Source organism: Peromyscus maniculatus, chromosome 21 (genome assembly GCF_049852395.1).
Source record: "Peromyscus maniculatus bairdii isolate BWxNUB_F1_BW_parent chromosome 21, HU_Pman_BW_mat_3.1, whole genome shotgun sequence".
Lineage (NCBI taxonomy): Eukaryota > Metazoa > Chordata > Mammalia > Rodentia > Cricetidae > Peromyscus > Peromyscus maniculatus.
The window spans coordinates 55,134,227-55,198,899 of NC_134872.1; the positions used below are offsets into that span (position 1 = coordinate 55,134,227).

General features: G+C 36.8%; 2 protein-coding genes across 4 annotated transcripts; both read left to right on the forward strand.

Moving 5' to 3' along the window:
- The first annotated feature begins 5,486 nt into the window (after positions 1-5,486).
- On the forward strand, positions 5,487-8,642 carry LOC102904989 (phosphoglycerate kinase 2). The gene is given in 5 exon segments (XM_076557874.1): positions 5,487-6,991; positions 6,993-7,116; positions 7,119-7,378; positions 7,381-7,484; positions 7,486-8,642. Coding segments are annotated over 5 exon segments (1,251 nt in total). The 5' UTR covers positions 5,487-6,697; the 3' UTR covers positions 7,955-8,642.
- Positions 8,643-15,134: 6,492 nt separating this feature from the next.
- On the forward strand, positions 15,135-53,212 carry LOC143269963 (cysteine-rich secretory protein 1-like). Of its 3 annotated transcripts, none has more exons than XM_076557882.1 (8): positions 15,135-16,206; positions 29,997-30,067; positions 32,456-32,572; positions 33,244-33,331; positions 37,990-38,120; positions 39,675-39,769; positions 49,955-50,049; positions 52,174-52,440. In XM_076557882.1, the coding sequence occupies exons 2-8, from the start codon at positions 29,999-30,001 to the stop codon at positions 52,221-52,223; spliced, it is 645 nt and encodes a 214-aa protein (XP_076413997.1). In that variant the 5' UTR covers positions 15,135-16,206; positions 29,997-29,998; the 3' UTR covers positions 52,224-52,440. The 3 variants fall into 3 exon arrangements, with proteins under 3 accessions (XP_076413997.1, XP_076413996.1, XP_076413995.1); XM_076557881.1 differs by lacking the exon at positions 52,174-52,440 and adding an exon at positions 52,452-53,212 and having other exon boundaries at positions 15,489-16,282; XM_076557880.1 differs by lacking the exon at positions 52,174-52,440 and adding an exon at positions 52,452-53,212 and having other exon boundaries at positions 15,491-16,206.
- The last annotated feature ends 11,461 nt before the right edge of the window (positions 53,213-64,673 follow it).

The window sequence follows — 64,673 nt, forward strand, 5'->3', positions numbered from 1 at the left end:
AAAAAGTAACCAAAGTTCAAGGGAAGGTGAAGTAGATGAATGGAATAGATGGTAGACTTAAAGCAAAATCAAAAGAACTGGGCCATTCAAGTAAACACTTTAAAACATTAAACAGGTACACATAGGAAAGCAACATGCAAAAGTGTGGTGTGCCATGGAAACATCAAATCTTGAACTTTTAGGCATAGAAAAAGGAGACTATTTTATTCTCCTTCAGCTATTCAGATAGTTTTGCTGGGAACAATCATCTAGGTTGGCATTCATGGTCTTTTGGAATGTGAAATACATTGCTCCAGGCTCTTCTGGTTTTTACAGTTTCCACTGAGAAATCAGCTGTTAATCTGATGAGCTTTCTTTTATATTGACCTGTGGATTTATTTTGCTGTCCACTTTCTTGCTCTCAAAAAACAAATAAATAAAATCCCTTCAGAACAAGCTCTTTTTTTATAGATGACCTTATACTTAACACATAGGAAACTTCATACTGAGTATATGTTTAGGTCACTTTGATGAAGACCTAAATCTCCTGTTTTTCTGAAACTCGACTTAACACATAGGAAACTTCATACTGAGTATATGTTTAGGTCACTTTGATGAAGACCTAAATCTCCTGTTTTTCTGAAACTCGAGGCACTGTTTTGAAAATACTTTCTACTAGAAAAATGATCAAGCCCCCAGTGTGTTTATATTTTAATTAAGTCTTTTATTAAAGCATCAACAATAACAATTGATTAATAATAATGAAAATAAAAAGTTATGTACATTTTTTAAAATGTGCTACTGGAATAAGGGCATAGATGAACACTAACCTAATAATAAAGAAGTGATTTTAATATCCCACTTTCTCTAATAGAAAAGTAATACAAAAAAAATAGCAACATCATAATTAAATGGCATCAAATATCAAGTAGACCTAATGGATTTCTGTAAAATATTTTACTAAACACAAAAATATACACATTTTACTTAGCTTCTCTACAATGAACAACACCTTGAGACACAAAGCAAATTTTAACAGATTCAGACAAACTGAAATGACTTCATGTATTTTATATAACACGTGCATAACAAGATTAAATTTAACAGAAAGCAATGCTCTAGTAATTATATAAACTCATGTATATTAAATAACACAATATTGTGCTATTCCTAATGATATTCCACTATACTCATAGATTGATGCCTAGGCTAAAGATTATCAGAGAGGATTTATCCAACAACTGATGGAAACAGATGCAGACCCACAGCCAACATTCGGCTAAGATCAGTGACTCCTGTGGAGGAAGGGAATGAAGGATTGCAGTAGCTAGAGTGTTCAAGGACACCACCAGAAAACCAAGAGAATCCATTAACCTGGGCTCATTGGCGCTCATAGAGACTGAACTGCCAACCCTTATAAACCCTCAGCACATATGTTACAGTTGTGTAGTTTGTTCTTCTTGTGGGATTCCTAACAGTGGGAGCAGTGCCTGCCTCTGACTCTTTTGCCTGCTTTTCTGACCATTTCCCCTCTATCAGATCATCTCATCTAGTCCTAATGCAAAGGTAGGTGTCTAGATTTACTGCAGCTTGATATGCCATGTTTGGTTGATATCCATGAGAAATCTGCCCTCTTCTAGAGTGAAATAGAGGAGTAGTGGATATTGGGGCAGAAGAGAGGTGGGGAAAGGACTGGGAGGAGATGAAGAAGGAGCAGCAGTGCTCAGGATGTAAAAATTAATAATAAAAAAATTAGGAACAGAAACTTCACTGAAAAACTTAATCTACAAAACGGGTATTACCTAAAACAGAAACCAGGTAAAGTAGCAGCAGCAAGCAGAAGAGGAGGAAGAAGAGGGGAAAGACAAACAGAAGAAGAGAGAGGGAGGGAGAAAGTGAAAGGAAAGTAGAATAATATTAACGATATGGATGATTATAATTCTGGCCAATATCCCTAATACAAATAGAGGGAAATAACCTCAATAAATACTTGCAAACTGAATGTGGGCAAATATAAAAAAAAGTCATCCACCTGGATCAAGTTGAAATCATTTAGGAGATTCACAGGAGGTTCAATACTTAAGCCAATAAATACAATAAATCATATACATGACAAAAAACATACAATCTTCTCAATAGATGAGGGAAAGGCCTTTGACAAAATCCAACATTGTTGTGTGATAAACTTTTTTATACATTGGGAAGATGTGTTGCTCTCATTCTTAATAAAAAGCTGACTGGCTGATGGTTAAGCAGTATTTTTGTGGCAGAGAGTATACTGGAGTCATGAGGATCTTCCATGAGATGCAGAGCAAGCAGAATGGGATGTAGGTACCTGAGATAAATAATCCTCAGGGCAGCACATAGATTAATAAAATTGGATTAATTTAAGTTATTAGAGCTAGCTAAAAATCAGCCTAAGCTATCAACCAAGCACTTATAATTAATAATAAGTCTCTATGTGGTTATTTGGCAACTGGCTGGTGAAACAGAAAAGTCTGCCTACATATGGCATCCAAAGTAGGTGCCATACATCCACATACGCCCCGAAAAGAGCTTTTTTAAAAAAGGTCCTAAACAAACAAAAGTAGAGCCAAACATGGCTTACTTGTCTTTTGTCTCTCATGCCAACTGCAGTACAGAGATACATCTCCCAGCTGTTGCCTTCTGGCTTGAGCTACCAGTGTGAGTGCTGCTAAAGAGAGCTCCCCCAGAACACTGTGAACTAAAATGCATGGTGAATTTAAGTTTTGCTCATGCAGACAGAAAAGATTACAGATATACTGTAAGGAAATATCCAGACAGGAAAAAAAACTCTAAGTGGTTTACAGTGTGTTTAAAAATGTACATAGGCTTGGGAGAGAAAAGGGAAATGGTATAGACAGTCATAAAAATAGTTTAAAGATAATAAAGTAAAGTCTTTTAAAAAAGAATAAAGTACTATAAAGGAAAAAGCCATGCAAAGATAGAAAATACACAGGGAGTCAGAATCCTATATGCTATTGTGTTGTCTTTAAAATTTTTTGACTACTGATAAAGAAGCAATAGCTGTTAAGAGATATTTGATTATGAAAGCTGCCAGATCGAACCAAGTTATATATTTGAAAAATATCTTGATTTCAAAATGGAAGTCAGAGATATGTTGCTTTGGGAAAGAGGTTATGCTTTTATTTCCACAGGAAATGAGAGGCTGTGGATTCATTCCAGGTTGATATGGATCAGGTTTGATAGTGGCAGATCCCCCTGAAAATTCTCACTACATACATAAAGAAATAAACCTAGAAAAACTACAAAACAGGTAAGATAGACTTTACCTGCTCAAATAAAACAAAAAAATCATCTTTGGATAACTTATGTAAAACACACAGTCTATACTGCAATAATACAGACATGTATATTACATTTAAAATTTTATGTATTTTCAGGACAAGGGGACCAAACACCAATGGAAATAGATGACCCAGGTGATCCAGCATCTCAAAATGCCTCTGTTACAGTCTTCTCAGAATTCTTCTTCTCAAACAGCCTCAAGGTTGCTTGCTGAGATGGTCCAACCTCACCAATTACTCTAGTCAAGACTTAACAATTATCCTGATTTTATCAAGCTTTCCTCAAAGATATTATCACCCACCAATAACAGAAAGTAGTCTAAAAAATAATGCTTACATTTCCAAGAGAAGGGGTGTGGGTGGGTTGTGATAATTTAATGTATTATGGATGTTTGTCACTGTTTATGAGGGTTGGTTACAAGTTGTTGTTGGTCACAGTCAGAGAAAATGCTAAACAAAGAGTTAAATTCAAAGATCTCATTCTAAAGGAAAAAAGGAATGATAAAAAATACAGTAAATTATTGAATATACTTTAATCCAAAAATCAAATATTAACCTCAAAATATTTTACATTGTTATAGATTTTGGTTTATTGTTAGAAATATAAAGTTATTTTGGCTATACTATAATTTGCTAAAATTAAAAATGCAGGTAACAGTTAGTCATCTATAATAATCAAACTTGTATTTATATTAGAATGTTTTCAAGGTTAAACAGATATATTTAGGTAGATGGTCTTCAAACTCTTCAAAGATCTACAGAATATGGCATTCAGGATGTTTAATAACCTAAGGCTACACATGACAGTGAGACATGTCTACTCCAAATAATACAAATTTTCTTCAAAAGAGAAGAGCATGATGGGCATCAAAGAACCTCCATATGGATTTTGCTTTCTTTATGGCAAAAACTAGCCATTTGGGCAAAGAAATGGCCCTTGCCTCAATTGCTGACAGTGTACATTCTAAGCTGGACCAATAGGATGTACAAAACGGTAGCTGCGAAGCTTTGCCAAGACATGGTAGGAAAGTCCTTCAAGTCCCTGCATCTCAAAAATGTCTGTCAGTTTACTAGGCCTTTGGCCAAAGTTGAATGCCCAGTGTTACAGAAGAACCTAGAATGTCTGACCAGGCAGCCAATGCTTTCTGTCCTTTCTTAATTTTGGATGTTGCTTGCTCTGTACTTCCTGTTTACTCAGGAATAATATATCATTCTCAGGTCTTTGATGGGGTTGAAGACTAGATACTTATAGTTACAGTTCTCCCTAATCATGGTAAAAAGTAAATTAGATATGAAACTCTGGACTCTTCAGGAGAAGACAGCTGATGGAGTATTTTCTCTATTTTGCCAAATACAAAAGGACTGGATATTGTAACTATAATTATTAATTGATAATGTTTTGTTGTATATAATTTTACTCTTAAAGTAAAATCCTTCCTTTTTAATTAGACAAAATGGTTGAAGCGCTGTCGAATAATCCTTCTGTAGATTGTGAAAATGTGTTGCTCTCATTGTTGATAAAAGACTGACTGGCTGATGGCTAGACAGTATTTTTGGGGTAGAGAGAATGCTGGGGAGAAGAAGAGCAGAGTCTGAGGAGTCATGAGGAGATGCCATGAGACACAGAACAGGCAGCATGGGAAGTACGTAAAATGAGGTAAACTAGCCTCAGGGCAGCACATCGATTGATAAAAATAGGTTAATTTAAGTTATAAGAGCTAGCTAAAAAATGAGCCTAAGCTCAAATTATTACTATTTTTGATTATATTATATATAAGATGCGATAAATCCCAGCATAAAAAAGAAACTACCAACATTTTAGAAAAGTAGGAAGCAAAGTTATCTTACAAATATTAGTAGCTTTTCCATACAGACATAACAAACATACTGAGAAAGAGATCATGGGAAGAGGAAAAACTCTCATTCACAGTAGCCTCAAAAAGTAAAGAAAATTCAGCCGGGCGGTGGTGGCGCACGCCTTTAATCCCAGCACTCGGGAGGCAGAGCCAGGTGGATCTCTGTGAGTTCGAGGCCAGCCTGGTCTACCAAGTGAGTTCCAGGAAAGGCGCAAAGCTACACAGAGAAACCCTGTCTCGAAAAACCAAAAAAAAAAAAAAAAAAAAAAAAAAAAAAAAAAAAAAAAAAAAAAAAAAGATTTAAAAAAAAAAAAAAAAAAAGTAAAGAAAATTCTAGGAGAAAACTAAGGAAGTGAAAGACCTTGACAATGAAAGCTTGACATCTTTAGAAGAGATGGGGGAAGACACTGGAATGTGGGAACACCTCCCCCACACAAACTTTTGCGGTTTTGTAGAAATAATATTGTGAAACTGGTCAACCTACTTAAAATTACTTACAGATTTAAAGCAATCCTATATGACAGTGATCATAGAAACAGAAAAATGAAGCTCCAAAAATTCATTTGGAAGCTCTGATATTCTCAGACAGCTCAAAAAATTCTGAACAAAAAGAGCAACCTGGAGAGATATCATAGTAGTTTCACCACTCAACCAACCTTATAAATATGCTTTTGCTTTTTTTTTTTTTTTTTACTCTTTTTTTATTTTTGGTAGAAAATTTCAACTCAAAAATATTTGATTTCTAAATCACACAGGGAATAAACCAAAGAAAGAAGAAAGAAAGAAAAAGGACAATATCATAACTCATGAATCCTGACAGATATGTGATGTTCTCTTTGCTAGTATCCTGTGCTAGTCTCCTGCAGGAGGCAGCAAGCATTCTTTCACCAATGTCTAAAAATAAATAAATAATTTAAGAACCCTATGCTAAGAGAAGTACATGATTCCCACACAAAGCAACAATATATCACAATACCTAACATCAAGTTCAGCCAAAATATTCATTAAGGACAGAAGACACATCTTATGTTACCTTGAATTAAAGAAAATTGCTTTCAAATTTTCATCATTTGCATTGCTGAGGATTTTATTCAGTAATATAAATGGAGGTTGGCTGTGGGGAAGAGTTATGTAATTTTTGGTAATCTCATGGTTTACTATGCTTTTTATTTTCTTAAAAATAAAATAGATTTGAAAGAGGATATAGAAACAAGAACCAGCAGGAAAAAGTCTAGCCCTCTGGCATTTTTTATTTGAAAGCTTTTTAGTTACCCATCTTTAGTGTTCAGCTCTCATTTTTACTGTTTAGCATTTTAGGATGGCAGTTTGAGTCTGTACCTGCCATAACTTTCCAAACCAAGATAGACAAGATCAAGACCAATCACAGAGCTGGATTTCCTTTCAAAGTCTATCACTGGTGGTTTGGCAGGACCTTGGAACTACTAATAGATGGGATCAAGACTCAAGAATTAAAAATCTCCACTGAGTCAGCCTCCTAGCAGTAGTAAAGAGGTTATTCATCATACCATTAAGATGTCTCATTCTAGTAAGTTGACTCTGGACGAAGCAGACCTTAAGGGGAAAAGGGTCATTAGAAGAGTAGACTTTAACATTCCCATGAAGAACAACCAAATCACAAACAGCCAGAGAATCAAGGCTGCCATCCCAAGCATCAAGCATTGTCTGGAAAAGGGAGCCAAGTCTGCAGTTCTCATGAGTTACCTTGGCCAGCTTGATAGTGTCTCTAAGCCAGACAAATATTCCTTAGTTCCTATTACTGCTGAGCTCAAATCCAGGTTGGGAAAGGATGTTTTGTTCCTAAAGGATGTGTGGGCTCTGAAGTAGAGAAAAGTCCTGCCACCCAGATAATGGGTCTGTCATCCTTTTGGAGAAACTGTGCTTCCACGTAGAGGAAGAAGTCAAGGGTCAGGATCCTGCTGGAAAAAAGATCACTAAGCTGCTAAAGTAGAAGCCTTCAGAGCATCACTCTCAAAACTCAGTGATGTCTATGTCAACAATGCTTTTGGCATCCCACACAGGGCCCACATTTCCATGGTAGGAGTAAATTTGCCACAGAAGCCATATGGGTTCCTCATGAAGAAGGAACTAGATTACTTTGCCAAGGTTTTAGAAAACCCAGAGAAACTCTTCCTGGCTATCCTTGGTTGAGTCAAACTGAAAGCCAAGATCCAACCCATCAAACACATGTTAGACAAGTACTATACAAAGTCAAATTCATGATTGTTGAGGGTGGGATGCCTTACACCTTCCTGAAGAAACTCAAGAACATGGATATTGGTGCTTCCTTTTTTGAAGAAGAGAGCCAAAATTGTCAAAGATAACATGGCCAAAGCAGAAAAGAATGGTGTAAAAGTTACCTTACCTGTTGACTTTGTACCTGCTGACAAGTTTGATGAGCATGCAAAAGTTGGACAAGCCACTCTAGAATCTGGCATACCATCTGGCTGGATAAGTTTGGACTGTGTTCCTGAGAGCATTAAAAACAATGCTCAAATTGTGACCGAGGCAAAGCTTATTATTTGGAATGGACCTATGGGGGTGTTTGAATGGGATGCCTTTGCTAAGGGAACAAAAGCCCTCATGAATGAAGTTGTAAAGGCCACCTCCAAAGGCTGTGTCACCATTATAGGGGATGGAGATACTGCTACTTGCTGTGCCAAATGGGACACTGAAAACAAGGTCAGCCATGTGAGCACTGGAGGTGGGGCAAGTCTCGAGCTGCTGGAAGGTAAAGTCCTTCCTGGGGTGGAGGCCCTGAGCAACATGTAATTGTCAAAGTGCTCTTGTTTCCTATTTCCAGTATGGAGTGCTGAATGCAACTTTGTGCTTTCACATCTGAAGTTAACTTTGGTTAATGTCTACTCTGTATCAAGCCTCAGGTAATGAGCAAGCAGTGCACCATCTGTACAACATGAGAACATCTTGCTAATTCTGTCATGCATTTGTTATTCTCTTCAAGATCTCTTCAGAACTTGCCACTGTACTTCATAAAGAGGAAACATTCTCATGTCACCTATTAAAGAAATGAGGAGTGTAAGTTGAATATGTTGTCTTTACTCTAGTTCAACGTGACTATTTCTCTCTGAATGTGGGAAATTATGAACAATCTGCTATAGGGGAAGGATATGGTAAAAGTCATTATGTCACTATACAAATGTAACTAATTAGATCTCTACTAACATTTTTTTCAAAGTAAGGAAAAGTAGTACTTAGTAATCCCAGTAATTTTCTTTTTAGAAAAGGAAAAAGTAAAATCTACTGATATGTCCACTAATGAGGAAGCTCAAAATCAGTTTCAGGGCATGGACAAAAATTTACTTGAGAAAGCAAACAATAATTAGTAATATATGACAAGTGTATTCATACAGTTGGTTTATGAAATGAAAATATGCATATTTCATTTTAAAAGCAATAAAATGTGTAAGAGCCAAAAATACTTATTTGTTAGATTTCCTCCTCCTCCTCTTCCTCTCCCTTTTCCTCCTCCTTCTTTTTCTAAATCTGGATGCAAAGAACAGGAAGTTTTTTTCCCAGTTTTAACTGTGTACATCTGATAAAGCACTTGGAGGCAGAACTGGGAAGTGTGAAGGTCTAAATACTGTTTCCATGTCTCTCCCTCGGGGTTTTATCACAGGAATTCATTTTCTTGCTGATCCAGAACCCCCATTCTGGCACTGCTTCCTAGGATGTTTTCAGTGGTGGACTCCCACTCTTAGAATGTGTTGTTATCTCTTTGCTGTTTTCTCTTGTTTCAATATTAAGGCAGTGGGTTCCCCCTATTCTCAACTGTCTCCCACATCTAAGCAGTGTGTTTGCATTGTACCTCTTCGTAGAGCAGATATCAACTTCCATGTTCTTACATCCTCTAGAAAACATCACAATCTGGTTTTGCTGTTTTTTTTTTTTAAATTTTTGATTGTTAACAAATTTTTAATATCCTAAACTGGACAGCTGCATATTGTATTATGGGGGGTGGGTCTTTAAAGAATATAACCAGAGATTTTAAATCTGAAAGAATGTTTCTTCTTCAACTGTTGCTCACAATAAATTTCATGAGTGCCATTACTTCACTCAAGAGATAGGCATCATATTAGTCCAAACTGTAGCTCACCATTAGTACATTTTATTTCCACAGTCTCCACTAAACTGTTTCCTATCATGGTCCTTAAGGCATGGGCTAAGTCAATTTTCCCATATGGAAACAGATTATTGATACACTCAGATATTTATATCCTTTTTTATTTCTTGCTTAACACCTAAGTCCTCCTCCACACCTTTATTCTTCTTCAGTAGCAATCTAAACCACTTGGCTGTGTTAATTTAATTGGGTCATCTTTTTCTGTGTTTTTTCACCTTTTAAGTTGTTTTAATTCGACAGACTAATTATGCTAGCCAGACTTCCCTTCACCGTGACATAGATCAGAAACAATGGAAAAGGAAGACGGGTGTATATAGGCACACAGTTTTGGAGGATTTGATCTAGTCAGCTTGGGATGGCCGAGCAGAAGTGGTTCACCTTGTTGAAGGTGTGGGCTCTTTTCCTTCCATTTGTTTTGTTCACTTTTGATGTGCTGGATCCTGTGTTTTTCTTATTATCTTTTAGAAAGGTGTTTGTTTTCCATGAATGACAAAAAGGAAGTGAATCCAGATAGGGGGGAACTGGGAGGAATAGAGTGGGGGGAGGGTGTTAGGAGGGGGACCTTAATCAGGTTATATTATGTGTAATCAGATTTCTAAACAGTCTTATTAAATAAGAAACACAGAGCCAAGTACAGAGGTGCAAGCCGTAGAGATCAGAGCAATAGCAGCCAACTAATCTTAGCTTACCACCTCGCCAAGGCTTCCCAAGAGAACCTCTTCCTGTCTAACCTGTGCCTTTATTGCCTTTCTGTTCTGCCTTCTCATTGTCTCTAATTCCAGCCACATAACTTCCTCATCACTGCCTGTCTGTACAGACCTCCAGATCTCTATATTTGGTACTGGGATTAAAGGCCTGTGTCACAACATTTGGCTGTGTCCTTGAATGCAAAAAAACTCTGACTGCCATGTGATCGGATTAACAACATGTGCTACTACCACCTGACTTTGGTTCATGGCCATGACCTCTGATCTCCAGGCATACTTTACTTATTAACATACAAATTCGAGGCCAGCCTGGGCTACAGAGTGAGTTCCAGGAAAGGTGCAAAGCAACACAGAGAAACCCTGTCTCAAAAAACCAAAAAAAAAAAAAAAAAAAAAAAGAACTTAATATTATTAACTCTATGCTTATCTTTGCTAAGTATCAGTGCATAAATAGAATTAATAGATCTATTATTATCGAAGCAGAAAATGTTTAAAATGCAAGTCCCATGTAACTGTAACACTGCTACTAAAGAAAAAAAGAAACAAGATGCCTTATTCATGTATTGAACCCACATTCAAAAATTTAACATTTTCCACTTTTATATCAAGGCTGGCAGAATACATCTCATCCCATATTCTTCATAGTAACACAATCCACACAGCTACTGTATTAAAATAACTATGTTATAGCAGATCCCCAAGGAGCTGGTTTTACAAGTATTTCATCACTTTTCTTCCTTATAACACAGATACAAAACAGGACTGCTCTGTACTTGTAAGCAATACAAGCAGGTGAGGTGTAGAAGGAATTTGCTTACACAAAAGAATATGACTTATCAAGGTTCTTGGAGAACATGTATAAATGTTGACAAAATAAAAGGATTCTGTCCACTTCATATTTTAATAACATAGAACAGCCTTGGGCTCTCTTTCGGCACTCTCTCCTTTCATATTCTCCCCACTTCTGTCTCTGTCTCTGTCTGTCTCTATCTCTCTCTGTCTCTCTCTTTCTCTGTCTCTGTCTCTGTCTCTCTCTCTCTCTCTCTCTCTCTCTCTCTCTCTCTCAATATAGCTCTAGAAAGGTTAACAAAAAAAAAAAAAAAAAAGAAAAAACACCCTCAGTCCTCTTAGATAAATATGAGACAAGGTTCACCACTAAGGTAGCAGCTAAGACTGGAGAAGATATTTAGTGGGCTCTCCCAAGGCAAGAAACTGTTGGGATTGATGAGCAAATCTAATACCCATGATGTCTTTACTGTCTTCAGTGTCCAAAGCAAGCTTATGTTAATCTCGGTGAAATAGAGCCAGCAAACAACTGCAGGGTCATGACCTCCTCCAGCAAACACATCCTCATTCTCCTGAAATGCTGTCACTTAGGAAAGAACAGAGTATCCACTGTAATTCAAATTTGTTATGTCAACAAAGCTTGAGATTTGCTGGATGCAGTGAGGTATCTCTAATGTCCTCTAGCTGGCATCAAATTATAAGAGCTAGAAGAATACAATTTTCCTATTGCCCCTCTCAGTAATAGAAAATATATAGTCATTCTCCAGCCATACCTGTCTTCAATCCCCTTCCTGGGACTTGTTTTCATTAATGTTCTCATCAGGAAATGAATAAAATTTCATCTCCATTTTAGGCTGTTTTTTATTTTATACAAATGCACTTGAATTTTTTTCATGTTAAGATATTGCCTTGACCCCTTTTAGACAATTGTTTTTCATAAATATACATTTAAAATAAATATTTGTTCATCATCTAAATTCACCAGTTTGCACATATTCCTAATAGTCAATACTTGTTAATTGCCATAGGAGAATTGACTGCAAACCACACATTAGATTTATTTGATTCTTCCCATATTAAATATTCTACTTTTCCTGAAAGGTGCATGAAAACTCAGAAAAGGAACAGTAAGCCACTTAGTAAATAAATGTAGATTGATCCTAACACTTCAAAGAAGAGAGGGTTAGTGTATTTTTTTTAGCATCTCTAAGCATCACTCTTCTGATACCAGTAGCATACAATGCACATACTTGTGGATAGAGAGATAGCTCAGTAGTTAAGAGCACTGGCTGCTCTTGTAGAGGTCCTAGGTTCATTTCCCTAACCCACATGGAAACTCACAATCACCTGTAACTCTAGTCCCAGGGGATCTGACTCCCACTCTGACCTTCATGGACAATAATCATGAAATGTTACACAGACATAAATGCAGGCATGACACCCATACACATAAAATAATTTCTTAGCACATAGTAAATAAGAAGTTAGGTACGTATTACACAGAGAGTATATTGTCAGCTCAGGGACTCTGAGCAGTGGGTACTATGGATGTGACTACAACATACCCACACTTGCCCTCCATCAACAACATTATCATTAACCAATATGACAGTGGGATCTACATTGCTAAAAAAGTCCTTCCCCCCGTCACTACTAACTGATTTTATATTTAAAATTACCAGGTGTCTGAGTAAGATAACACAGACTCATAAAGACAAAAAAAATGGTAAGTACTCACTTATAAGTGGATATGAGCTGTGAAATAATGGATAAGCATGCTGCAATCTATAGACCCAGAAAGACTCAAGGCAGGATACATGGATCTCTATGGGAAGGAAAATAGAACAGACTTCACAGGTGGACTTGGGGCAGTTGGAGATAGAAACAGGAGTGAACAGGATGGAGAATGGAAGGAGAGAGTCCTGGGAAAGATTGGTGGAAATGGAGGGCATTTGCTGTGGTAGAAACCTAGAACAGTAGGAACTCCCAGGAATCTATAATGGTGACTCTATGAAAAACTATAGTAATGAGAGATACATAACCTGAACTGGAAATCTTCTGTAACCATGCAAAGCTTTCCAGTAGAGGGATTGGGACAAAAATCCAGTCATAACAACTTTGACCTACAATTTGTCATACAATTTGACCTGCAAATTGTGGGAGTGTCCAACCAATGACTGGTCCTACTTGAGACTCTTGCCACCAGAGGGAGCCCATGCCTGACGCAGCCTGGAGGACCAGGAACCAGAGGCTTGATAGCCCTGAGAACTAGGATAGAAACAAAAATGTGGGGGGTTGGGGGGGTGGGGTGGAAGAGTCCATGAAACGATTCATAATGATACTCTGCTTTTCTTGCATCCTGGAGCCTAGCCTAATCATCATCAGAGAGGCTTCATCCAGCAATTGATGGAAGCAGATGCAGAGATCCACAGTGAAATACTAGTCAGAGCTCATGAAATCCTTCAGGAGACAGGGAGGTATTGAGAGTTGCTGCTAACAAAAGTCCATGAGAGTATATAGCAGGTGACAGCTAGAGTTCAGAAGGTCGACCTATCAGAAATAAGGGTTCTATTAGAGGAAACCATCACACAAGGCATTATGGAATTACTGCCTTTTAATAAATTGTTTCTTGTTCTAACCCTCTTGTGCAATAACAGCCGTGATACCACCTCTTTTATTGTGCATTTCCATGTTATATGTACATGTAATCTCATGACTGCATCTTAATCTTATGGGCACACATAACTGTAGATAGTCTAGAAGATGGTTTCTTGTTTAACTGTACAATTGTTATGATTAAAAACATACTAAATATGCTTCATAACTGGGTTTATTATGCCATGTGGACTGTAGACACTTAGAGGTCTTGTTCTCCATTTTAGCCACTGACAAGGTAAATACTGACCTCGTAAAATTTTCATAGAGTAGAATTGCAGTTGCCTGGCACTCTTAGAACAAAACTCTTCAGAAGAATTATATCGAACTAAGAGTGATAGTAAGGTGTTGGCCTTGGTATATCTTAGTCCTTCAAGAGATCAATAGCACTTGTGTTGCCCTAAGCTTCCTCCATTGGCATCTCCTCACTCTGATCAAGAAACAATATACACTTTGAACTTTTTTTCTACACCAATTTTTTATGCAAGATTTATGCTCAGTAGACTATTTATATATAGGTCCTGAGATTCAGGTGATTAACAGAAAATGGCTGTTAACTGACTAACCATGTCTGGATATTATTAATCACATAAAAGAGTACAAATATTCTTTGCCCTTTTCCTAAATCTCTCATTGGTTTAATTTCTTCCTTTGTAACCCTTGTAGCTATCCCTTTAAGAGATAGCCAGAACTTTTTACAACCTACAGCTATTAAGCTGACTAAGTCTTGACCAAGTGTGATTCATATCAGAATACTTGTCCCTAATTAAAGAAAATATTCTATCATCCATCATATTTTTGTGAGTCTAAGGTTTTATATCTAATTTACCTTGTATCATAATTAAGGAAAACTATAATTATAAATATCTAGTCTTCAACTCCATCAAAGATGCCACAATAATATAATATTACCTAAGCAAACAGGAAGTACATTGTAAGCAACTTTCAAAAAAAATGCTAGAAATGATAGGCAGCTGTCTGCCTGGACACTTACCCAATGTTCTTTTGTAACATTGGGGCATCCATCATCAGCCTATAGTCTTAGAGTGTCTGGCAGACTTTTTAGTTAAGCAGGAAATTTTAAGGACTCTTCTGCCTAATGGCAAAGTTGATCCCTTGCTTTTCTCTGTGTCCTGCAGAATGTCTGCCAGTTTCTTCTGTGAGGCAGGAACCTGAAGGACCATATCACCTTGTTTTAGCAAAGTTCAGTGGTCACCTTCATATTGGTCCTGCATGTCCAGTTTTTCAAGCAGTCCAGGCAAGAGCAGTTCCTTGTCCAAATGGCTAGCTTTTTCTACATTGTAAGCAAACTTCATAATGAGTTTTTCAATGCCCATCATCCTTCTGAAGTAGTTGGTGCTGCCAGGAACAGACATGTCTCACTGTCCAGAAAAGTCTAAATTCTTAAAACAGTTTAAATGCCATATTCTGTAGGCCTTTGAAGTGTTTGAAGATTGGCTACCTAATTGAAATATTTCTTTGTATATCCAGAAATCTTAACTAACAAGATTATATGTTTGATTATGATAGGTGATTAATTATTAATCTCTAATTCTTAATTATACATTACAATTTTAAATAAATTATATAAACATAATACCATAAACAAGAGTAGATATAAACATACAGTATAACAAAATTGATCTTAAATTTATGTCAATAAACTAAATATATATCAACGTAAAGTATTTTGAAATTAACAGTTGAGTGGATACAGCCCAACTTCCTTCTTTAGTTTTATTACTTAAAAAATAAAATCATTTGTATAGTGGTTTTAGATCCACTGACTTGTTCCCTGCTGCCCTCAAAATAATGATGGTCTAAAATGGTTTGGGAAAGGAAATAAGATGAATAAATTTATTGAAAAAATAATATAAAACCTATGCATTTGAAAGTATTAATATTAAAAAGAAAAAATACAAAAAAAGAAAGTATTAATATTGATGAAATTGCTAAACAGAATGTCCTAACTAGACCATGGAGATGGAAAAGAATATCAAGATCAGAAAGAACAAAAAAAAAAAACCCACAAATAAGTTTGGAAAGATTTTCTGCTCATTTTGTAGAGAATATATTAGTGCTTTTATAGATATAAAATGCATATTTGAAAACTAAGAATCAAGAAAAAGGATATAATTTCACATTAGAAGTTAATCATTAGAAGATTATAAAAATAAGAAAGGAATGTTGCAGAAATTATATAGATACATAAATTAGGATATATAAAGATTTGAAATAGATTAGAGTATAATTTGATAAGATTTTTTGGTTTGCTTATTATAAGTTAAGAATTAGCCTTTTAGATCCTAATTGTCTGGCAAGAGTGATCATGAGGAAACATTAAAGGCCTCTCCTTCCCCAACTAGTTAAACTTTGTCCACTTGTTCCAGGAACTGTGATCACTGAATTTTATATTTATGACTTTTTAAGGACATTTTGGTTCATGTTGGGAAAATAGTCACGTATTTGATATTTTGAATTGCAAATATAGACTGATGTAATCATTGTTGTAGGATATAAAAATAAACTCTGTAGTCATGGGAAAAGAGAGACATATACTCTCTTCCATACACTCCTTCCCGAGCACAGTATCAAATAAAATATTCCTAGGGAGCCAGACAAACTGCTGTCCAGTACAAGTTCTTTACATCACCTGCTCTATCCACCCTTCTCCAGTCCTGATCACTGCTACAGCTGGTCCCCAGCATAAGTGGTGCCTGAACAGCAGACCTGAAGTAGGATAAGTATTAATAAGGTGTTTCTGGTGTAGTGAGAATCCCACAAGGGTGCTGCAGACTCCCTGTCAAAGAGGTGGGCTGGGCATTTTGATGTCTAATTTCTTGAGTTCCTTATATATTCTGGATATCAGTCCTCTGTCAGATATGGGGTTGGTGAAGACCTTTTCCCATTCTGTAGGCTGTCGCTTTGCCTTGTTGACCATATCTTTTGCTCTACAAAAGCTTCTCAGTTTCAAGAGGTCCCATTGACTGATTATTTCTCTCAGTGTCTGTGCTACTGGTGTTATATTTAGGAAGTGATCTCCTATGCCAATGTGTTCAAGACTACTTCCTACTTTCTCTTCTAGCAGGTTCAGAGTAGCTGGATTTATGTTGAGGTCCTTGATCCACTTGGACTTAAGTTTTGTGCACGCTGACAGATATGGATCTATTTGCAGCCTTCTACATGTTGATATCCAGTTATGCCAGCACCATTTGTTGAAGATGCTTCCTTTTTTTGATTGTACACTTTTGGCTTCTTTGTCAAAAATTATATGTTCATAGGTGTGTAGATTAATGTCAGGGTCTTCATTTGATTCCATGGTCCACATGCTGGTTTTTATGCCAATACCAAGGTGTTTTTATTACTGTAGCTCTATAGTAGAGCTTGAAGTCAGGGATTGTGATGCCTCCAGCCAAACGAATGGAAACACAATGGCTGAGGGGCCCCCAACTGGATCGGGCCCTCTGAATGGGTGAGACAGTTGATTGGCTTGATCTGTTTGGGAGGCATCCAGGCAGTGGGACCGGGTCCTGTGCTCATTGCATGAGTTGGCCCTTTGAAACCTGGGGCTTATGCAGGGTCGCTAGGCTCCGCCTGGGAGGAGGGGACTGGACCTGCCTGGACTGAGTCTACCAGGTTGATCTTTGGGGGAAGCTTTGTCCTGGAGGAGGTGGGAATGGGGGGTAGGCTAGGGGGAAGGGGAGGGGGGCAGGAGGGGCAAGAACAAGGGAATCCGTGGCTGATATGTAGAACTGAATTGTATTGTAAAATAAAAAAAATATAATTAAACAAACAAACAAACAAATAAGTGGGCTGGGTGAGAGTGGGTAATACAAAAGAATTAATAAAGATCCCCTGGCCATCAAATAGGGCTGAGGAGAGATTATTAATGAAAAGAAAATTTATACAATGAGACAGGTGGAGTCTAAGGAAAGAAGGCTTTTTGTTGATATTTTATAGCATAATTGAGAAAGAAAGGAATAAAAGTAGAGGACAATCGTTTGTGAGTTTTTACAGTTTGTGCATGATCTTAGTCCTTGGTTTCTTGATCAAGCTTCCTAGATATTGATAATTGGGATAAAGTAGGAGAAGATATTAGATTTTGGTAAGAATCCTATGGGCCACAAGGCATGTCTGTAAATGCTTTGACTAATTGGTCATTAAGCAATCAGACTTTGGCTCCAATGGAAGTTGGGATTTACCTAAATGTAAAAAATCTACAGAAAACTCTCCTCAAAATAAATCAGTTGCTCCTCTTCTTTTTAAAGATCCATTAGGAAAAAAGGTTAGTAACTAGGAGGAAAGAGATAAGAAGAATGAGGAGTCTCTGCAAACAGAAAGTGATGGAGAGGAAGAGGAAATTAGAAGTTCTAAGGATGATTGTCCAACTCAGTATCTCCTTTTCAAAAAAGAAAACTAAAAAGAGGCCAAAAATCTTAAAGGAGCCTGTAGGTTTTGCTGCTATAGTTAGAGAAGCTGACAGATCAGGGGAACCTTTGGTTAGATGTTATCCAGTAATGTTTGATACAAATGATCAAGAGATGCCTGTGTTGGAGCTCCTTGTGCAATTTTACATAGTGAATCCATTGGTTCTTTATATGTTTTTGAGAATAACAGTGGTTCATTTAAAATACTTTGTAAGCATTGTGTTCTTTCTAATTGAATTTCTTTATTATTATTATGATTATTAAAATTATTTTATTCACTTTTCATACTAACCACAGATCCCTCCCTCCCTCTTCCTACAACCCAGCTGTCCCTCCCTAACCATCCACTAATCCAACCTCCTCCAAGTCAAGGTCTCCCATGGGAAGTCAGCAGAGTTCAGTTGAGACAGGTTCCAAATGTATTTCTTCTAATGTAACATATGAGGCTTTTGTTAAATTAGGCCAATCATGTTATATTTTACTTCCTGTTAATAATACTGGAGATTTGTATGCTAATCCTGGTTATAGGTTATGAATAATGTTGTACGTTCTTTGTGCAGAGGTAAACGTTGTGTGGGAATTTTAATTTTTGCTTCAGAACATTCTTGGGACAGCATTCAAGCTCACCTTAAGGGAGTTTGGGATAACTCAAACTTTTCTTTGAATTTTTGTAATCTACCTGAAAAAAAAAATTCTGCTATAAGTAACACTCATATTGATTCTTCCAAAGTGAAAAAAGTCTCAACTTCTTTCCTTAAGGCTATTAGGAAACATATAGGTTCCACTACTATTTGGCCATTTTTTTTTTTTATTAATTTGGCATTGATAATTTTTGTTTTCTTACTTATTGGTTTTCTTTTTCCAGTCATCTTACAATGACTAGCATGAGGCATCAGAACATTGTCAGTGGAATTTCAAATGGATAGACAAAAAAATAAAAAAGGGGAAGATGGTGGCTCCATTCACCATTTTCTGAACAGAATGTATGACTGTTGTGTGGCTAAGGAGACTGCGTGACAAAGTTCCAGTTCTCATCACTTAGCGAAAGAAACTGTAGGACTGTTGTTTCGCTAGAAACTGTGACAAAGTACAGTTTCTGGTTGAGTGGATACAGCCCCATTTCCTCCTTTAGTTTTTTTAATTAAAAATAAAATCATTGTATAGTGGTCTTAGGATTCACTGACTTGTTCCCTTTTGCCTTCAAAATATTCATTGAGATGGTCTGGAAAAGGAAATCAGATGAATAAAATTTACTGAAAAAAATAATATAAAACCTATGCATTTGAAAGTATTAATGTTGATAAGATAGCTGAACAGTATGTTCTAACTAAACTGTGGAGATGTAGATGAAGACCAAGATTGGGAAAGTACAAAAAATATGCAAATAAGTTTGGGGACATTTTCTGCCTATTTTGTAGTGAAGATATTAGTGCTTTTATAGATATAAAATAAAAATTTCAAAACTAAGAAACAAGAAAAAGGATATGATTTCACATTATGAGTTAATCATTAGAAGACTATAAAATAAGAAAGATAGGAATGTTGTAGAAATTATATAGATAAATAAATTAGAACATACATATATATAGGTTTAAAATAGATTATAGTATAATTTGATAAGAATTTTTGATTTGCTTATTATAAATTAAGAATTTTAAGATTCTGATTGTCTGCCAACAGTGACCATGAGGAAACATTAAAGGCCTTTCCTACCCAGCATAGTTAAACTTTGTCTACTTGCTCCAAGAATTGTGATCATTGAATTTTATGATTATGTCTTTTAAGAATGTGGTGATTCATATTGGAAAAATAGTCATGTATTATATATTTTTTGAAATGCCAATATAAAATTATGTAATCATTGTTGTTGGCTATAAAAATATTCTCTGTGGCTCTGGGATAGAGATATACAAATATTCTCTTCTATACACTGCCTCCCAAGTACAGTATCAAATAAAATATTCTTAGAGCCTCAGAAAATTTTCAAACTGTTGTCTGGTGCAATGTTTTTGTATTGCCTGCTGCATCCACCCTTCTCCAGTCTGACCTCTGCTGAAGCTGGTCCCGAGCAGGGCATGGATAAGCCTTACTCATACCACAGCAATTCTGAACAATTTGGTGCTTTTTCAAAGTAGAACTTATACGGGTCTAGTAAAATGATGGTAAAACCTCCTCTAAGACCCATGACCTAGCTAGCCCTGGGTAGTTGGCTTGGTTTCTAGTACTAAGCATAATTTACCCCTTATTAAAGGATCTTTAAGTACAACTAGATGTTGTTGGTTACAGCCAACACTAATAGTGCCGCTACTGAACCTTTGAGGCTATCTTACCGTGCTTGTCATTATTGTGGTTTATAGGTATAACAGCTGATCAGGACTACTGATTGCTATTCTCCACTGTCACATTGCACAGCATCTTCTAGAAGGAAGCTTTCAGATGAGAGCCAGTGAGACAGAGCCCTGTATCTGAAGTATGTTTTGTCTTCAGAAGCAGGGACTTACCTTTAATTTCTGGGCTGCAATGAAGGGGCAACAACACAAAGCCTGTATTGTTTTAAGAGTCACATGGACTCCCCTAAACAAAATTTCAACAGAACTTTCTAATGTCAGGTACTAGAGCTTTTGTTAATAGTCTAAAGCTCTTAGAGGGAGTATTGTTAGCTGCACTGGCAAAATTAAGTTATATATATATATATATATATATATATATATATATATATATATATGTATACATATACATATATATGTAAGTTTGTATGTGTATATGAGTGTATATGTGTATATAGGTATATACACACATGCTTATATGTATTGTATGTAATTATAGAAAAATATCAAATAACATGATTCTTTAGAGTTTTTTCAAACATTCTTCCTGTTGTTTGTCCTTCCTCCCTCTTTGTCCTTCTAAACTGGCCTGCTTCTCCCTCCTCTTTTTTCTCATCTCCTCTTGACTTAGATATTCAATAATTCAATATGCATTATTGAAAACATGTTTGTGCTCAACTTTGGATATGATAATGGGTGAGTCATGTATAAGAAAAATGTTTTAACTATTCAACATTACCTTTGTGATATATTCTTTTGTAACACTGCAAATATCATAGTATGTTAGAATCTATTTGTGTATACCAGAGAATACACAGAACAGCAGGAAGAAGGATTCTGAGAAGACTGTGTCCTCAACTGTTGTATATTTTGGCCAACAGGGTTGAATTCTGGCCCTGATCAACTGATTTCCTTGGGTCAAGAAGTGCCACCTTCTCAGGAAGTCTCATCATCCTGTGGAAGACATATCTACACACCGACTGATATTTATTGTGACGTGTTATAGTTTTAAAAATGTCTTCTTTCATCATAGATGAGAAAAATATCAATATGGCATGATTTAGTCATTCAGATATGTATTTCTAAATGAATATATGAGCTATGCTTACACGGTTTTATTAAAAAGTTAAGGTCATAGATTAACGGACAAGTTACAAAATGCACAAAACCATGGGTCTTTATTTTCTCTAAATAGTTAAAAGCAATCATCTATGCACTAAAAAACACAGAAAAAGAAATACCATTTGTACTGTGGTTATCTCTACAGATTTGCAAACGGAGGAAATGGTAGAAGGTGATTTAGTGGTGTAGACACTTAAGCCTATCTTGTATGTTGAATCAGTTATCGTTCACCAAGAGAAAGGACTTATTTCTCAGTCTAGTGAATGAGCATAATTTGATGGTTTAAAAAACTGTAAATATGAAAATGATTTCTTAATCATTTAGATTACATGTTTAACCCAATAAATGAAATTGCTCTGACTCACTGTAACTCAATGATTCTTTTTTTTTTTTTTTTTTTTTTTTTTTTTTTTTTTTTTTTTTTTTTTTTTTCTTTTTTTTTTTTCGAGACAGGGTTTCTCTGTGTAGCTTTGCGCCTTTCCTGGAACTCACTTGGTAGCCCAGGCTGGCCTCGAACTCACAGAGATCAATGATTCTTAATGAGAAAAATGAGGAATATGGTAAAACTGTGGAAGAAAGCACACTGAATATTTATATATTAAGAAAAAATGCTATTATTCTCAGATTTATACATGTTAGATTGCCCTGCTGAGTAAAAGCATTGGAAAATAATTCCTGTCGTATAATTATCTATTTTTTTAGTAGAGTGGTTGTCTTTTCTTGTAATTATGTCTCAGCATACAAGACATTTATTGTAATGCCACAGAATCTCTGTTTAAATATATTTATTAAATGTATAATATTTTGAATAATGGAAAAAGCAATTTGAATTTTGAACAACTTCAAAAACAATGGTGTAGTGTAGAAAAATTTTAGAGAGCATGTCCTAAAACACAGACAAAAATAATAAGCTCTGGGACAAGGGAGGACAGGGGAACACATGACTGACATGTAAAATTAAATTAATTACAAAATAAAAATATTTATAAATAAAAAGGACCACAACTACCCAGAGAAACTCTCTCTCATAAAAAGTCATTTCTAAAAAGATAAATGATAAAGGTATTAAAATGAAAATGATCATATATAGATATTGCATGATTAATGATTATTAGTATATATAAATATGCAGTTTTTGAAGAAGAGTGGAAATTAAAAAGAATAATAAAATAATAATGTCTTAGGGCTTACAAAGCGTTCACCATGATGACTTGCTATAGATATTAAAATAAGTAGGATATACAAACTACAAGTTGAAAGTATGAAGTCAAAATGATAAAGACAAAATTGCTGATAACCTTGATTTTATCATCTCACATTGTACACATGAATTGAGTTACCATACATTATCTCATAAACCTGTAAATCTAGAAAACATTTTTAAGGGGTTGTCTAGAACATTAACCGTGTTGATTCACGTAAACTAGACCACCAAAATGCATATTATTTTCTAGATTTTTGACATTCCATGTCTAGATTCATTCCCTTTATTATAGCTTTTTTGCTGAATTATGATACCTCAACAATCACGTGTACACAGTTACAAGTTTTATTATGACACTAATGGAAATATATATATGGTATGGACATATATATGGTGTATATATGGTGTAGACAAGGAATCAGTTGACCAATTTAACTTTCTATTCAAAATGTAAGCTCTAAGCTGTAGATTTTCTGGGGTCTACAATTAGGAAACAGGGGATACAAAAAATTAACATTTGCTATAATATATGTCAATGAAGAAAAGGTCACAAAAATAGTGAGAAATGAGGAAACAAAATTGACAAGCAGCAACCAGAATGAAAAATTTATGTCATTTTGATGCTTGAATTCATATGTGTTATTTAATGTAACACAGCAACCTTACATATCATAGCATATTTAATGTTCATAGAGTACTAAATTTAAGAAAATTCATATAGCAGGAATCATAGGACAGAAGATGATTGCCTTTAAAGCCATTTTCATCCACTCCTCCTGGGAATTCCTCACAGAACCTGTTACTCCCTATTAGTTAGTAAAGTCAATTTATTATTGTGTAATTCACAGATGTACAGAGTACTTTTATTCAGGTAAAAATGAAAAGAAGCATTCAACACACAAAAAAAGGGCCTTGAAAATAACTGCTACATGGCAATGGATGATATATACTCTATCATCTAATCAAAAATAAACTAAACAGTATTTTCCCACATCTACTTTAAAGTATATGTGGGAAAATTATAATCATTATAATATTTTCACCAATATTCATGAAAACTGGATGGAGACTGTTCTGATCACACTCTTGACATATTCTTCCATAGAGCTGGAGGTAGAGACAGGATATCTGAAGGTAATGTGATTCAGGAATGTTACTTACTTACTTAGAGTTCATATTTCACTTGCATATCTGTCTAATAAGTAAGCCTACTACTAAATACAATTCAACCATGTGTTGAGTAGATTCTCTTCTCTCGTAAGTCTTTTTCACATAAAGCAGTGAACTTAAAGATAAATACGAAAATGAGAAGAGATTATGAGTAAGGCATGACATATTACAATGTATATGACAACATGATCCTCCAGAAATGCCTCTCAGTGCTATGTATGTACTGTTTGTGATTGCATAATTTATTCTTGATTATTTATCAAAATGTTTTCTTAACATTATTGCCTAGAAAACTTGTTGTTGTTACTCTATCCTGCTTCATTTTATGTTGTCGAAACAAGCTTAGAAATCATGAAAACATGTGTGAATCTTCACACTCAAATGATAACTATTTGATATGTTGCTCAATATTGTGTTTGACTTTATTCGACCAGAAAATAAAAGCTAATACTAGGGACCTTAAAAAAACCAGTGGGCTCTGAGGTTCTTTGCCAATATACTCTGTAAAGCACTATCACATTGAATTTACAAAGGTAAAGCACACAGTTGTTTTCTAAATCAATATGGTCCACAACTAATCAGAGATGTTTTATTTTTCTGTGCAAACATCTTGAATTCTCTAGAGATCATGAAAGTATAATCTAACACTTATTCTCAAAAGAATAATTTTTTAAATTCATATATATATTATATATATAAATATTATATATATATATATATATATATATATATATATATATATATATATATATATATATGCTTCTGTGTAGAGGTACATACATGTGAATAAAGTGTTCAGGGAGACTAGAGGGTGTCAAGTCCCTGGAGCTGGAGTTACAAGCAGTAGTGTGAGACAAATGACATGGGTGGAAGTGAACTCAATGTTGTCTGTAAGAGCCTAAGTTACTCTTAATCACTGAATCACCTCTGCAGGCCCGTTAAAAGAGAGAAATACAACTCTGATATAATGAAAATGAGTTAGTTAGGAGCATCTACTGAAAAATATATAGACACATTATAACACTAGATGAGTACTAAAGAGCTATTAAAATTCTCTAATAATTTGTTTCTGATAGTCATAAACAGAGTCACCACATGTTTTCAAAATTTCAGTTAGATGAGCAGCTATAAAATCTGCCATGGGCCGGGCGTGGTGGCGCACGCCTTTAATCCCAGCACTCGGGAGGCAGAGGCAGGCGGATTTCTGTGAGTTCGAGGCCAGCCTGGGCTACCAAGTGAGCTCCAGGAAAGGCGCAAAGCTACACAAGAGAAACCCTGTCTCGAAAAAAAAAAACCAAAAAAAAATTAAAAAAAAAAAAAAAAAAAAAAAAAAAAAAATCTGCCATGACAGATCTTGTGTCATACCTTGTTAACCAAGATGTACTTGCACAACCAGATTGTGTTAAAGCAGGAAATAGGTAGAGTACAGATAGACAGTTCCAACTCTTGTCTGTCACCACCTTTCTTATTCCAGCAGAACAAACACTTCATTCGGCTGGGACATCAGCAGTAATTAGCACTGTTTTATTTTAAATGGAATCTCCTGATGCCATTTATAACTCATCAGTAGTAAAATGTTATAGTCAGTGATTTCACATCTGGACTGTTGTCAGTCCCTACAGATAGTTTTATTTAATACATTTTTTAATTTAATCTCTAAAGCTAAGTATACATGATTTAAGTAGCTTATTATTTTTTTGTTTTGTTTTGTTTTTTTTTTTGTTTTTCGAGACAGGGTTTCTCGTGTAGCTTTGCGCCTTTCCTGGAACTCACTTGGTAGCCCAGGCTGGCCTCGAACTCACAGAGATCCTCCTGGCTCTGCCTCCCGAGTGCTGGGATTAAAGGTGTGCGCCACCACCGCCCGGCTTAAGTAGCTTATTTTTAACCTGGAATTGCTTTTTTTTTTTTTTACAGAGATGTGGGAATGAATTTCTTTATTTTAAAATCAGAAATAATATCTGTGACTTTCTAACGTAGTTATATTATAGGTACCTTTATAAGAACTACGATTTAGAAGTGCAGGGATTTTTCTATGCACTAATGCAGATATTATTAGATTATGGATGAGAATGTAGCCTTGTTAATGATTTTAAATTGTCCAACTCAACTTTACAGCTATGAAATAAATTTGTTATTGGTGATCATCAGAATATATAACTGGTCCATAAAATACACTTAAGACAAGCAGAATACAAAACATTTCATTTTTCGGATTATAGGTGAATATACTAAGGAGGCTTGTAAATTCTTTACATGTATAAATTGTGTGGATATCTTATATGACATAGCAGTTTCTCTCATAGATATTTGGGTTTGGGGCAAACAGGAAATGATTCTAGAGATTATTAGGATATTATGATACTACTTAATATCAATTAAAAGCTAATTAAATGATTTTGGAGAAGATTTTAATTCCAAAGGGTATTTATTGATGCTTTTCTTCATGTGTTTAAATGATGTACTTGACTAGTTGACATCTGAACCTACAGTGTCTGCCAATCTGGCTAAACTGTTTTTTTCTTCATTCTTTTTTTTTTATTTTATTTTACAATACCATTCAGTTCTACATATCAGCCATGGGTTCCCCTATTCTCCCCCCTCCCCCCCCCCTTACTCCCAGCCTATCCCCCATTCCCACCTTCTCCAGGGCAAATCCTCCCCCGAGGACTGCGATCAATCTGGTGGACTCAGTCCAGGCAGGTCCAGTCCCTTCCTCCCAGACTGAGCCAAGTGTCCCTGCATAAGCTCCAGGTTTCAAACAACCAACTCATGCAATGAGCACAGGACTTGGTCCCACTGCCTAGTTGCCTCCAAAACTGATCAACCAATCAACTGTCTCACCTATTCAGAGGAACTGATCCAGCTGGGGGCCCCTCAGCCTTTGGTTCATAGTTCATGTGTTTCCATTCATTTGGCTATTTTTTTCAATAATTGAATAAAACCGAAATTTATTATAAGCCACAGTCGTCCTAGGGACCTCCATGCTATATATATAGCCTCCATGATTCTATGGGTTGTGGTCTGATTGTTCTTTATTTTATATCTAGAATCCACTTATGAGTGAGTACATACCATGACTGTCTTTCTCGGTTTGGGTTACCTCACTCAGGATGACTTTTTCTAGTTCCATCCATTTGCCTGCAAATTTCATGCTTTCATTGTTTTTCTCTGCTGAGTAGTACTCCATTGTGTATATGTACCACATTTTTTTTCATCCATTCTTCCATTGGTGGGCATCTAGGTTGTTTCCAGGTTCTGGCTATTACAAAGAGTGCTGCTATGAACATAGCTGAGCATGTATCTTTATGGTATGAATCAGCATTCCTTGGGTATATGCCCAAGAGTGGGATGGCTGGGTCTTGAGGTAGTTTGATTCCTAATTTTCTGAGAAACCGCCATACTGATTTCCACAGTGGTTGTACAAGTTTACATTCCCACCAACAGTGGAGGAGTGTTCCCTTTGCTCCACATCCTCTCCAACATTGGCTGTCATTGGTGTTTTTGATTGTAGCCATTCTGACAGGTGTAAGGTGGTATCTCAGAGTCGTTTGATTTGCATTTCTCTGATGATTAAGGATGTTGAGCATTTCTTTAAGTGTCTTTCAGCCATTTGTGATTCTTGTTTTGTGAATTCTCTGTTTCGCTCTTTAGCCCATTTTTAATTGGGCTATTCAGTATTTTGATGTCTAGTTTCTTGAGTTCTTTATATACTGTGGAGATCAATCCTCTGTCAGATGTGGGGTTGGTGCAGATCTTTTCCCATTCTGTTGGCTATCTTTTTGTCTTATTGACTGTGTCTTTTGCCCTGCAAAAGCTTCTCAATTTCGAGAGGTCCCATTTATTAATTGTTGTGCTCAGGGTCTGTGCTGTTGGTGTTTTATTTAGGAAATGGTCTCCGGTGCCAATGCGTTCAAGAGTGCTTCCTACTTTCTTTTCTATTAAGTTTAGTGTAACTGGATTTATGTTCAGGTCTTTGATCCACTTGGACTTGAGTTTTGTGCATGGTGACAGATATGGATCTATTTGTAATCTTTTACATATTGACATCCAGTTATGCCAGCACCATTTGTTGAAGATACTTTCTTTTTTCCATTGTATAGTTTTGGTCTACGGCCATACCACCCTGAACGTTCCCGATCTCATCTGGCTAAACTTTTGATGTTGGATCAAAAGTAGTCAGAGTTATGATAAATGTCAACCCGGGAGATATTTGATAATAGACTGCTCTTCGAAATCTCAATCCTTGAGTGAGACAGCTCATTTTGCAAAGGCAGGGGCAAGTTGCATAAGTGAGTGTCAGAAATTTCAAGAATTGTAGATCAGGTACAGCTCAGAATTCAAGTGCCACTGCTTAGCAAATTCGTGGAAGCAGGGATATTTATTCTTAGAAAATAAAAAAAAGAATGCTTTTCAGGAATTGACAACACTGTTGTTCTCACAAGATATTTGCCAAGATTGTGTCCATAATAACTTCTAGCATTTCTGTAGTATTTATGTTCTGTGCTTACTGCTTCATAGCTCAGATAAACACGACAAAGCAAACTGAGTGATGATTGAATATGACATTGGAGTATAGAAAATATAGTATATACTCAGGAGACTGTGACTAGTTATGTGATTCTTCCAGTAATGCACTCACCCCAGGCACCTCTGTTGGAGACTGATTGACATATTTCCTTGTCTACATAATCTTCTGAATCAGCAGAGCCTCTGGCTCTTAGAACTGAAGGCTTTGACACCACAGAGCCATTACTTAGATTTAGTTGTGCTCCCCAAATTCTTATGACATGTCAGTATTAAATCTCCAACACTGATATTATTCATGTGTAAAGTTGGACATTGAGTCACAGTATCTAACTGCTAGGTTTTTATGAGTTTTAAATGAAGCCCATAGAGAGTCACATAACAAATGACACCAAACGCAGTCTATGGTATTTTGTGTGCCTAAATTGAAGCAAAGGGTTGTATGAAAACATCCATAAAAATTACATATTTATGATTGCATCCATCTGTATAGGCCTTATTAATTGTAGAGTAATGAAAATTTCTTACTAGTTAGGAAAATCATTAAAAGCAAGCTGTAAATGCTGGCAGTATGTCTCAGTAGAAAATGCACTTACTGTACAAGCATGGGTGCCAGAGTTTAAAATTACCAGAACCCATGTAAAAGCCAGATGGGTGTTGGTGCATGCTAATAACCTCAGTGCAGGCAGAAGGTAGAGACAGAGAATACCCAGAGTAAGCTGTTTAGCCAGACTAACTAAAACGGTGAATTTGGGGCTCCCTGACACATCTTGGCTCAACTTATAAGGTAGTGAACAATTGAAAACAAATAGTGTCTGCCTCAGGTCTCCACATGCAATGCATACATATACACATAACAAGTGTGTACATTCAAGTGTGTATGTGTGTGTGTGTGTGTGTGTTTGTGTGTGTATACACACGTATGTGTGAGTTTTACTGAATACTCTTAATAAGAGAATGTGTTAAAAATCATTTAAATAGTTTCCTTTTTGTTGGACATGACATTAATTTATCATATATTTACCATTATATGTGCAATATGATGAGGAAGGTCTAAGATTTTCAAAGCTCACTCTTGGTATTATGGACCAGAATTTGAGAGTAAATGTGTTAATATACTGGACACATGAGCCAAGTTAAGGATACTGATGTAAAAATATGACAGAGTTGTGTGGAAATATATGGATACATCTCAGCACTGTGACTCTGAGGCAAATTTGTAAATTTGAACCTAGACTGGGCAACATAGTGAAATCTTGTCTCAAAAAGAAAAGAAAAACTTTTAATGAATGAATAGCAAACAAACATCTTATAATAGAGTAGGCTTAAAATATCCAACATAGGTTTATCGTATCATAGTAGTGAACTGCCATGGTAATAGTTGGGTGCTTTTGCTACTCTTGGAAGGACAAAGGAAGAATTCCTAAATTTCTAGAATCTGAAGAGAGGACCTCCATGGATTAGAGTGTTACAGGAGAGGAGATGCTAATCGCCCAGAGCACCCATAGTTGCATGCTTTGGAGAGTTTCACTTAGGCACTTTGATTTATTCCATATTGCACCAGTTGGCATCAGTCTTCTTGAGTTGATTTTATTATCATTTTGATGATATAAATAGTATGTCCTCCTTGTTACATTGCTAGTAAATCTAGGAAATGTGTCTCATTACTTCCCTAATACCTTCAGCGTTACTCAGAACTCCATGTACTAAACATTTAAATGCAGATCTTTTTTCTCTTCTTTGTTTTCTAGACATGATGTTATTCTTGTTGTTGTTCCTGGCTGCTGTATTGTCCCCATCCCTTCTTCAAGATGACAATGAGGTATGGGTAAGGTTTAGTTTCTCATCAGAACAATTTAGGCAACTATGAAGGCTAGGAAGCCATCAGATTACTCTTCAAAACTGTAAAAGGCCAGAATGTGGAATAAGTCACGTTGATCCTCAGCAATACACACACACACACACACACACACACACACACACACACACACACACACACACACACACCCAAGAGTCATTAAGTACATCTACTATGCAAACAATAAGTAGGTACTTTAGCTAAATAATTATTAGTTATAAATATCTTCTTATGCTTAGACAATCCCAAATGAGGCTCAGTCACCTTCTTTAATGATGGAATGTGCAGTACCAACAAAATACCCTCCCCTTACTTAGAAAGCTACTAAAAGTTAGAAGCATTGGTCACTGCTGAAGCCTTCATTCTCTTCTTTGGCTTCTGCATTGAAGACTACTAGAATTCCTCAAAAGTAGGGAGTGCCAACAACTAGTTAAACCTGTTTTAGAATATAAATTATATGTCTTTTGTTACCATAATCATATTAGTAATCTGGAGACTATTATCTATGTGTTCTTTCAAGTTGTTTGCGTTCCCAGTTTCTTTCCTAAAAATATTGTATTGTATGGCACTTTTGAACAATTCTCCTTCCCCTAATCCCTTTCACTTCTCATCTCTCTTTGTTCTATTGATACTTCTTTACAAATTTTCAAGATCCAAATAGCAGAGAGATTCAAGTCATGTTTTATGAATGAAGGTTTCTTTGAGAGTTACCATGAAGAACAGATTCATCTCTCATTGTCATTTATTGTTTTTCTTGGTTTTACTTTGGGATGTTGCAATTATTGGGGCACATTTCCATCCAAAGTAAACCATTTAACATTTTATTCTCACATTTCAGTGTTTCTAGTATGTTTTTCTTTAAATCTCTACAACTTTCTGCTAAGAAAATATAAGCACACTTATAATCTCTTGGAATTTTTAGCTACCATGGAAGGTAGAATAAGAAGCAGAAAATAATAATGGCTTTCTCAGAAGCTATACATTTTGTCTTTAGAAATAAAACATCTTTATGTAGAGTTTTCAGTTTAAAATGAAACATCTGAGTGTGGGAGTTTGGAGAGATGGCTTGGTGGATAAGAGCAATTACTCCTCTTGAAGAGGAACATTTGGTTTCCATAATCCACCTCAGGTGGCTTACATCCACATCTAACACATAATCCAGGGAATCTGATACTCTCTTAAGGCTTCCACTGGCACTGCACTCATCAATACAAACCCATATTGAACTCAAATATATAAACTTACTTTAAAACATGTTGTTGAAAATGATACCATTCCTTTAGTAAATAAACATCTGAGGATATTGTTACGTTACATTAAAATACAGTGTTTGGATTTTCAAGCAATAACTTTAACATGTACATCCTTTCTGCTTTAGAAATCACTAGCTGTGAGAGCTCTCTTCGCACAAGGCTTTCATAGTGCCATCAGAACATAAAACATTAGGGAGAGATGGACATGTCGCAGCCACTAGCAATGTAGTGTGATTAGATCCATGGGTGCAGTGTCTACAGAGACTTGGGGGAAGTAAGACTGCAGGAAGGAGAAACAACAGATTCAAGCACTAAATGTATGAGATTCAGTGCATCAATAGTTATGCTGTAACATCTTGCTCTACACTATAAAATAGCATATTTTGGAATATGTTTGTATCAGCAAGTGTCTCTTATATCTCTGCCAATTCACATAATATCATTCCATCCACCTGTGCTGAACAAATGAAAAAGGAAAATTTAAATATGAGCATCTGAGTTAACTTAGCAGACTTATTGCTGTTCAGTGAAATGTAGAGTGAGTAATGCTGAACTATTTTCAAGGACCCATTGTCTCCAAATTGACTTGGATAATCTATTAGATAAACCTATCTTTGGAGTGATCACAAACCCTGTTACATATAAAAGTCTCTATCACACACATGTAATGGCTAAGGGCCTACACATTATCTCACATGCTTTCTAACTCCTGGTCAGATGGCAATTGCCTCTTAAGGTCTATAGTAAATTATATGTGTTCATCCTTAGTACTTCTTTGCTACAGCCTGAGTGTGAATGACTTCAGGTTCTCTACTTTGCATGGTTATATATTATAGATCTCTCTTAAATCAAAATTGACATTTGTAGCCTCAGAAGAGTTTTTAATTTGACAGACCATAAATTCATTTCATACTCAAAATTTTTATTTAAAATGTTTCTAATGATAAAGGCATAGATTTTTAAATTTATAATCAAGGATTAATAACTATCTTTGGCCTGAATAGTTTAAAAATTAATTCATTTCACCTTAAAAAACTTACTCACTTTTTTATGCAACCTTAAAATACACTAACATGACTTTAATTTTATTTCTTTTCAGAATATGGAAATTGAGCATTTGCAAACCACTAAAAAGTCAGTCCAAGAAGATATTGTAAAGAAGCACAACCAACTGAGAAGAATGGTTTTTCCACCTGGTAGTGACTTACTAAAGATGGTGAGGGCTCACAACAGGACAGTGCATTTGGAGAGCTGTGTTTGGAGCCTGTGGATAGAATCTGGCTTCTGCTGTGTGTTTTAAGAGGGTCGGCCTCTATTTTAGCTTTTATTTTTTTTTTTAAAAAAGTATTCATTGTTTTGTTTATGTGCATGTGTGTGGCTGTGTGTCCATATGTTATCACATGCAAAGAAATCTAAGTTGGTTCTCTACTTCTATGTACTTAGTTTTGCAATGATCAGAGTAGAATTCATTACATACCTTTTATAACAGTGACTCATTGATATTATGGAGCTATATCATTTACAGTAGCTGAACTACAATCAGATCTTTTGACTTTTGTCTTCAGTGAAAAGCCTCTATGTTATTTTGGCTCACTCTTTTCTCCTAACCTAGGGTCAGAACATTTCTCCTTTAAAGTCCAATTACCTTTCATCTAAATAGTCTACTCACAAATATGCAAAATAAACTTATTTATAAATGCAACCATGAATGCTGATAATATATATGCTAACATAAAAATTTAGACATAAACTATATTATATATTGATTAGGATGAAAATCAGAAGGCTCCTACAGAAATTTTTCAATGATATCAGCCTGTCTGCAAAGATCATGTGATTCTGATGTTTGAGTTATTCCATGGATATCTTCTTTCCTTTACCTTTTAGAAATGGGACTTGCATGGCGAATGGAGGGCACAGATGTGGGCAGACAAGTGCATTTTCGAAAAAAGTCCTGTGGAATTCAGGGACATGGGTATGTAAACTCAATGTCAGTTACAAATGAACGGAGAGTCACACAGGAAAGCCCATTTTCTCATATCGTGCTAACAAAATGTTGTAAAAAAAAAACATGAATTCTGATGCTGCCTTTTTTACAAGTTAAATATCTCTGGGGCAGAGATGGCTCTGATGGTTTTATATTTTACACAAACTGTCTTTCCTGATGCCAGCTTTTTGCCTTGCAACCAGTTTATAATTGAAGCAAGGTATGGATTATCTCTTTCTCTGCTTTGAAGATTAGAAACAGATGTCTGGATGAAAATCATTACTAATTAAGACCTTATAAGGGAAATTTGAAATTAGAATCTCCTTTTTATTTTATCCTATTATGGTTTTATTTATATGTATGTGTGTCTCTGTGTATTTATGCATGTGTGCATGTATGTAAAAATCCTTCTAGAGTCCAGAAGAAGGTACCAGACCCTCTGGAGTTTACAAGTTACAGGTGTCTGTAACAGTGTTGTTGTCACAAGTGGTGGTAAGCTACGATGTTTGAACATTAGGAGTTGGATTCAAGTCCTAACGTTGATACAGCAAGGTATACTCTTACATGCTAAGTCATTTCTCCAGTTCTCTGAAATTAAAATTTCTGTCTTTAACCCAATATTTAATGATGTGGCTTGTTGTGTTTTCAAGCTATCTTTTTAATTATAGTATATTTAATTTGATCAACTAATTTTTCATTTTTCTCAAGAAATATCAAATATCTTGGCATTTACATTTACTATTTCCTTTATTATTTTTGGTGGGTAGGATACAGGTCTCACTGTATTTCCCAGGATATCTTTAAATATCTGATCTTCCAACCTCAGCTTTCTAAGTACTGGGATTTTTGTGTCTAAGTCACCAATATGTGTGCACCCAGCTCTTCCTTCATTTTTGTGAGCTCATCTTATGAATGCCTGAAAGGACATATTATGTTAAATTAAAAATAAACTATGAAACAATATTTACATAAGGAAGTATAAAAATGATAACAAAATTAATAAATGGACCCTGAGATAAAATATTTCTTAAAACATTAAAAATGACCACGTTTGGCCCAATTTAAACCTAATAAATTAATAATCCCTTTTTTTTTTTTTTTTTTTTGGTTTTTCGAGACAGGGTTTCTCTGTGTAGCTTTGCGCCTTTCCTGGAACTCACTTGGTAGCCCAGGCTGGCCTTGAACTCACAAAGATCCACCTGCCTCTGCCTCCCGAGTGCTGGGATTAAAGGCGTGCACCACCACCACCACCACCACCACCACCACCACCACCCGGCTAATAATCCCTTTTAAAGGTTTTACTCCTTAGACATTTCTAATTTAATAACCTAATGACTAAAAGTTAATTCAAAAGGCTACAATATTCAGTAAAGTTTAAAGTAATTTTTTATTTACAGAGCTTGATAAAAATACTAAGCTAGTTTTGGAGGTTCTCATTCTCTAAAAAAAATCTGGCCCATGAAATTTTAATTTTATAGTTTAGACATGACTGTAACACCAATTGCTACACGGTCTTATTAATAATAAACCCGGAGCCAGGTATTGGGGTGAAAGCTGAATGATCAGAGATCAAGCCAGCCATGTCTTATCTCTAGGAAATCCTCAGCCAAAGAGAGAGCTACTTCCTGTACATTCATGCCTATATACCTTTCTGAGACCTGCCATCTTACTTCTCTCTCCCCAGCTATATCACTTCCTCTCCCTACCCAGTTCTATCACTTCCTGTCTGTCTGTAGAACTCCATACTTGTATGGTTAACTAGTGCTGGGTTAAAAGGTGTGTGCCACCATGTGTGGCCTTGAACTCATAGAGATCCGGATGACTCTCTGTCTCCTGAATGCTAGGATTAAAGGCATGTGCACACAGGTGTGGAGAATTTAATGTGTGGATGAACGAGTTTGAGGACAGAAGCTACTGAAGACAAGACTTCTCTATCTATTTAGTGCTCAGGGTGCTTATCACACACATGTTGAATATTTATGGCTACTGTTCAGCAAAAGGTTCATCTGGTCTGAATCATGCTTCTTATGCAATATTCAAAAGGAACTGTAGATGAACGGTCTTAAATAAGAAACACAGAGCCAATGCAGAGATGAAAGCCCAAGAGGTCAGAGCTAAAAACCTTACCCTTCACTGCTGCTGTTGTCCTTTCAGGAAGAGAGCTACTTCCTGTCTGTTTGTCTTTTTTATAGACTTTCTATTCTGACTTCTAATTGATTGTAAACCCAACCACATGATCTCCTCATCACTGCCTGTCTGTACAGACCTCCAGGTCTTCTATGGTTGGTACTGAGATTAAAGGCATGTGTCTCCATGCTGGCTGTATCCTTGAACACACAGAGACCTGCCTAACTCTGCCTCCCTAGAGCTGGGATTAAAGGCATGAGTACCACCATTTTCTAGCCTTTGTATCTAGTGGCTGTTCTGTCTCTGACCCCAGATAAGTTTATTAGGGTGCACAATATTTTGGGTAACACAATACCACCACATTTCCCCTATTTGTCTAAAATTAAAAAAAATGCTTATAACTAATACAAGAAAAGCTATCCAATACATATATACAATATATACAGTCAACATTACAATAACAATGTCTAGTCCATTAACATTTGACAGATTCAGACAAAAAACTCTAATATATATATATATATATATATATATATATATATATATATAATGTCCAGTTCAGTAACATTTGATAAACTCAGACAAAAATGTTTCATTACGTATCCTATGTAAAACAAGTAGTTCCTTTTTAAAAGTATTTTTTTCTTTTCATAATAGATTCAGTGATCTACCTTTTGTCATTTTTATATCTTCCCCCTTTTTCTTTTTAGAGTAGATTCAATTATCTACCCATTTATCCTATTATTTCTTTATCCTTTTTCTCAGAGTAGATTCGATGATCTACTTCATATCTATATTCTCTTCTTTATTTTTCTTTCTTTTTTTAAAACAAAGCCTCTGAATCTAATCTCCTTGTTCAGCTTTTTTCCTGACCATTAACAACTTGTAACCAACCATCATAAACAATAATAATTATCCATAAGCCATTGAACGATCAAAACACATTGACCCCACCACTTGGGAATATGGGCATCGTTTTTTTAAAATTACTTCCTGCTTTCTATGAGCAAAGACATCTTTAGGGAATCCTGAAAAGAAAATTTTGGGGTTAATTGTCAAGTCGTGTATCATTTGTTCAGTCTCTGCATATTGGGAAAGTGCAGGGCTTGTCTCAAGTCCTTGTTCAAGTAGTCTGTCAGGCTGGATCATCTGAGCTAGCCATCTCGAAATTGTCCCAAACAGTTTGTAGTCCAAAGGCAATCTTTTCTTCGTGTTAACCAGCTTAATGGCTTTACCATAGTCCATGTGGAATCATCGTTGTGGGATCCTGTCATCTTTTTGAAGATTTAAAAGTTGCTGTTACATGTGGTCTTGGTTCCCTGCAGGGTTTTGTTTGTTTGTTTTGCCTCTTCTGGGATTTGGAGTAAACACAGTCTGATAAATGTCTCTCTCTCGGAACCATGAATGTTTTTCCCTCGAAGAGAAAATCTTCACAACAGTTTCTCCCCACCATTTGTCTTGCCAAACTTTTCCAAACTGACTATTGTCAATGCTTTCTTGTAACATGGCGGTCCTGGCAATTCTTCTCTGAACAAGCAGCGATAAACCCTTTGTCCCAGGTAGCAGCATCATTGCAGTCACCAACATGATGAGAAGCAGCCAGCAACTTGGAGCAGCAGCCGCTGCCTCCATGGTCCTACTGCCACTGTTTCTGGCTGGGCCCCGGCCAAAGCTTCTCCTTAGCAAGCTTCCCAGGCTGGCTTCAAACTTGGGATTCTCCTGCCTCTGCTTCCTTCAGTACATCTAACTGGCGTGCACCACCACAACCGTCTGAGTGTAGCTTAGGACTGAGCTGAGGCCTACAAGGCCACAGGCAAGCAGCTTTTTTCATGAATTCATATCATGAATGTTGGCCACCAGATGTAGCATGAATCTTAAAAGTTCTTCTTAATAAAATCAAACCTGAGCCAGGTATTGGGGTGAACACTGGATGATCAGAGAGACAGAATAGGCCACACCCACCTCACCTGGCCAACTTCTCAGCTGATCTTTCCTCAGACTGGAAGCCTCTGTGTCCTCATATCTGAATGGCTCTCAGCTGAACTGTGCTGCTCAAAACCTAAAAGCTTAACCAACCAAATGTTTAACTAGCCAAATGCTTCTAGTTTCTGGTCTTCATGCCTTATGTATCTTTCCTTTCCACCATCACTCCCTGGGATTAAAGGCATGTGTCACATGCCTGGCTGTTTCCAATGTTGCCTTGAACTCACAGAGACCCAGAGGGATTTGTACCTCTGGAACGGTAGGATTAGAGGTGTGAGTGCCACCATTTTCTAGCCTTTGTATCTAGTGGCTGTTCAATCTCTGACTCTAGATAAGTTTATTAGGGTGCACAATATTTTGGGGAACACAATACCACCACAAGGAACTTTGATCAATGTCTTTAAAAAGCAGGGATTCTGAGCACACACACACACACACACACACACACACACACACATGTCTGTGTGTGTGTGTGTGTGTGTGTTCCCCTTTTTTCTTTATTGCTGTATTTGTGAGTGGTCTGTCTTTTTTCTTAGACTTACATTGTGGTGAAAATATCTTCGTGTCAGAGTACCCACTATCATGGTCCTGTGTAATCCAAAGCTGGTATGATAAATCCATAGATTACAGGTTTGGTTCAAACATTCTTCCAGATGAGTATATTCAGGTAAGTAAAAGTACTGTCTCTGTAAGTGATAGGCAAGGAAATATTTTTAATTACTTGACTGATTTCAATGAAGAATTTTGATGCAGGGTGTTTTTATTTTCTTTTTGAGACATGGTCTCATGTAGCTCAGACTATCTTTGAACTTGCTGATTTATCACATTCTCCCAATTTCAGGGAGTATAGAGAGAATGCACACTAACTGTACACCTTTGGGACAACCTTGAATGGTTGTTGTACATTGATCTTGACACTCATTGGCTATTTGAGCTGCCATCTTTCAATGGGTTATCTAATCTTTTTAAGGGAACATACTTGATTTTTTTTGACTAACCATAATTTCTTGACTCAAATCTCCAAACACAAGTAATGGCCTATATTCTACGGCACCTTCACAAACTGTAACAAGGCTGTACATCAGTTTTGTATGTCTTCTGAATGGAAATGGAAAAGGAATCTCCTGGACTTTTATTACCAGAAATCCTGACTGCTAGCTTCCTGCTGGATCTAAAGGCCCAGGCCTTGGGCCCTTTCATTTAGAATACAATGACTTTTTTAACAAGAAATATAAGATTGTGGTTCCATCTTGTCCACTGTCAAAGAGAGCCTTCCATACCTAGGAAGAAGGTTATGTGGGGATACTGCTTGGATTTGTAGAGAAAAGATCCAGTTGTGGTACAGGCATGGGCAACCCCGAATCCCTGGCCTGATCTGGTCCTCCAGGGTGAGAGACTTGAGCTGAAACACACTTTCAGGAGGTAACCAGGATATCAAAGGCCAGAGCTCCACATGGAAGCACCTATCACTTATAACTTCTATGAAATATGCTGAGTGTTGGCCTTCTATCAGGATGAACCATCAAGACTTGTAAGCCACTCATGATCCCTGACCACACAGAAAAGAAGATACTTATGATCACAGCTAAGAGTATCAAACTGAATAGTCTCTTCTGTGATACTGGGAGGAAGTTCTGGTTCATCTTCCAAGGCCAAGGCTTTATGGACACAGGACACTTGTTTTTGCAAAAGCACTTCAGAGTAGTCACCAGCAACATCTTGGTCAGTTTGATGTCTGACTAGAAATTGACCTGATATCCAGGTTACTCTCTTACTATTTATGGTCACATGCCAGTCGGGTTAGATACAATGTCAGTGAAGTTATACATCATACCAGGGTCCTCCTGGTGTCCCTTGATTCTTTGATGCCATTCATTCTGACACAAAGCTCCTTGGCCTTAGACAAGCCGTCTGCATCCTCATCACCTTGGAACCTGTCAAAGACAACAACGAAAAAGAAAGCTTCTCTGAGATCGGGCTGAAGCCACTGTCAGCCACTATAAAAACACCACTTGGTGTTTCCTGAAAGTTTTGCCAGACTAGCTGACCAACAGTAGCCCCTTAGGGATGTTCTAACATCTGTAGTTTTATTCAGTCACTTAAATATATTTATAAGGCATATAGAAACAAAGTATACCAGTGGTACTTTTAATTTTGTATTTGTTTTTCTGCTTTATTTTCCTCTCTGACCTGTGCCTATTCCTCATCTCTGGGTTTATAGATTGTTTGGAATTCATCTTACACTATTGCATGTGGAGTTTCTAAGTGCCCTGACAAACCATTGAAATTTATGTATGTTTGTCGCTATTGTCCTCTGTAAGTATCCACTTCAAAATTCATTTTCAACATGTCAAGTGCAGTTTAACATTTTAAAATTAGTATAGCATAAAAACAAATTAAAGATATATTTTTACATGGAGATGGAAATAAAAACTTCTAAATATTTCCTAGAGTTGAAACTCAATTAATTAAATCTTTGTAATGTCCATCTCATTACTTCCATGAATCATTTTCCTAATCTTTAAAAATGATTTCTCTTCTCTCTTCCATTGCTGTTTTCTGGACTAATAGTGACCTCATGAGGACCCAAGTATAAGGATTGTGAATTCATATTGTCAGTTCATGCTATGTTTGTAGGCTACAAAGCAAACGTTTACGTTTAATAGTAGACCAGGAGTGAACATGAATGAGTGACACAGGTTAGTGATTGTAGGGCTTCCAATTAGTTGATTCTACCCCTGATAGGTTCTTGTATATGTTTTTGAAAATTTAATTGTTGAGGCTCAGTAGTGGTACACACCTTTAATCCTAGGAGTTGGGTGGCAGAGGTAGCAATCTTTGTGAGTTTGAGGCCAGCTAGGGCAACACAGAGAACCACTGTCTCAAAATTACATTTTTTTTAAATGAATTTCATATAGGAGTACTGTATTTACATCATTTCCACACTTTCCTCTACTCGAAATCTTCCTACCCAACACTCTCTCACAAATTCATTATCTCAGCTTTGTTATTGTACATGCACAAAGCCTAACATGGACAGACATACATGGATACGTAATAAAAGTATTTTTAAAGACAAATAAAGTTAACATTCAGATTATGAATGCATATTCATTTTTTTCATGGGGATTTTTTTAAAGAGCTCAAATCAGCATAGAAGGGAAGTGAATTTCTGGCTTTAAAATCAAGATATAATAAATGAGTTTTTCAGAAATTTTTAGTAAATTCTGAGGAAAAGTGTTAAGACTTTAGATTTCTTAACTCTCTGAAATATATTAAAGAACTCTCAAAGAACCTTTGAAGTTTAAGTCTTAGTAAATTCTTAAAAGGTATAATGTAGCAACACAGGGCTACAAAGATGACTAAGAGGTGTAGAATTTTGGCTGTTCTTTCAGAGGATCCAAGTTTGAGGCCCAACAACCACATCAAGTAGGTCATAAAAATTTTTAACTTTATGATTAAAGACCTGTTCTGTGGGTGTGTGGGTGTTCACATGCATAAATAAAGCAACAGAAATTAAGCTTGGAAAAAAAAGCAAGCAGGCTAGTCATTGTTATGGTTTTGCAGAAAGATAAAACTGTTGGTTATTTTCTCCCTTGGCAGCTTGCATAGCATCTTCTAATACTATGAGAGCTAATCTGCAGGAAGGAGACTTCCAGGTCAATTTCAGCTCAATTCCTCTAACTCCTGTATCTGAAGTTGGTTATTTTTTAACAATTGGCTCTTATCTTCAAGGTCAGGAAGGCAACCAAGGGTGATAACAAAAGGCTATATTGCCCTGGATACGGAGCTATGGGTAATCTATGGGTGTTAAGAAAGGATCAGTTTTCTCCATGGAGGAGACTCCTGATAAGTTATCAAGTCCCAGGTTGTCAACTCTAAACACTTGTGGAGACCAAAGTCATCAAATCCCCTTGGAACTGGAGTTACAGATAGTTGCAAACCACCTGAGGTGGACGCTGGGAACGAAACCCAAGTCTTTTAAAAGAGGAATATGTGCTCTTAAGTGCTGAGACCTCTCTCTAGCTCTATTATCCTTTTAATGCAAGAAACATACAACAAGAGGTTGAGAGTCTTCAACTCAAGTCTTCAAATGATTCATTTCTTATCTGTTTGTGGGTTGAATAGTAGGATCCTCAAAGAATTTTCAAGCATGTTTCTGTTGGCATTAAGTAATGCAAAGAAGGAAGCCACTGGACTCCATCCAGCTGCCTGGTCAAGTATACATCTGGAGCCTGGTACCTAGAAGTGTCAGATGAGTAATGAAGAGGAGCAAGTGATAGAACTTATATAATGCTTTATGACATTTTTATTCTTTTTCATCTTATAAGGAAAATATTTAATAGGGGTGGCTTGCTTACAGTTTTAGAGGTTCATCTGATTATCATCATGACGGGTAGCATGGCAGCACACAGGCAGACATGGTGCTGGAGAAGTAGCTGAGAGTCCTACATCTTTTAGGCAACAGGAAAATAGTCTGTGACACTGAGTATAGTTTAAGCAAAAAAGACCTCAAACCGCATGCCCCACATTGACACACTTCCTCCAACAAGGCCATTCGTACTCCAACAAAGCTGCATCTCCTAATAGTGCTGCTCCTTGTGAGCTTATGGGGGCCAATGACGTTCAAACTACCTCACAACCACTGTGAGTTCAGTGTGTGCAACTGCTCTGTTGTGTCCAGAAGACACTGCCTCCTATAGTACCACCTCCGGCTCTTCCAGTCTTTCTCCATTCTCCTCCACAGGGATCCCTGACTTTGGGGGAAGGGTTGTAGTGCAGATACCCCCGTCTGTGCTGAGCATTCCACAATCTCTTGTTCTATGCATTTTGATCATTTGTGGCTCTCTGTGGGAGTTTCTGCTCACTGCAAAGAGAAGTGTCTCTGAGGAAGGTTGGCAGACAGGATAATTTGGGTATCCAGCCCATGTGAGTCAGATGGAAAACTCCAAGATAGGGAGTGGAATGGGATTTGGTGAGTTACTAGGGCAGCTGGATTGTGTTTTGATTTTCAGTCTTTGTGTGTGTGTGTGTGTGTGTGTGTGTGTGTGTCCTTTTTGCTTCTAATTGATGAAATTATATGTTTTCTTTATTCTCAAGAGGAATAACAGGCAGTTTTTCTAAAGCCAAACATGAAAGAACATGGCCCAGGAACATGGAATTCTGGAGCATGGAAGCAGTTGGTTTTTATTTTTTCCTTGATATTTTTTCTTTCTATTTTTTCCTTCTTTTCTTTTTTTTACATTTATTTTCTTTATTAAGAAATTTTCTACTCACTCTACATACCACTCACTGATCCTCCCTCCTCCCATCTCCAAGCACTCCCTCCCAAGCCACCCCACAACCCCACATCCCCCAAATCAAGGTCTCCCATGGGGAGTTGGCAGAGCCTGGCACACTGAACCTAGGCAGGTCCAAGCCCTTTCTCACTGTACCAAGGCTGTGCAAGGGGCCACACCACAGTACCAGATTCCCAAAAGCCTGACCATGCCCGATCCCCCTGGCTGGGTGCTCCCCAAACAGTTTGAGCCAAACAACTGTCTTCTGTATCCAGAGGGCTTAGTCCAGTCCAGTGGGGGCTTCACAGCTACTAGTGTATAGTTCATGGCCCTCCAATAGTGTGGCTGCTCAGCTCTGCACTTCCTCCTGTCATCATCTCGATGTTCCCCTCCTGCAGAATCCTTGCTCTTTCATTGATTGGATTCCCAGGGCTCAGCCTGGCTCCTGGCCATGGATCTCTGCATCTGCCTTCATAAATCACTGGACAAAGACTCTTTGATGACAGTTAGGGTATTTGTTAGGCCAGTCACCAGAGTAGACCAGACAAGGCACCTTCTGGACCACTGCCAGCAGTCCAAGGTGCTGTCATTGTTGTGGATTCCTGAGAGCCTCCCCAGCACCCTGCCTCTTACTTTTCCCATGATGTCCTCATCTATCATGGTATCTCCCTTCCTGCCCTCCCACTCTATCCCTTTTCCATCTCGACCCTCCCATTTCCCTATGTTCTCATTCCCCAGTCCTCACCCTCTGCCATCCCCCCCAATGCGCATTCCACTCATGTAAATCTCATTCACTTCTCCTTTGCTGCATCATAAATATGTCCGTCCCTCCTAGGATCTTTTCCTGTTAGCTAGTCTCTCTGGAGTTGTGGGTTGCAGTCTGGCTATTCCTTCCCTCACATCTGGTATTCACTTATGAGTGAGTACATACTATGTTTGTCCTTCTGAGTCTGGGTTACCTCACTCAGGATGATTTTTTTTCTAGTTCCATCCACTTGAACTATTTGAAATTTCTTGATATTATTGTTTCTTACTGCTGAGTAGTATTCCATTGTGTACATGTGCCACATTTTCTTTATCCATTCTTCAGTTGAGGGGTATCTAGGTTGTTTCCTGGTTCTTGTTATTATGAATAGTGCTGATATGAACATAGTTGAGCATGTGTCCTTGTCGAAAGACTGAACATTCCTTGGGTATATGCTCAAGAGTGGTATAGCTGGGTCTTGAGGAAGATTGATTCCCAATTTTCTGAGAAACCACTATACTGATTTCCAGAGTAGCTGTACAAGTTTGCATTTCCACCAAGAGTGGAGGAGAGTTCCCCTTGCTCTGCATCCTCTCCAACATAAGCTGTCTTCAGTGTATTTGATCTTAGCCATTCTGATAGGTATAAGATGGTATCTCAGAGTTTTTTTTTATTTGCATTTCCCTGATGACTAAGGATATTGAGCAATTCTTTAAATGTCTTTCATCCATTTCAGATTCTTCTGTTGAGAGTTCTCTGTTAAGGTCTGTAGCCCATTTTTTTAATTGGATTATTTTGAAGTCTAGCTTTTTGAGTTATTTATATATTTTGGATATCAGCCCTCTGTCAGATGTGGAGTAGGTCAAGATCTTTTCCTATTCTCTAGACTGCCATTTTGTTTTAATGACCATGTCCTTTGCTCTACAAAAGCTTCTCAGTTTCAACAGGTCCTTTTTTATTTATTGTTGCTCTCAGTGTCTATGCTACTTGTGTATATTTAGGAAGTGCATTCAAGACTACTTTCTACTTTCTCTTCTTTAAAGTTCAGTATTACTGGACTTATGTTGAGGTCTTAGATCCACTTGGACTTGAGTTTTGTGCATGGTGACAGATACGGATCTATTTGCAATCTTCTGCATGTTGACATATAGTTATGCCAGTACCATTTGTTGAAGATGCTTTTTCCCCCCGCATGGTACAGTTTTGGCTTCTTTGTTGAAAATCATATGTCCATATGTGTGTGGATTAATGTCACGGTCTTCAATTTGATTCCATTGGTCCACATGTTGGTTTTTATGCCAGTATCAACCTTTTTTTTTTAACTATAGCTATGTAGTAGAGTTTGAGGTCATAGATCATGGTGCCTCTAGATGTTGCTTTATTATACAGGATTCTTTTAGCTATCCTAGTTTTTTTGTTTTTCAATATAAAGTTAATTCCTCTTCTTTCCAAGTCTGTGAAGAATTGTGTTGGGATTTTGATGGGAATGGAATTGAATCTGTATATTGCTTTTGGTAAGATTGCCATTTTTACTATGTTAATTCTACATATGCAACAGCATGGGAGATCTTTCTATTTTCTGATATCTTCTTGGATTTCTTTCTTCAAATACTTAAAGTTTTTATCCTACACATCTTTCACTTGCTTAGTTAGAGTTACCCCAAAGTATTTTATATTATTTGTGGCTATTATAAAGGGTGATGTTTCTCTGATTTCTTTCTCAGCCCATTTATCATTTGTATATAGGAGTGCTACTGAGTTGTTTTTTTTTGAGTTAATCTTGTATTCTGCCATCTTACTTAAGGAGTTCATCAGCTGTAGGAGTGCCCTGGTAGAATTTTTGGGGTCACTAATATATATAATCCAATTGTCTGCAAATAGTAAAAGTTTGACTTCTTCCTTTCCAGTTGTATTCTTTCGTTCTCCTTTTCTTGTCTTATTACTTTAGCTAGAACTTCAATTACTATGTTGAATAAGTATGGGGAGAGTGGACAGCCTTGTCTTGTTCCTGATTTTAGTGGAATCGCTTTGAGTTCCTCTACACTTAACTTGATGTTGGCTGTGGGCTTGCTGTAAATTGCCTTTATTATGTTTATGTATGTTCCTTGTATTCCTGATCTCTCTAGAACCATTATCATGGAGGGGTGTTGGATTTTGTCAAACCTTTTCCAGCATCCAGTGAGATGATCCTGTGGTTTTTTTCTTTCAGTTTGTTTATATGGTATATTACATTGACTGATTTTTGTATGTTGAACCATCCTTGCATCTCTGGGATGAAACCTACTTGGTCATGGTAGATAATTTTTTGATGTTTTCCTGGATTCAGTTAGCCAATATTTGTTGAGTGTTTTTGCATCAATGTTCATGAGGGAGATTGGTCTGTAATTCTTTCTTTGTTGCATCTTTGTGTGGTTTGGGTATCAAGGTGACTGTAACTTCATAAAAGGAAATTGGTAATGTTCCTTCTGTTTCTATTGTATTGGAATTATTTCTTCTTTGAAAGTGTGGTAGAATTCTGCACTGGAACCATCTGGTCCTGGGTTTTTGTTGTTGTTGTTGTTGGGAGACTTTTAATGACAGTTTCTATTTCCTTAGGGGCTATTGGTCTATTTAAATAGTTTATCTGGTCTTGATTGAACTTTGGTGTGGCGTACCTATCCAGAAAACCATCCATTTCTTTCAGATTTTCCAATTTTGTGGAGTACACGTTTTTGAAGTATGACCTGATGATTCTCTGGATTTCCTCATTGTCTGTTGTTATGTCTCCCTTTTCATTTTTGATTTTGTTAATTTGGATGCTCTCTCTCTGCTTTTTGCTTAATTTATATAAGGGCTTGTCTATCTTTTGGATTTTCTCAAAGAATGAACTCTTTGTTCCATTGATTCTTTTTATTGTTCTTTTTGTTTATATTATTGATTTCAGCCCTCAATTTGATTATTTTCTGGTGTCTGTTTCTCCTGGGTGAGTTTGCTTCTTCTTGTTCTAGAGCTTTCAGTTGTACTGTTAACTCACTAGTGTCAGATTTCTACAACTTCTTAATGTGGGCATTTAGTGCTATAAATTTTCCTCTTAGTACTGCTTTCACAGTGTCCCATAAATTTCAGTATGTTGTACATTCATTTTCATTGAATTCTAGGAAACCTTTAATTTCTTTTTTATTTCTTCCTTGACCCATTGGTGATTCAATTATGGTTTATTCAGTTTCCACGAGACTGTAGGCTTTCTGTAATATTTTGTTGTTGTTGTTGAAATCCAGCTTTAAGCCATGGTGTTCCAATAAGATACTGGAGGGTACTTCAATTTTTTTTGTATCTGTCAAGATTTGCTTTGTGACCAAGCATGTGGTCGATTTTGGAGAAGGTTCCATGGGGTGCTGAAAAAAAGTTATATTCTTTTGTGTTAGGGTGAAATATTCTGTAGATATCTATTCAGTATATTTGAGTCATAATGTCTCTTATTTCTCTGTTAATTTTCTGTCTGTCAGACCTCTCCATTGGTGAGAGTGTGGTGGTGAAGTCTCCCACTAATAGTGTATGAGGTTTGATGTGTGATTTAAGCTTTAGTAATTTTTCTTTTATAAATTTAGGTGCCCTTGTATTGGGGGCATAAATATTCAGAATTGAAACTTTATCTTGTTGGATTTTTCCTGTGATAAATATGTAATGTCCTTTCTGATCTCCTTCGATTGACTTTAATTTAAGGTCTATTTTATTAGATATTAGGATGGCTACATCAGCTTGCTTCTTAAATCCATTTGGTTGGAAAGTCTTTTTCCCAGCCTTTTATTCTGAGGTAGTTTCTGTATTTGAAGTTGAGGTGTGTTTCTTGTATGCAGCAAATGGATGGATCTTTTTTTTCATATCCATTCTGTTAGCCTGTGTCTTTTTATAGGTGAATTGAGACCACTGATATTAATAGCTATTAATGACCAATTATTGTTAATTCCTGTTATTTTTTGGTGGCAGTGTTGTATGTTTCCCTTCTTTGGTATTTGTTGGTGTGGGACCATCTCTTACCTGTGTTTTCATGGGTGCGTCTAAGTTCCTTAGGTTGAATTTTTCCTTCAAGTGCTTTCTGTATGGCTGGTTTGTTTAAATCTGGTTTTATCATGGAATATTTTGATTGCTCCATCTATGTTGATTGAGAGTTTTGCTGGGTATAATAGTCTGGGTTGGCATCCATGGTCTCTTAGTGTCTGCATAACATCTGTCTAGGACCTTCTGACTTTTAGAGTCTCCATTGAGAAGTCAGGTGTCATTCTTATAGGTCTGCCTTTATATGTAACTTGGCCTTTTTTCTTTGCAGCTCTTAATATTTTGTTTCTTTATTCTGTATGTTTAGTGGTTTGATTTTTATGTGGCGAGAGAAGTTGGCATTTTTTGGGGGGGATTCAGTCTATTTCGTGTTCTGTAACCTTCTTTTAGGCATTTCCTTCTTTAGGTTGGGAAAGTTTTCTTCTATGATTTTTGTTGAATATATTTTCTGTGACTTTGAGTTGGTATTCCCCTCCTTCTTCTATCCCTATTATTCTTAGTTTTGGTCTTTTAATGGTGTCCCAAATTTCTTGGACATTTTGGGTTATGACTTTGTTGGCTTTAGTGTTTTCTTTGACTGATGAATCTATTTCCTCTACTGTATCTTCAACATCAGAGATCTGCTCTTCCATCTCTTGCATTCTGTTGGTTATGTTTGCATCTGGACATTTACTCAGATTTTCTACTTCCAGCATTACTTCAGTTTGTGTCTTTATTGTCTTGATTTCAGATTTGAAATTTTGAGCTCTTTCCCTCATTTGATTCATTGCTTTTTCTTGGCTTTCAAGGGATTTACTGATTGCTTCCCATTTTTTGTTTGACTTCTCCTCTAATTCTTTAGGGGAATTTTTCATTTCCTCATTAAAGATCTCTATTATCTTCTTAAGGTCATTTAAAAGGTCAATTTCTTCTGTTGTTTTTTTTTTTTTTCTGTGTTGGGATGTTCAGGTCTTGATAATGTAGGTTCTGATGGGGCCATGGTGAGTTTTTTGTTGATGACTATATTTTTGCACTGGCATCCTCCCATCTCTTTCTCCACTTGGTGCAAGAGGTGTCTGTGTCTGAGGGAGCCTTTCTTGTTCTGATTGATACACTTGGTCCAGTGGGAGCTCTTGGTCTATTTGGTGATAATGGACTGTTTTTCTCTGGGAGAAGCTCTTAGTCCAATTGGCCCTTGTGAGCTCTGTCTCAGGGAGTAGTTGTAATCTTGGCAGCAGGTGGGTTGGAAGGGATGGGGCTTGTGGGTTACAAGGTCTGTTGGGGGATGGTGGTAGTCTGACTTGTCTGTAGGAGTTCTGCCTGCCAACTGGCCTGAAACTGGGACTGCAATGGGTGGTGGTGAAGGGAGGTATAGTTTTGCCCCTGGTCCCCACCTAGACAAAGACTCACCTCTTAGTCCAATCAGGTGCTGGTGATCTCTGTCTGGGCACAGTTACAATCTCAGAGGGTGGGTGGGATTTGGAGGAGGTGGAGCTTTGGTTACAGGGTCTGTTCAGGGATGGTGGTAGTCTGACCTGTCTGCAGGAGGTATGCTGCCCAACTGGCCTGAAACTGGGACTGGTGACTTTTTCACTCTTAACACTGCTCAAACACCTAGAGCTGTATTCTGCATATAGAGCAGAGGTTCTGCCGTAGGCCCTTGAGCATTGCACACACACCCCTGTAACCCTTAGTGCATTGGAGAATCTGACTTTTCTAATTTCCTGCGATGATCAGCTAAGTGACGCTCCTACTGAGGCATAGGCTTGGCACTTTCAGAGTACTGCACCCTTCAGATAGTTTATATAAATATTTTTCCCATTAATATTCTCATTTTGATAAGCATAGAAGTCTCAAACCCACAAGCTAACTTTACTAAATCCCAAATATTCCTAAGCATTAGAATTTTCCCAATTATACACTAAATACCTGCAACTCAGTACATCATCGGTACCTCATCCACACTATAGGAATCACAACATTTTCTTGCATCTAACTTTCTCTATAGGAAATATCTTTTATACTCAAGTAGCATTCTTGTCTTATGTATTTTCCAGGTTTATCACAAAAAGAAGAGAGAGTTTTAACATTAAAACATTTCTAAACCTTTGGATTCATATTTAATCTATTTTAGTTGCTTAGGTTCTGAGATGATGATTGAGGGAAAGAGTGAATGGATTAATGATCCCATTATTTCACATCTATATCTGAGTACTCTTAGGAAATGTTAGGTTTTGTATGGCATAGCTAAAGATTTCAATAGGAATATCTCTCTCTCTCTCTCTCTCTCTCTATATATATATATATATATATATATATATATATATATACATATATATATATATATATATATATATATATATATATAGAGAGAGAGAGAGAGAGAGAGAGAGATAGAAGTGATATTTGCAAGCATTTCAGTGTAGAGGAAAAACTAAAAGTACTTTATGTTTTCTATTTCAGTTTCAGTGGTAATTTGTTAAGAAGGTTGAAATTCCCTTACACAGTGGGAGAACCATGTGCCCAATGTCCTGATCACTGTGACAATGGACTCTGCAGTAAGTTTTATTAACACACTAATATAATAATATCAAATCTATTTTAAGATGTAATAGCATGGCCTTATTTTCAAGAGACAAAATTTACTTAACATCATTTTTGGAATTACAAATCCTTTGTTTAGGATGTATGTACTTTTGACATTGAAAAACAGGATACTTTATGTTGTCTAAGGAAACATCTAAAATCAGTGCATACTTGTAAGTATATTTGTATTATTGTTATTGAAGTCTACAGAAATGTTCCTATTGCTATGATTCCATAAATTTCAAGTAAATTTTCTTATCCTCTATAACAGTAAGGTTGGCATTTTAAGAAGAGAAAGCAATACACACCTAAGTGATTGAGATAATACTACACAGGTAAGCTCAGAGAAGGAAGAAATATACAAAAATTCTTTGCCTACTGGGAAGCTTAATACAATAAATTCTTAAGCTCCACTAGAGCATCATTGGAATTTTGTGTTGCATTTTTATTTATTTGTGAATGGGTATTTGTTTCGCACTGCATATGTACATGTACATGCATATGTGCCACAGATTCTGTGTGTGATTGTGTGTTGAGGTTAGAGGACAACTGGAGTGAATTAGTTCTCTCCTTCCATAATAAAAGTGTAAGAGATTTCTTCACAGGAAGGAAGTGAAATGAACGTCATAGTATCTCATTTTTAGTAATATTATGAATATAAATACAAAGAATAAATGTAATCCTAACATTCTGGCGGCAGAGGAAGGAGAATCAGGATTTCAAACACTGGTTGAAATATTGATCAAACTCCAGGTTAGCCCAGGCTACATAAAGGAACTGTAACTGCAATAAGGTATTTACAAAAATGGAAAATAACATCAAAGTTAATATAGAAAATTAGAGTGGCAATTCACTGGGATTTTTGTGCATTCTCCATTGAATTACAGAATTCTTTATTGTATATTTGTATAAATTAAGTTCAATGTTCAATGTACTAATGATATTAAGATTATAAACTAAAACAGGAAGAGCCAAATATCTACAGCTCTGCTGAATGTGCTTTCAAAGGAGTCTATCCTATAGTAACGAATAGCAAATTGAAAAAAATAACAAACAAAAGTAGAAAGAAAATGACCTTTATTTTTATTTTTGTAGTTTAAATTTACTTATTTGTTGTTTAGGCTGTTTTCAGTCTTGAAATAGGGTCTCACTTGGTAAGCAAAGCTCATCTAGAACTCACTATGTAGTCTAGTCTGATCCCAATCTTTTGGATCTTCCTGTATCCTTCTTCCAGTTGTAATGAAATTGTATACTCCAAAGAGCTCTTAGACAAAGCATAATGAAAGAGCTAAGTAGGAGATACATATTTAGAACTAGTAATTTTGTGTTATTAATGCAAAAGTTATGAAAATGTGTTGCAGAGAGAGGAGGTAGAATACTAATACCTTTTGTTAACTGTGCTTGTTCAGTGATGATGAATATATACTGTATATGGAGAGGTGCAAAGGGCAAAAATGCCTTGTGCACACAGGTAAGCACCAGGAAAATCAGGAAATTTAAACACATAGCTTATCTCTTCAGTGGAATGTGATGCATAACTGCTCTTTCTGGAATTTCAGGAGTTACATTGTTTTACATCCTGGTGATCTTTTGCTGTCTTATGAGACAGGTTCCACCTTATCTCCCAGAATTTGTCTTACTTATCCTAGACCTTTTATCTGTAAATCTTCAGCATTGATTTTAGGTCATTAAACCCATTCTTACAAGTGATGCCACTTATGCTTTACAACAGCCTATGTTATCTTAGGTCCTGACCAATCCTGACATCTGCAGGGGTTATGTTTACTGTAGTCATCGCCTTAAACCCCTAATCCTGGGCACTACTTCTGAGTCAACAATGCCCATTCTTATGAAAGAAAACAGATGTACTTTATAAGGAATCTCAATGTGAACAAGTCCTCAATTTCTATGTACTTGGGACTGAGTTAATTGTTATCAGAAAACTTTTTTTCCGAAATTGTGCTGGACTTAAACATGGCTAATAGAAAATGGTCTGGGCCAGACTCTGGAAGTCCTGGCCCAGCACTGTTACCATAAAATCAGGCTGACTTTCATTCTTATCTCTTCATGGATCATAACTTTTTTCCTCCTGCTAGCTTCAAAGCCTGCAGAGAACCACCACACAAAAGTGAAGACATCTTTCTAGCCTCTAGATGGTTTAGTTCCTCAATGAACCACTGAAGTTAATTTTCTCAAGCCTTTTGTGAGTGAAGAAATACATTAATTCATCTCAAAGACATGTCATAAAGCTCTAATTTAAAGGACATCCATTCATTTGCTCAACCCCCTTCTCCCAATTCAGATGTTTTATTTTGTCTCTGTTAATAGAGGAAAATAATAACAAAATAATAAATATGTTTGTTCTTTTTTTCAGCAAATAGTTGTCCAGATGCAGATAAATGCGCTTTCTGTGCAGAATTGAAGGATTTACATACCTGTGACCATTCAAGAGTTAAATTCGAGTGTCGAGCTACATGCACCTGTGGAGGCAAAATACATTAAATTTCCAGTACAAAACAACAGGGCCATGTGAATAAAGAGCACCTCCTCTACTTAGGCTAGTCACATTCCACCAGGAAATTAGAGGTATAGATACATTGAAATGGTTCCAAACAGTAAACATTCCTTTCTTCTGTATCATTCCATTTAGTAGAAATATTTTACATCCAAAGATTTTGAAATAACATAATCAATAATACCTTTGTACTTTGACCTCTGAATTCTGTGACACATTTATGGAGTTGAGTCAAGCCCAAGTTTATACACTATCAGTATGACTAAAGTCACTGAAACTCCATCCTGAAATTAAGAATCAGGTTCCCAGAGCACAGTTTAGAAAAGGAACAGTATACACTTCCACTGTAACTGTCAGTCATCTTTCCCAGCTCTATCTAGTCAAATATATCTGAAAACAAATCCACATTAACTTTCTTTGATTTCTTCCCACCATTTGCTATTCTTCGATGCATTGGAATTAGTGGTTCAAATTCTAAATTTCAATGTACATTTTAGTTGTTGTGTTTTTCAAGCAACTCATAAAAATGATTGTAATGAACAGAATCTGCATGTCCAGGTGAATACATTGACCTTGATTGTTTGAAAAATTTTAAATAAATCTTGCTATTTGCATGTTAATCCTCTCCTACTATTTCTGATTTGGAGTTTGTTTATTCTAGTATGGTATTACAATATTTATAATACCATTTACTTAATTTTTATTTACATTAACGTTCTTAGCCTTTACAAGAGTTTGCACTAATCAGAACACACTTCTATTAATATGCAATATTGGAGCTGAGTTTGATAAATATTCCTGATCCAAACCTGGCATATCCAACCTTCAGGCCTAGCCCAGATCATATATCCACCGTGCCCCACAGACTAGTGAGTTCAATGGACCCTAGAACACCTAAATAATCTCAGCCCTAAGACATCCTGTGCACTGGAATAACTCTGATACAACCTAGAATCTAACATCAGACATACAACCAATGAAAGAAATCCGTATTTCCTGGGCAAGTTGCTAAAAAACAATGTACAGCCCCAGCAATGTGATCCTATCCAACCAAATCCACAACTTTACAGAAATATTTTACAATGAGAATGAACCTCAGGACATAAAATCTTTAAAATGTCATAAAATTTTATCAAGGAATTTGAAGATTTAAGGAAGACTTTGTAGCCTGAAGGTTTTCCTGTGTCCTGCCCAGAGGGCAGTTGGGACAAGTCTTTCCCACTCATGTCCGTAAGTAAGCACACAGAGGCTTATATTAATTAAAAATGCTCGGCCATTAGCTCAGGCCTACCACTGACTAGCTCTTACACTTAAACTCAGCTCATTTTTATTAATCTTTTTTTTTTGCCACATGTTCCATAGCTTTACCTTTGTGCCATTACATGCTGCTCCCTAGATGGTGGGCTGGATTCTCCTCACTCAGCCTTCCTCTTCCCAGAGTTCTCCTTGTCTGCTTATCCTGCCTAAACTTCCTGTCTGGCTACTGGCTAATCAGCATTTTATCAAACCAGTGTACAAAAGCATTATCCCACAGCAAGACATGAACAAACACCTCAAATAACATAAATAAAATAGTGCCTTGAGTGATGTCTAGTGTGTGTGTATGTGTATATGTATATGTGTGTGTGTGTGTATATATATATATATATATATATATATATATATATATATATGATGAAAACAATTCAGAATTTGAAAACTATATTCAGGAAGAGAAAGAAATATTAAAGGTAACACCAGCTGAAAGGAAAGTGGAATTGAAAAATTCACCAAAACTCAGGGGAAGGTCAATTAGATGGATGGAGTAGAAGATAGAATATCAAGACTTAAAGAAAAGTCCAAAGAACTGGGCCATTCAAGTAAAGAATTTAAAACAATCAATAGACACATATAGGAAAGCAACATGTAAAAGTGTGGTGTGCCATGGAGACATTCATAAACACATAGGTGACCAATTTGGAAAATTTGACTCTAAGTTCAAAATAAGATATTTTTATGGTAGCCTCAAGTTTCTTTGGAGGGCAGTAAATACCAGATAGATAGATAGACTTTAATCAGAGAAATGGTAAACAAATTATGGGGAATTGAAATTTTAAGTGTCACTCCTATTTAATCCACATTGTGGTGTACTCAGTGAAAAGTCAGATGGAGCATGGAGAATGACTCTGGGCTGCAGGGAGTAAGTAAGATGAATCATATCCATGATGTGACACATGATGCAATGTCTGGACTGCTATTGCAACTGACATGGACTAGAAAAACAGGAAAAATTCAGATCAGCCAAAGAGTGTATCTATCAACCATATTGGTATGACTCATGAGTCATGGCTATAGAATAGTTACTAAAATTTAAACAATATACATTGCATTTTTACTGGCATAAGAGCGGGAGGGAATATATCTACATAGGATGCATCTATAGGGATCCAAACTGTGGACTCAAATGCGGGGTGGCTGATATAAACCAGGGTTACAACTAACAAAATGGTGTTCCTGTTCATGGGGAGACCTGATTCTCTAAAGCTATAGATATAGGCTTTGGGTTAGAGGAAAAATTTGGATCTGACATAAACAATGCATCTTTTATTGGGGGGAAAGCAAGAAAAGGTTGAATCAATAAGATTACAGAGTAGTAGCAAATAAAAATGTATCTCTGATTAGACTTCCCAAACAATTTAAAATATTGAGAACTGTGACTCTCAGGTGATTCTTTTATGTTTCCTTTGATAGGAGACTAAAATTTCAAAATGTAATTTGAAAAACTATGTATTTGGGTAATTTTCTGCAAATTAAATTTCAGTCCAAACACCTTCCATTTCCTCAAATGTCAAAGTGCCTTTAATACTCACAGAACATGGCAGATTGTAGATCACTATGTAGATATATTTTCTATATTCCTTTATTTTAATTTTCTGACTGAAATACAATTCGATTGGAGTTGTACTGTGGTGTTTCCAAGCATGCAGAGGGAAAGCATATCCAGAACTAAGGAACCGCTGTGTGAACAGCAGTCATTGTCCTCTTCCTTTTGTGTACAGGTGCCCTGTTCTTTGTAACAAGCCAAACAGAAAAAAAAAATCCTTCTAAAGATTAACACCATCTATGAACTGAATTAACTATATCCTAGGAGGATTTCAAACCTTTCCTTAGTGTTTAGGTAGCTCCTCACTCAAACTTCTGAGTAATCTTTCTTAAAAATCCATTATATGAACTTCACATTAGGTTCAGAGGTTACAGTAAGGTATAGGCAATTATCCCAGGATGTCACATGAGTCAAAAATACACAAAGAGACGAATGGATGATATTTCATTATGAAAAATACAACTGCCCTGTGACCTAAAAGGGGTTATAATGTCCAGCCCATAATTAAATCACAACAGATTTCCTAATGTTCTTGCTATTAAATATCTTTCTGCCCCTCTATGCTATGATGTCCCCTGAGTTGCATATGCAGAATCTGTGATGTATATGTATCTGTCGGGGGTAGGATCCCCACAATATCTTGATCCCTGTAGTTAATTCTTCTGTGATTATATGTGATGATCTCCATTTGCTATAACTTATCTATGGGTCTAAGGATACAATTTAGAATGCAGTAAGGAATGGTACTAGTCTAACGATGCAGAGTTAGAAGATTCTTTTCTAAGGTCCACAACCAAAATAGCCCTAAAAAGTTGTCTGGCTTTCTTGATATCCCTCCAGTTGAGAGACCTTAAGTCAAGTTAGAGAACTGTTGGCCACCACAAACTCGTGAGTACTAGTTTTCAGACCTTTATGGATATTTTGCCATGCTGAGAATTGTTTGTGGTTCATAGATAGCGTTGCAGCAGGGTAGGACTACTGATTACTTAACCTTCCTCAGAAGCTTGTACAGTATTGCCTGGTACAATGGAAGCAAAAATGCAGGAAGGAGGCTTTCACGTTTACACCAACTCAGATTATCTGAGTCATGTGTGTTCTAATATCTTCAACACTATTGTCTCATATTCAGTCTCTGAGAGACAACCAAAGAACACTCCAACCATCTATATTTGGGAGTTATCAGGACTAACCTGATGAACAAATCATTAAAAAGACTTTTTATTGCTTGTACTAGATCTTTAAGTCCATGCTTGTTTGAGGCAGTATTGTTAGACCGAGAAGCATAACTTCATTTAAGACTAACACACACACACACACACACACACACACACACACACACACACACACACACACAGAGAGAGAGAGAGAGAGAGAGAGAGAGAGAGAGAGAGAGAGTATAATATATGCATTATATGCATATAAATACACTTATAGGACAGTACATAATTCTAGTTAAATTTTTCCCACCTTGATGCTGTGTCAGTAAACCTTTGTGTCATTTGTCTGTCATTCTATCTTGTCAGGGACAAGGACAGAATCTCTAGTTAGTGGAAAAATACAGACCCCAGATAAGACAGGGAAGTACATCATCTTACAGTCAGGTTGCCTAGCAACAGGACATTGAGTCAGAGCCCTTGATCTTTCACCCTGTAAACATCCTACATAAACATCCTGTTAGCTTGCCACACCCTATTCAGGTAACAGTTTCTTGCTCCCCCCACCATGCAGGAACTATATAAGCCCTCCTGGAGAAAAATAAAGTTGCACCTTGATCAGAATCTTGTATTGGTGTATTTCCTTTGTGTCTCCTGTCCCTATCATTCTGTCCTTAGCGTGATCGAGTTCCCATTGAAGCCCTGCTGGCCAGGGCACTATCTCCTTCTGTATTGACCTCCTCCAGCACCAGTTAGAGCCCCACATTTCTGGCTTTTTTTTTTTGGTTCCTATTTCTTATCTCCTGTATCCTGCCGTTCCCCTCTCAAGCCCACACTGTTGTCCTGACCTATGTAATTCCAGGTACTTGGAAACTGAGATACTGTGGTCTAATTATAAGTTAAAAAACATCAGTCATCCTCAAATTGTGGGACTTTCTTCAAAGTACTACTAAAATGTGTGGATAATCCACACAACACTGAAACTCCAGAGAAATACAGAATTCTGAGAAACATGCAGGCAACAAGAGACTAAGATAGGATTCTAGGATCCGATTCTGGAAGATGTAAAAGTTGATATGTACAAAATTGATATTGATGAAATACAAATGACATGTAAAATCATTTAAGCTCTAGTGTTGGATCCTGAATCTTGAAGACATGCCAAGCTAAAATGAGGTCCTCTAACCAATCAAGCTGACAGAGAAAGAGAAGCACGTCAGATTGTGATGTAATGCATTGGCCAAATCCCTGTAAATCTAAGAGAACTCTAGAATGAAAATGATATTAGCAATGAACCTTAAATGAAACTAAGAACAGTTTTTCATTTTGTCTACCAAACACCTTATAATTCTTCCTCAGATTTATGTTTCCACTCCTCAGTTGCATTGCTGTTTTATTATGCCATATTTCTCACAGACATTTCATATTAAGACCATAAATTTTTATGAGAATTACGTGTGTCAAGTATCAAGATTCTTTAATATTGTCAAGGATAATAATTTGCATAAATATTTGTTGGTATTTAAAGACACTGTTGAAGCAAGAAATATTCAACTAAATGCTCAAAAATATAGTAACAAAAGAAAATAAAAAGTTCCATGTCATCCAAATGTGAGAAGCACAGAGAGACAAGATAACATTGAAAACAATATAAAAGACTGTATAAAATGCAGAAATATTGTGTAATACAGCACTATATATAATGGAGTCAACAACTATGACCTAAATAGCTAGACAAAAAGAGTGCAAAGAGGCACCAGTCTCCTTCCCCATGCCCTGTTTTAAAGAAGAAAGGGAAATCTCCAGGAACAATGTAAAAACTACTAGATTATTGATCCAACAGGAAGATGCTGGGAAATTGCTGGATTCTACTGCTGGGGACAGCATATAAGATGCCCGATGTGCTGCCGCAGAGACTGGAGAAAAGGGGACCAGAGATTGTGGACCAAAAACCCTCTGTGTGTTCCTTCTGGATCTTTTGCTTAGCATGCCTCTAGAGGGCCAAGGCAGAAATGCCTATGTGCCCCAAGGTCATGCTTTATGGCATGCACATGTTATGTCCTCCTCCATATAAAAACTTATTGTCTATTAATTACTAGTCTTTTTCTTCTATCTAATCTTTATGTTCTATGTTTCTAGATCAATGGTGATTTCTGTGATATAGGAAAGGAGTAAAGTAAATTTCACAGGATTTATACAGAGATGATCACCCAGGCAGGGTTAAGGCAGTTATGCAGTTCACGGGAAAGAACCTGCAGCCTGGGGAAGCTTTTCAGGCTTGATAAACTACCAAATGTGTGGGCAACTATAGCACATGGTATAATGTATATCAACACACTGGACTCAAATTTTCCATGATGAATAATTCAGTTACTGAGGATATTCCAAGGGCATTGTGTAAAACTTGAGACCCTAAGGGGTATTGGCTAAACACTGTGGATGGAATAATATATAGATGGGATGACAAACTAAAAGTGTGGAAATCTAGAATAGGAGGAAAATAGTGGCCTCCACCAAGAAAGGGGAATGACAACTTTAATCCAGATATTTTTGATTCCTTCTGAAGGAGTTGGGAGAAAATGTGGCAACTGATGGAGTGATTGCTACAAGTTTTATTTGGGTTCCTAGATTAATATGGGCTGCCAGGAAATGTGATCTTCTTTTCATGGAAGCTCTGAAAATTGGATTAGGTCTTCCTTGGAATTGTTGGGATATAGAAGGACAGAAGTTGCTGACTTGCAGGGACTGATTTCTTGTCTGAGGTCATTGTTGTCCACCAGTCATGGGGCTTGGTGTTTGCAGAGGGCTGAGGAGGAACGTAGGCAGCTTAGGGTCTTGAGGTCGGAGCAGGCTGTGTGAGAAGGAAATGACTGTCTGGTACATCTTAAAAATAAGGCCACCTTTTTTTTTTTCTTTTTGGAAATTGCATGTTGCTAGCCTCCGAGTCGAGTCAAGTGCTCAGAAGATTGAATAATCATTAATAATAAAAATGAATTATGCTTGCTTTGGTGTTAAGTCTGGGATAGTTCCCATGTTGAGTAAAAGATAATAAAGAATATATTGGTGATTTTCTAAGAATAACCTTTGAAATCATGAAAACATTTGTTTTGGGTGATTTCCCCTTTTCTTTTTGTTCTCCCTTGCTTATGATAATAAGAGACTGAGGTTACCATGGCAAAAAGGTAGGGAAGCTAAAGAAGTTGTAGCAAGAAGCTACTTAGCAGCTACAGACTCTCAAAGTGACCTGTCAGCTTTCACTAGCACTGTCTCTGAGTTGTTACTGTGCCTGCCTGGTACCCCATTCTTCGGACCCCCGAAACTGCTGAGGCTGGTCCCCCGAAACTGCTGAGGCTGGTCCCCGGCATTCTACTAAAGACTATGGAGCATGAAAGCAAGTTCCATGGTAAGATGACAGTATTTACAAAGTTAAAATTGCAGTGGCTAGTGACACATGAGAGTCTCAGTCTGTGAAATATATGGAGGCAAGGAGGGACTTCGAGCAAACTTGAAAAGTGAATCTGGTAAGGAGAGAAGTAATATAGAGCACCATACCATGCTGATGACTAGAAACGTCATTTCAAATGTATTTCCTCATCTGCCCATGATACAAGAATGAGGCCACATTTTGCCTAAAGTAAGTGCAATAGGGAGCAGGGACCTTAATTACAATTCACATTTTGATGACCCACCACAAAAGATAATAAATGCCATCACTCTGGAAAGTATAGGTAATGAGCATATGAAGATCCCACATAATCCAGAAAGTTTTCTACATCCAGGGTAGTTATTGGTGTCTATGAAGTAAGAGAGAGGAAAAAGACATTACAGATCTGTGTTCATACATTTTGACCCAAATGGCAAGGGAAAGAGAGGTTGTGGTTTAAAAGACAGCATTAGAAAAATCCTTGAAGTGTTTAAAGAAAGGAAGAAATGGTATAAAAAATGTAAAATGTACTAGTTCTTTGCTAAAAACTGCTCTCCATTGCCATCGAGCCAGATAAAAATTTGAAGCAAATTACATAATTAAATAAAAAATTAGTGGTGCTTCCTTTCTCCACTCAGCTTCACCACTTCTTCTTTCTGTCCAGATCTATCACTTCCTGTCTGCCTGTCCAGACCTCCATACCTCAGTGGTTAACTAGCACTGGGATTAAAGGTATGTGCCTCCACACCTGGCTTTTTTCCAAGTGTGGCCTTAAACTCACAGAGAACCACATGGATCTCTGCCTCCCAAATGCTAGGAATGAAGGTTTGTGCTACCACTGCCTAAATTCTATGTTCAAGATGGTGGCTGACTTTTTTCTCTGATCCCCAGATAAGTTTTATTGGGATACACAAATAAATTATCACCACACATAGCCTCTCTGGGTCTGTGGATTGTAGGATGATTATTATTGACTTAACAGCTAATATTCACTTACAAGTGCATATAATCCATGTTTGATTTCCGGGTCTGTGTTAGCTCACTCAGAATGATTCTATTTCTATCCATTGACACCAAATTTCATGATTTCATTTTTTTTAACATGGTATAAATGTAATGTTTATTCATTCTTCAGTTGAGGGACAGTTGGGTTGTTTCTAATTTCTGGCTATTATAAATAAAGTTACTATGAACATAGTTGACTGAATGTCTCTGTGGAGGGATGAAGCCTCCTTTGGGCATCTGACTAGGAATATTATAGCTGGATCTTGAGGTAGATTGATTCCCATTTTTCCAAGGAAACACCATATTGATTTTTATAGTGGTTGTACCAGTTTATATTCCTTCCAGAAGTGGAGGAGGGATCTTCTTACTCCATATCCTCACCAGCATGTATTTCATGTTAACCACATGACATGTATAAGATGGAATCTCAAAGTAGTTTTGATGCATTTCTCTGATGACTAAAGCTATTGAACATTTCTTAAAGTATTTCTCAGCCATTTTATTTTATTCTATTGAGAATTTTCTGTTTAGATCTGTACCTCATTTTTGAATTGGGTTATTTGGCTTTTTGAAAGCAAGTTTCTTTAGTTGTTGATATATTTTGGATGTATTTCCTCTCTCAGACTCGGAGTTGCAGTAAATATTTTTCTGTTTTGTAGGCTGACACTTTTTCCAAATGATGGTGTCCTTTACAGAAAACTTTCAGTTTTGTAAAGTATCATCTATTAATTGTTGATCTTAATGCCTGTACTATGGTTGTTCTGTTCAGGAAGTTTTTCTCCTGTGAGTCCAAAGGTATTCCCTACTTTCTCTTCTATCAGGTTCAGTGTATCTGATTTTGTGTTGAGGTCTTTGATCCTTTTGGTGTTGAGTTTTCTGCAAGTTGATAGACATGGATCTATTTGCTTTTTTCAGCTTGCAGCCATAAAATTTATTGAAATTGCAGTCTTTTTTAGTATGTATTTCTGGTTTCTTTATCAAAACTCAGGTGTCCACAGTTTTGTGGATTTATGTCTGTGTCTTCAATGAAATTCAATTTATCAGAATGTGAAGACTACTTTCTTTCCAGTTTGTATTCCCTTGATATCCCCCAGTCGCCATAACGCTCCAACTGGGACTTCATGTACTCCATTGAATAGGCATGGAGATGGTCTACAAAATTTTCTTGTTCCTGACTTTAGCTGAATTGCTTTGATGTTGGCTTTGGGTTTGCTGAAAACTACTTTTATTATATTGAGGTGTGTCCCTTGTATCCCTTATCTCTCCAGGGCTTTTGTAATGAGTTGGATTTTGTCAGAGTCCTTTTCTGCATCTCATGAAATGATCATGTGTTCTTTCTCTTTCAGTTGGTTTATATAGTGGGTTACATTTCTGATTTTTGTATATTGAACCATCACTGAATTTCTGGGATTAAGTCTATTTGAGCATGGTTCAAGTGCCCCATAAATAGTTACTGGCCAAAGTTATAAGATAAGGCTTATCAAGGAATTAGAATAGGCTTGGGATGGAGGTGCTACAGCAAAAATGAGGCTGTGACAATTTTATCTAGTGAAATCAGACTTTTTATACCTTTCTCAGAAACAGATATAGTGGCAATTGCTAGGATTAATACAGTTGTAGTTGCCAGGATACAATGATGTTTCCATACTATGCATGGTATACAAGATTAATGTCTAAGGCCATTGTTGTCAGCTTTTATGCTTCTATGACTTCTATGAGACATACAGAAAAACACAAAGTGGCCTGAATGCTTCACTGCCTGAGGGAGTGCTCTGATTTCAGGAACTGAAAAACTCACAATGCCCTTAGGAGCTGCTGACTCTAACTTGGAAATGTTCTCAAGGTAGCTAGGCCATGCCAGCTCCATGGTTCAGGGCACATGATGACTGATCTTTTTTATGTGTTCTTGGAATTGGTTTGAAGTATTTTATAGAGCATTTTTTGCATCTATGTTCATAAAGGAAATTGGTTTGCAATTCTCTTTCATTGTTTATTCTTGTGTGGTTTTGGTATCAGGGTCACTGTCAACTTTCTTTTTAAAAATTTATGTGAAAGTGTTTCTTTCATTTTAGGTACCAACCACAGTTCCTCCTCCCTCCACTTCTCCCACTCTCCTCCATGTCCCCCCATCCACTCCTCATAGGAGGTAAGGTAAGGCTTCCTTTGGTGATTCAACACAGGCTGCCATACCAAGTTGGAGCAAGCCCAGGTCGCTCCCCACTGCATCAAGGCTGAGGAAGGTATCCTAGCATAGAAAATGGTCTCTAAAAAGCCACTTCATGTACCATGGATAAGACATGGTTCCACTGTCAGGGGCTCCACCATCATAACAAGCCACATAACTGTCACTCACATTCAGAGGGCTTAGTTCTGTACCATGCAGGATCCCCAGATGTCAGTCCAGAGTCCATGAGTTCCACTACCTCAGGTCAGCTGTCTGTGTGGTTTTCTCCACCATGTTTTGGAACCCCCTTGCTCCTACAATCCTCCCTCATTCTCTTCAACTGAATTCCAGGAGCTCTACCCAGTGCTTGGCTATGAGTATCTGAATCTGCTTCCATCAGTTACTAGATGGAGGTTCTAATGTTGACACTTAGAGTAGTCAGCAATATGGTAACAGGGGAAAAGCTACTTCAGTCACCCTCTCCACTATTAGTTAGGATTCTTAGCTGGAGTCATCATTGTGGGTTCCTGGGGATTTCTCCAACACCAGGTTTCTCTCGATCCATATAATGGCTCCCTCTCTCAAGATAACTCTTACATTGATCTCCCCTCTCCATCCCTCCTCCTATTCCACCATCTTGATCCCTCATATTCCAAACCACTCCCTGTACCCTTGTCCCAGTTGACCCAAGAGATCTTAACTATTTCCAATCCTGGGGCAATCCATGTATGTCCCTCTTAGGGTTCTCCTTTTTACCTAGCTTCTCTGGGTTTGTGGATTGTAGCTAGGTTATTCTTGGCTATGTGTCTAATATCCACTTCTGACTGAATGCATAACATGTTTGCCTTTCTGGGTATGGGTTACCTCACTCAACAATGATTATTTTCTAGTTCCATACATTTGCCTACAAATGTTATGATGTCATTTTTTTTTTTTTACTGCTGAGTAATATTCTACTGTATAAATATACCAAATTTTCTTTATCCATTCTTTGGTTGGTTGAGGGATATCTAGGTTGTTTCCAGTACTAGCTATTACGAATAATGCTGTTATGAGCATAGTTGAGCAATTGTCCTTGTGGTATGGTTGAGCATCTTTAGTGTATATGCCTAAGAGTTGTATTGCTGGTACTTAAGGTAGGTTGTATTTCAACTTTCTAAGTAACCACCATACTTATTTCTAGAGTGGCTGTACAAGATTATACTTCCACCAGCAGTAGAGTAGTAACCCTCTTACCCTACATACTCTACAACTTAGTCATAAGATGGTATCTCAGTGTCATTTTGATTTGCATTTCTCTCATTGTTGATTGAAGTTTTTCTGTGTCCCACAGCTGTGTGGTTCCAAGTAAATACACCGACACTTATATTAATTACAAACTGTTTGGTCAATGGCTCAGGCTTATCATTAACTAGCTCTTACAACTTAATCCAACCCATTTCAATTAATCTGTGTTTTGCCACATGGCTTT

Coding starts and splice junctions, on each gene's coding strand:
- LOC143269963 (XM_076557881.1), top strand. CDS start 29,999: ATGATGTTATTCTTGTTGTTGTTCCTGGCTGCTGTATTGTCCCCATCC. Junction 30,068..32,455: donor TTCTTCAAGATGACAATGAG/GTATGGGTAAGG, acceptor ATTTCTTTTCAG/AATATGGAAATTGAGCATTT. Junction 38,121..39,674: donor TTCCAGATGAGTATATTCAG/GTAAGTAAAAGT, acceptor CTGGGTTTATAG/ATTGTTTGGAATTCATCTTA.